A 72,089-nucleotide genomic window follows, 5' to 3' on the forward strand; every position below is an offset into this window, starting at 1 on the left:
GAAAACTTATGAAAGAAATTGAGGAAGACACAGAGATATGGAAAAACATTTGATGCTTATGGATTAGAAGAATAAATATTGTTAAAATGTCTATGCTACCCAAAGCAATCTACATATTCAGTGCAATCCCTATCAAAATAACATCGACATTTTTCACAGAGCTGGAACAAACTGATCTTAAAATTTGTGTGGAACCTGAATAGCCAGAGGAATGTTGAAAAAGAAAACCAAATCTGGGGGAATCACAAAGCCTGAGTTTAGGCTATAAAAGGTGTAAAGATACAAAGCTGTAATCATCAAGACAGCATGGTACTGGCACAAAAACAAACACATAGATCAAAGGAACAGAATAAAGAGCCCAGAAATGGACCCTGAACTCTATGGCAACCAATCTCGGCAAAGCAGGAAAGATTATCCAATTGAAAAAAATCTCTTCGATAAATGGTGGGAAAATTGGACAGCTACAGGTAGAAGAATGAAACTGGACAATTCTCTTACACCCTACACAAAGATAAACTCAAAATGGATGGAAGAGCTAAATATGAGATAGGAATTCATCAAAATCCTAGAGGAGAACACAGGCAGCAACCTCTCTGATCTTGGCCTCAGTGACTTCTTGCTATACATGTCTCTAAAGGCAAGGGAAACAAACGCAAAAATGAACTATTGGGACTTCATCAAGATAAAAAGATTTGCATAGCAAAGGAAATAGTCAACAAAACCAAAAGACAAGGGACAGAATGGGAGAAGATATTTGCAAATGACATATCAGATAAAGGGCTAGTATCCAAAATCTATAAAGAATTTATCAAACTCAACACGGAAAGAACAAATAATCCAGTCAAGAAATGGGCAGAAGACATGAACAGACACTTCTCCAAGGAAGACATACAAGTGGCCAACAGACGCATGAAAATATGCTCAACATCACTCGCCATCAAGGAAATGCCATTCATGGGGCGCCTGGGTGGCTCAGTGGGTTAAGCCGCTGCCTTCGGCTCAGGTCATGATCTCAGGGTCCTGGGATCGAGCCCCGCGTCGGGCTCTCTGCTCAGTGGGGAGCCTGCTTCCTCCTCTCTCTCTCTGCCTGCCTCTCTGCCTGCTTGTGATCTCTCTGTCAAATAAATAAATAAATAAATAAATCTTTAAAAAAAAAGGAAATGCCATTCAAAGCCACAATGAAATACCACCTTACACCAGTTAGAATGGCCAAAATTAAGAAAGGAAACAACAAATATTGGTGAGAACACAGAGAAAGTGGAAGTTTCTCATACTTTTGATAGGAATGCAGGCTACTACAGCCACTCTGGAAAACAGCATGGAGGTTCCTCAAAAAGTTAGAAATAGAGCTACCCTACAACCCAGCCCTTGCACTACCAAATATTTACCCCAAAGATAACAAATGTAGTGATGGGAAGGGGCAACTGCACCCCAATGTTAATAGCAGCAATGTCCACAATAGCCAAACTATGGAAAGAGCACAGATGTCCACTGACAGATGAATGGATATAGAAGATGTGATATATATAATCAAATATTACTCAGTCATCAAAAATAAAAGAAATCTTGCCATTTGTAATGACCTGGGTGGAACTAAAGAGTATTATGGATTATGAATGGGACTGGGGGAGATTATGCTGAGTGAAATAAGTCAAGCAAAGAGAGTCAATTATCACATGGTTTCACTTACTTGTGGAGCATAAGGAATAACATGGAGGACATCAGGAGAAGGAGAGGAGAAGGGAGTTGGGGGAAATCAGAGGGGGAGATGAACCATGAGAGACTGTGGACTCTGAGAAACAAACTGAGGTTTTTGGAGGGGATGGTGGAGGGGGGGTTGGTGAGCCTGGTGTTTGGTATTAAGGAGGGCACGTATTGCATGGAGTACTGGGCGTGGTGCATAAACAATGAATCTTGGAACACTGAAATAATAAAATAAAGCTAAAAAAATAAACCCAACACTTCCTAAAAAAAAAAAAAAAAAAAAAGAGTATTATGCCAAGCAACATAAGTAACCAGAGGAAAACCATTATCATATAATTTCACCCATATGTGAGACTTAAGAAACCTAATAGAGGACCATAGAGGAAGGGAGGGGAAAAATAATAGATAAAATCATAAAAGAAGACAAATCATAAAAGACCCTTAATTGTAGGAAACAAACAGGGTTGCTGGAGGTGAGGTGGGTGAGGAGATGGGATAACTTGGCACCAGGCATTAAGGAGGGCATGTAATGTAAGGAGCACCAGGTGTTATATACAACTGATGAATCACTGAACTCTATCTCTGTAACTAATAATACATACTACGTTAATTAACTGAATTTAAATTAAAAAAAAAAGAATGGTGGATTTAGCTATGTAGTACTATTTTCTTTTTTCTTTTTTTAAAGATTTTTATTCATTTGACAGAGATCACAAGTAGGCAGAGAGGCAGGTAGAGAGAGAGGAGGAAGCAGGCTCCCCACCAAGGAGAGAGCCCGATGTGGGGCTCGATCCCAGGACCCTGGGATCATGACCTGAGCCGAAGGCAGAGGCTTTAACCCACTGAGCCACCCAGGCGCCCTGTAGTACTATTTTCCAGAGCCTCCAAACACCCCTGCAAAATCATATTAACGATAATCACTTGTGGAGACCAGTGTCCAAGAGAGCTCTCAGTGATCCTCACATACTGGATTCATACTTTTGTGATGGGAATGCAGGCTACCATATTGCCAAATGTTGGGCTGCATGACCATGATGTTGAGGAAGTGACAGTGTGAAACTTTCAAAGCTAGATCATAAAGAGATGTGGCTTCTGCTCTGCGTCTTGGATCATCTGCTCTGGAGGAAGCCCACTGCTCCATCATGAGGATGCTCAGGCAGCCCTCTGGAGTGGCCTACGTGTGGAGAAGCAGATGCCTCCAACAGCCATGTAAGTATGCCATGGGGGAAGCCCCTCCTCCAGCCCCAGTCGAGCCTTGGAATGACAGCAGCCTCATGACAGAACGCCAGCTGGAACGGCCCAGGAAAGGCATTTCCAAATAATTGAGCCATAGAAACTGTGAGATGAATGAGCCCTTTATTGTTTTCTTAAGCCACTAAGTTTTGCATTAACCCATTATGCAGCAATAATCACAGATAAGGTGATGTTGGTTTCGATTCTCGATCCAACTATTGACATTTCCTTGGTCTGGTATATAATTCAGAAAAGGAACTTTAGAAAGTGTTATATTTTTTAAAAGTTGTAACATCAAACCTTGGCAGTGTTCTCACATTGCAAATACACTTCAGAGAAGCTCCTCAGCCTCCAGCTCCTTCCCAAGACATGGCTGTCCCTGAGGCTCCTACACAGATTCTGGAGCTTTCCCTGCAAGAAAAGTAGGTTGAACAAAGTGAGAGCATTGGTGGTCTAATTTATTCCCACAGCCAAGATGGACTGCAGGAGTTGGCTGTCTGGCTCAGAGAACCGAAACTGTGATCTGGCTGGGAGAAGACCATCCCTTTGCCCACTTTGCATCCTGCTCCAGGCTGAAATCTTTCAATAATAAAGGGAAGGAAGGATGTTATGTCGTCTAAATAAAATAAAAATTCATCCACAATTCATTTTTAGTGAAATGGCATGCAAATTATTTGAAAAGGGGGTCCTTGAGAGTGAGGTTACATTCCTTTAAAATCCTACACACAATGTTCCACTGGGTCTTCATTGCTTGTCAGGTGCACACTGGCCCAGCTGGACCCTTTGTCTTGCTTGCTTTGATGAGGTGGGAACCAGTGCAGCTCCCTCCCAGGCCCAGAGCAGATGGCCCCAGGACCTTTGTTTTTAGGATGAAGCAATGCGGGGTCCCCAACCCCAGACCATGGGAGTGCAGGAGCTGAGGTCCCTTCCTGCACCTTCCACAGATTGTCTGCTTCCTTATTGGAAGCTACTTTGCTCCCATTGTGTGGGCACTGTGGTCGTTGACGTTCCTGGGGATGCTTTGAGGAGCTTACCTGAGAGAAATCCCTTGGCTCCTCAGATCACTCTCCATGCATCCCAGGCTATGACAGGGCCACCACCAAGGCCACCAAGGCATGGGCCTCTGATTACCAGGGTGGGACTCTGCGGGACCTGCTGTCCACCAACATGGGCAGGCCCCACCTTGGACTCCACTATAGCAAAGCCTGATGGCAACTGAAAAAGAAAATCCTGGGGTGGGAATTTCAACCAAGGAAGGGGGAACAAATGCTTAAGGCCCAGTATGGGTGAGAAGCTTGGTCGTGTTCAGAGGAGGGGGCCCTGGTAGAAATGGCTACTGGGGGTGCTGGACACCCTCTTTGCATCACGGAATTCCTGACCCACAGAAACCGCCAGAGATGGTAGCTATTTATCTTCCCAGACCTTCACCCCAAACTCCCCATCATCAGGGCCTGAGCACTGAGGAGAGTGGGGTATCATTTACCCCAGCGGATAAACACCCATGGTAATAGGGTGAGACTGTGTTCTCACAGCAGGAAAGGAATGTGTGCCAAGAGGACCCAGTGCCCTCTGGTTTCCATCCTGATATCAAGCACGTGCTCCCCCAAGACAATTGAAATTTGGGGATGGACAGCCAGCTGTGAGATGGGAAAGGATATGGAAGAGAAGGTGAGACCTCAAGTACCTCCTAACACTGCTGAACCTCAAAGGAATGCTCTGTGAATTCCAGGGTGCCTCTCTTCTAGAATCTCCAAATATGGGATTGTTTTCATGATGGAGAATTCCCAGAACATTCTCCTGTCCGCTTGTGTCCATATTCATGACGTGTGCCTGTGTTTTACCCCCCTCAGCTTCCCTGCTCCATCCCTCCCAGCACACCTAAGAGAGTGGCCTCCATCCTCTCTGCTAGAGAGTGTGCTATGGGGGGAACAGAGGCTGGGAAGACAAGAGATTTGGGGTTTTGTTCTGCTTCTGTTACTAACAGTGTAACTATCCATGGAGAGTCCTTTTCTCTCTCTATTTCTTGGGGAGCCCCAGAAATCATCTCGGAACCAAGCCCCTAGAAGATTTGAGCTCTGTCTAGTTAAAGACTGTGATTGGGGAGCCACGGCTCTCCCAAGGGCTCAGGACCTGTGCCCCCACTAGCAGTTCTGGGCTCTAAGCAGAGAGTGTGTTTTCACCAGGGACATGTGGAAATTGTGGCTGGTCTCAGAGGTGGTCTGATAGTGTGGGAGTGTGTGGGCAGGTATTTGGGGATTTTCATGGTCCTTAAATCTTTTCATTGTGGAAAGGTCCCCTGGGCCTAACTTTAGTTAGATTTGATGTCCAAGATTTGTGAGCCTTCCTGGAGGTGGTGAGTTCCTGGCAGCTAAGACCATCGTGCTGCAGTCAAGGAATGTGCTTCCAGATCCAGGCTGGGCTTCCAATAGCTGGGGGTCTGAGACCAGTGAATTATGGTGGGGACTCCTGCCCACTCCCCCTTCCACTCTTCTTCCCACAATGGACTACCATCCAAAATAGGATATTACTTAATTGAACTATGCCCCAAGTTCCAAGGTCTCTATCCTCTATTCACTAACACTATTTACTCCTTCCTGAAATATTGTTTATCAGGTTCATTCAATACAAGATCTCTGGGTATTTCTTCAGCAATAAATAAACAAATTCAATGCTATCCACTAAATTGTGTGTCCCCAAATTCATGTTGAGGCCCTAGACCCAGTGTGACTGTCTTTGGGGATGGAGCCTATAAGGAGGTAATTAAGGTTCGAAAAGGTCCTAAGGTGGGGCCCGATGTGATAGGATTCGTGTTCTCAGAAGGGACACCAGGGACTTGGATCCTCCCTCCCCGACACAGACACAAAGAAGAGTCCTGCGAGCCCACCGCAGGATGGCAGGCCTGCGAGCCAGAAGGTCTCTGAATGAATCCTGCCTTGCCAGCACCTCGATCGTGGGCTTCCAGGCTCCCGAACTGTGGGGAATCAGTGTTGTTTAAGGCTCCCAGTCTATGCCAGCTTGAGCAGACTGAAGCACACACACGTGTACAACAATGCAGCTGGCAGGTTAAAGAAACCGTGTGCACCGCATGCCAACAACACGGAAACAAACACACACCAGGGGGACTCGGCCACAGTCTGTATGGAGCAAAAAAGCAGAAAAACAAACAAACACCCCACATTCTGCCATGGAACAAAATCCCGGACACACCGAAGTTTAATACAGAAAACAAAAACAACCAAAGCAGCATTAAAGTGAAAACTACTGGGGAAAGAGAATTTCCATCCTATGAGCAGTTTGAAATAAAAACTCCAGAATCATAATAGTGACCCTATCATCATTTTCTGTAATAAAACATCTATTATAACAGATATGACAATACAATAAGAGTCCCATCATTCCAGAAACTGTATTCTAACTGAAATAGGATAATTATAGAAATACCTGCGTGAGAATTGTGTGTTCAACTGAACCATTGAAAATCATTCTTGTCAGACTGGAAATAAGTCTTCCCCATACAGAGAACTCTTCAGTGAGATCTCAGATGGAAGACAAGGTGGGTTTTTTTTTTTTTTTTTTTTCAAGTCTTTTATAGGAGCATAACCTTCCAGAGCCCTCTAAGGGCATCTCCAGCTCCTCTCCAAGGGCCCATCCGGCTCTGAGTTCCACACTGATTCGGAATACTAAAATCTGATTTTAGTAGATTTTGAAGTAGGGCACCTCTCTATTCTTTCAACAAACAGATTTTAGGGTGAATCTCAGTTCTATCAAGTTCATTTTGTAAATTCTAATTTAGAATCTCTAGCTTTTAGAGCAGCAGACCCCTGGAACATTCTGCAGAGATCCACTCATGCTTTGAAGGCATTGCTGGTACCATCACTCTCCCTGCTTTGTAGTGTACAAGGAACTTTCCACTCTGTTCTCATCCGTCCTCACAACAATCCCAGGGTGTTGAGAGCAAGGGTTCTTATCCTCATTTCATAGCTGAGGAAACTGGGGACTGTCTGGATGGAAGCAGGGGCAGGGGATTTGTCTGGAAACTGCATTCACACTGTAAGCACACTGTTTTTCACTTAGCTCGTAAAGGAAACTGACAAAATGACAGAGGAGAAGGGAGCCAGAGGGCCTGTGAGCTGTCCCTTGTCACCTGACTACTGACTTCTGATGCTCCATCCCGGTAACTCGGCGCTTGCAGGGCTGGGAACCTGCAGGAAATTCAGGCAGCAGTGATGGTGACTGAGGGACCAAGTGAGCATGCAGGGAGGACATAGGAACAACAACAATTATAACAACAACACACCATGGCAAATATGCAGACAGGCGCTAAGTGATGACCATCTGAAGGATGTAAACACCAAGGAAGAGAAAAACTTAAACATTCAGAAGAACCACAATGATGAAGCCGGGACAGGCACATTACCACTCCCAAAGCCAGCTTGTCTGGCAACAGTCCTTGTAGAACGAAGCTCCTCCAAGACCAAAGGCAGGTGTCCCGAGGGTCCCTCTATGCACGGTGACTTTGACACAAGGCTGGGCTGAGCCTGCTAGTTTCCTTGTGCCAGCACGGACCATGTGCATACTCACGTGCTTGTCATCACGGCTGGCATCTGTTGACTTCCTGTTGTTTGGCATTGAATTGTGTCACCCCAAATGGATATTTGTAGTCCTAACCCCTGGTACTTGTAAATGTGACCTTATTTGACAATAGAGTCTGCAGGTGTAATTGAGTTCTGATGAGGTCTGCAGGGTGGGCATTCAATCCCGTATGACTGGTGTCCTTATAAGAAGAGGGAACCTGGGGCGCAGACACAGACACATGGGGGGATGGCAAGTGATGACATATACAGAGACACAGCTGCAAGCCAAGGACTGCCGGCCACTCCCAGAAGCTAGGAAGAAGCAAGGAATGATTCTCCCCCACAGATTTCAGAGGGAGCTGGGGCTTGCGGGCTCATTGAACTCATCTCCACAACAGAGACAATAAAGTCCTGTTTTAGGCCACCCACGTTGTGGTCCTTGGTTATAGGGCCCTAGCAAACTAATGAATCCCCGATAGGTGCCTCCCACTGCACTGAACACTTCACATACCAAAAAAATGGCATGCATCCTGGGGAAAAGACTGGGGGCTGCGGAGACCTCCTCCACCCTGGGACCAAGGAAGGAAGCGGGTCCTAGGCCCACCATATGGGGCTGGAACCTCTCCTGACCCCAAACCCTGGCTCTCTGGCTGCCTTGGGCTAAATGACTGGTTATAAGTCCGGATCCAGAGTCCTGGGGCCCCTAAGCACTAGACTATGGTGCCTTCTTAGAGGTAATTTAAAATAAAAAGAACATAGACTGTAAGATTTTAGTTTTCAAAGTGACATCAAGCTTACTCATATGCTTAATTAAGAGGTCACAGGGGTTTCTGTGTGTGTGACCCGTGTGTGGCATTATCCAGCCCTGGGGCTGAGTGGGATTATCCTGAAAAAGCCATGTAAGTTAGGAGCTGCTGACTGGAACTCTGGAAAAGGTGAGGGGGAGCCAGGCTCTGGCCTCAGAGGGCCCCGTGGCCCCCACACTACACTCTTCGCATCCAGCCTCCGCCCTCTACCCCATCCCGCACACATTCTAGATGGACATTTCACCTAGAGTCTTCCTCAAGCCTGCAGACGCTTCCTGGGGACCCTGTCTCCCTTTGGCCTTTGATTCAGGATCTCTGACCCTTAGGCCTAGGGCTGCTCCTCCCTCCACTCAGCAGGCCCAGGAGAGAGCCCAGGGACCTTGGGAAGCTCAAGGTGCTAAGTTAGTGTTGGTGAATGTATGAGCCCAAGTCCCCGCTGGTTCTGTGAACGCAGTCTCGCATGCTGGGGGATTCTTGGACCCCCAAAATGGTGGATTGTGGATGGTGGGTTGTGACAGTGGGGGTGGGATCTGATTTCCTGCCTCTCTGGACATGAGGCTCACTTTTGGGACTCTGTAGATGTTTTTCATTTTCACACACTATGGTATAAACAAAAATAATCTAGATCCCTTTAATCTTCAGATTAACCCTATGGGAAGACACAATTGTTGCCATCATTTCCCAAATGAGAAAACTGAGGCCTAGAGAAGCTGAATGACACTCCTGAGGTCACTTAGCCAGACCTCAGGACGGTAAGCATCATGAGAGCACTGTCTGGATGCTGGGTCAGTGCACAGTCACCATGACTGGGACCCCACTGTGCACCTGTCATTCACAGGACCACGCTGCAGGAGGCCTGGCTGTCACTAGGACACTGTGGTATCATGTGTTACATCCATGGGCTTTGGTGTCTGCATCCATTTTATGACTTCATTCATATCAGAAGGTCCCAGGTTGTCAACAGGTGCAACGTTTGCTGGACTTCTTACAGCTCACCTTCTCTGGAGGGCCCTGACTTTGCAGTTTCTTTCCCTTCTAGCATCTTTCCTGTCTATCAGTGCTCCCCTTCCCACCTCTGGGGGAGTCAGCAACCCACTTCTTTAATGAGCCTCCAGAGGGAGCTGCCCGCAGAGAAATGGAAAAATCTCCCCCAGGCCTGAGCTGGAGATGATTGTCACCTAAACTCAAACAAAAGCTCCTATTTGGAAATGGATGAGGTGATTCACTGTGCCCAGGGAATCCTTGTTAATACTTGAGCCCCTTTCTCACAATGAGGACAGGAGGGAAAGGGAAGTAACAAAATGATGATAGTTAAAGGGTTCAAAGTTCCATTTCCGGAAGATAAGTAAGTGCTTATTTACACAGCATACTGCCTGTAGCTAATACTGTTGGTTCCAGTTCTGAAAGATAAGTAAGTACTTATCTACACAGCATATGGCTATAGCTAATACTGTTGGTTCCAGTTCTGGAAGATAAGTAAGTGCTTATCTACACAGCATATGGCCTATAGCTAATACTGTTGTATACTAAACGCATATTAAAGAGGGTAACTCTTATGCTAATTGTTCTTACCCACCCCCCCACACACACACCCACGCACATACACACCCACAAGTGATGATGATAATAAGAGGGCAGGAAGAAACTTCTGGAGTGATGGAGATGATTATGGTGTAGATTGTGTTGATGGTCACACAGGTGTATACTTATCTCCAAACTTATTGACATAGGACAAGACATTAGGTTTGGAAGCTAATGGCCAAGAAAGAATTCTTGAGAAGGTGGTTTTATTAAAGCATGGGGACAGGACTCCTGAGCAGGAAGAGCTGCACTGTGGTGGTGAGGAGTGGCTCATTATATACTTTCAAGTTGGGAGGGAGTTAGTGTAAGCCTCCCAAGTAATATAGAAACAAGGTTTCCGTGATCCTGAGGGGGCTAGCTATGGTGAGGAAATGTCATCTATTACAATTTAGTAAAAACTCAGTCATGAGTCCCTTCAGATAGCTATGGGGGCCCATATGCTTGGGGGATGATTGACAACATATATCTTGGGGGGTAGAGATAAAGGAAGTTTCCAAGGAATTTTTGTATGTTAAAGTAGACTTACAGGGTTCTAGGGTTGAGCTAAGGGTGCTTTTTGCTCTTAGCGAAGTACTGACATTCCTTTTCTAGAGGAAAGTCATTCTGCCTGCCTGGGCTGTAAGTAGTAATGACATTTACTAATTTTTCTCCTGCCTTTGTTTCCCACATCATCATCAAGTTGTATATATTAAATATGTACAGCTTCTTGTAAGTCAGCAAATATATATCTTAAAAAAAAACACCTTACTAAGGCATGCATATACTGTAGTATATATATGTACAAATATATGGTGTGTGTGTGTGTGTGTGTGTGTGTGTGTGTGTGTGTGTGGCATATATACTCTCAAAGTACTTTCTCTTCCAAAAAAGGAAAAGAAGAAAACGAAACGATGACTCTGGCAGTTGAAAGAGGCCCATCCTCTGGGTGCGCTCGACATCCAGGAAAGCCAGGCCCAGTGCGGGTTACAGCGAGGGCTTTGAGCCAGCTGGACCCAGGTTAGAGTCTGGACCCTGACACCCCATGGAAAGCCCCCAGAGCCTTTTTCAGATGTGAGATGGTTCAAGGCCTTTGAGTGTTAGTGTGTGTGCGCGTGTGTGTCGGGGTGGGGTGGGAGTGGAGGGAATCTTCTCCACACTCCCTCTAAAATATTCCCTGCCTCATCCCCACATCTGCCCCCTCCCAAGAGGTTCCCCAAGCTCAGCTTTGTCCTGGAAGCTAGGCCTCCCCCCTTCCCTTGGAACCCGAGGAGTAAAGCCAGCACACAGCCTTTCAAACCACTGACCCAGGGGCACCTGGTGCGGGCACCTTATGCCTGTTTATATGGGATTTGGCCTATACATTCAGTACACATTAACTTTGCCCCAGGGGTTTCCCCAGTTGCTGGGCTGTCTTCCACGCCCACTGAAGGAAGGAGGAGATTCCTCAAGCCTAAGAGTCAGAGATCCTGAATCAAGGGGCAAAGGGAGAGAGGCCTCTCTGGGAAGCTGAGGACAGCCCCAGGGAAGGCCAGTTAAAACGAGTGCGGTCTGCGGTAGAGGGCCGGTGGTGCACGTGCCGGAGGTGCACGTGCCGGAGCGAGGCCTGAGCGCCACGGGGATTCGGTCCAGACTCCAGCGCCAGGCCTAGACTCCGACCTAGAGGAGAAGCTCCGCGGGAGTTCTCGGGGTCCGACCCAGCCAACCGAGAGCGGGCCAGGCAGCAGAAGCCCACGCAGCAGGACGCGGCAGCGGTGGCTGTGAAGGTGTCACTGGAGGTGGTGGCGGTGATGGCTGGGACACCGGCTAAGGCCGAGGGGGCCGGGTGGTGAGTGATGACTTGAAGGCCTCCCGCGCGGGCGAAGCTGAAGGCAGCGGGGCAGAGCCTGTGCGCTGGGCGGCCCCGCGGACAGGAGACTCTGGGCAGGGCGGGGGCCTGGGAAGATGGGGCTCAGGTCTCTCTGGCGCCCGGGGCCACGTCCCAGCAGGTGAAGTGCTCGGTGCCCCCATGGCTCTGGTGAGGCGGAGCGCTGGGGCGCGGTGCCTGGGCGTCTGCGGGCTGGGGAGCCGTGTCCACGTCGCTAAGGTATTTATTTGCCACGTGAAGACACCGAGGCACGGAGAGGCTGACCTCACACCAGAAGTAAGCTGAAGCTGCCCAGTTGGGGTTACAACCCAAGCAGCCGGACCCAGGGCCCGGGACTCGGTGAGTGTATGAGCTCCCCAGTTACCCGCCTGTCCGTGCCTTCGTCAGTAACCCGGGGTGCGCGTCACCCTCCTCTGCGTCCCAGGTGCGTGGGTGGGGCGGCAGGTTTTAGAACTGCGGGACAGAGTCCTAGAAGGATACTCGGTGAGTCAGCACCCCTGGCCTCGCCCTGCAGGGAAAGTTATCAGGAGTGGATGTCAGGGATCTCAGAGGGGACGATTTCTATGGTGGGAACTGGTGGCTTCTTTAGCCTTTAAAAGAGGAAGCAGGGGGACTTTGAGAGGTTGCAGATGACCTACTTATGGGTCCCTGGTCCGGTAAGGTCACCCTGCCAGGGCCTGTGGCAGACAGAAGGCAGGACCTACTCAGCTTGGGCCTCTGTGGCTACGAAGATGGTCCAGGGGACTTGCTCTTTTGATTTTTCAAGAGAAATCAGGAACCAGATGGATGTGAAATCTTATTTTTAAATACTGGCAACACTTCAGTCATTAAAAAGTCTGGGGGCTAATCTGACAGTGCTGGTGGGGTCCACATGGGACCTTTGCACCAGGGCTACAGAGGTGGGGACACAAGGCTTGCAAGAGCCAGGCCACGCAGAAGAGTTTCATAAATTCCAACAGAGAAGTAGAAAGTACTGAGGATGGCAGGTGAGCAAGATCACTCTGACTCCTTAAGAGGCTCCGCTTTTCTAATCTTTTTTTTTTTTTTTTAACACAGTGCATGTGGGTCTCCATTAGCTCTGAAGCCTTCCTCTCCCTGCTCTCTCACAATCTGGTCTATCTCAAAAAGCCGGGCTGCAGTCCCAGGGATGGGTTCATCTTCCTCTTCCCCAGAACCTTGCTGTCATCAGCAGAGCAGCCTGGTTCTTGCAAGAAACCAGGGCTTCAAGTTGGCATTTGCCTTCCCTGTGGCTGGCAGATGGGCTTTCTGTGACCAGAGCCTGTGTTGTGGACAAATATGATTCTGAAATAGGTGTAATATGGGGAGGGGAGACTCCATTCCTACACTTTGAGCTCGGTCCCCATCAATATACTATTCCTCCCTCCTCCCTTCTTCCTGGCTTCCTTGCTGCTCACAGACAAATGCAAGCTTGGAGTGGGAGGGGAAGCAGGACTGGCTTCCTTCCTCAATCTGGCAGTCCCCGAGAAGTCAGGAGGGTGGGCTTTCCATTAAGGACTCAGGAGATGGGGTGACAAACCTTTCTTCCACAAGAGTCTGTTGATGCTCTGAAGTCTAAAATGATTCTCACACAGAAATTAAACCAGCTCTGTCTTGCATTGAGGTAGCCACAGTGCCACGTCTTGATGTGGTGTGAAGCTGTTGAACCCAGCCAGAGGTGAGCCACATCCTCTCGTGCCCTCCCACACACCAGGACACCTGCCGGCCCTCCAGGTCTGCAGAGCCCTGGGCTCTTGCCTTGGGCTGGTGGAGGTTGGGAGTAAGTAGTCTTTGCACGATGATGCCTTATTAGCCTTGTGGGTTTGTATGAAGTCATTCAGAGCAGGTGGGAAGCCAGGTTTTTAGATGGATGACAGAGTGTGAAGTGGCTGTTTCCTGCCTCATATCCATGCATTTTCTTGCTGTACAGAAAGTGTTTCTGGAGTGCAGGTCCATTAATGTGCAGAAACCCTGTTTTAGGAGTGGTGTTTGGACAGAGTGTCCTTGCCAGGAAGCCAACCTTGCAGACCATTCCTGAGGTCTTCGCCCACCTGGAAACCGGAAGCTCACTGCCTTCCCCAGAGGGGCCTTCCCAGGTCCGAACTCCATCTCCCTTTTTCCCAGCATAATGACAAATAGAAAGCTGGATATAACCTGGATATAAACTATATGATGATTAGCTCTTTTACAGGAGGATGGTTAGCTTTTTGAAAGGTTTTACCATGATAGTCATTCCCTTGATTATCAATATTTGAAATAAAACTCATTTGCATAGCTTTACAGAACCATGGGTACTGGGCAAATCAAGTCACAGCTTCCATCCCCTCATTTCTCAGTGTCTTCTGCCATGTGCAGTCCCTTTGCTGTTATAAGGCTATTTTATTATTGTGACCTTCGTGTGTGGACAAGTCATGACCGTCACGTGGGCTGTCTTCCAGGGTGGAGGAGGCGGCATGGACTCTGTCTACAAGGGGTTGTAGTAGTGAGCAAAGGGACAGGAAGCTTGGAGGTGTGCTGGCAGGTCCAGGACACATGGTGCCCGAGCGGGCGCAGGGACTCCTGACTTCTCCTCCAGTCCCTTGAGTACCCCTGCAGGCCTGCTCCTCCATTGTCTCTACACCCCACATGGTCAAACAGACACTTTTGGGAGATGGTTATTTGCACTTTCTGAGCTCAAGGACTAAGTAGTCAATGTCAGATGTCTAGGTCATGGTCTCTTACAGTCTTGCTGTCCAATGTGGGGTGCACTTGTGGAGAATCACTGATTCAGAACACGGCAGGGGCCAGAGCCCAGGACACTAACTTCTCTCTCCTGGGAAGTTCTGACTGTGGTGATCCAGCAGACCCAGAAAATTATTGTAGGGGCTGAAAATTCTCTCCCAGGATTGAGGGGATGATTCTACATGAGTGTCTGGTTCTGGATTTTTCTTGGGTCAAAAGGAGTGGTAACCAAGAGTTCTTGAGTAACAGGGTCTGCCCCAAACTTTCCGAAATTCCTTTAGGGACTCTTTGCATGAAAAGGGGAGTGAAGGAAAGGAATTGCCTTCCAGCCTTGGGCCCAGTTGAAGCCACGAGGAGAAGCACAGCCCATCCATGATCACTTTGATTTTACTTCAGGTGTCCCGTCAGTGTTGTGGCTCTCTATTCCCACTGACCCTGGCTCAGAGCCACCCTGTCCTGGTCCTGCATGCCTGCCAGTTTCCCATCAGTGTGGCCAACAGTTTCCTGACCACAAGTATTGTTCTAAGGTCATTATTCCAAAGGTCCACCTGTCTGTCTATCCAAACATATGCCAACCCCTCAACTACTTTGGTTTATTTTATTCTCTGGTTGTTCCATCTTACTGGTCATCCTTAGGACCATCCTGTCCCTGCCTTTACTATCCCCCATGCAGAACTGGATGGGCTTACAGAAAAGCCAGTGGTGTGTATCAGTAACAGAACATTCATTTAGAGCCATCAGGTCTCAGGGCCGCGTGTTCCAGACTCACAACAGGTACTTTGCATCCATTCCCCTCGACCTTTCCAGAATCCAGCTTGTAGGTGGCTTATCTCCCTTTACAGGTGAGGAATCTGAAACTCGGCTCAGGGTCATGGGGCAGGTGTGGGCACAGGCTGGGGTGGTCATGGAGCCCAGTACTTTCCCCTTCTCGGGCTTGGCATGAGCTCCGTTGCCCTGTCACATGACGGAGGACTCGAGGCTGGGATGTTCTGCCCTCTGCCAGGCTCTGTGTACTGGGGGTGCCTGAGCTGGCAGGAAGGCGGCAGATGCGCGAGAGGGCACATTTGCCTCACTTGTGAAGAACAGATGCAGCTTGTGGCTGGGCCTGTACCGTAATCTGTCATAAATCAGAAGTTACACAGAGGGCAAGGAAGACTTCTCGTCCATTCTGCGGGTTCTGTGTGCTTATTAACTAGCGGCTCCCTGACTTCCTCTGTGACAAGGAACCCATCACATGGCTGGGTGCTGTCAGTTCCGCATACAGCAGAGCTCCTGTTCTCTGCATGAGGCTGTCCTCCAAACTCTAGCAAGAGTGACATTTGGGAGCAAATACTCTGACACTCATTAAAAGTTTTCCTTTGAAATGCTTCCTTTGAGGCTCACCAAGAAACCCCTCAAGGTGGAAGACGTCATGAAGCTGCTGTGCTGCATCTCTAAGAATAAGAAGCTAAAGCTGGCTGTCAGGTACTCTGTGAGGAGCGCCCTGATCACAGGAGGTGTGGCCTTCATCTGTGGTCTGGTCTGGGGCCCACTCGGACTAGCTGTTAGTACGTGTAAGCATCCTGAAGGGGCAGCCAGCCTAGGGGGTGTTGTGAAAAAGTCCTTGAAACCACAAAGACAGTGCGCCTGGGTGGCTCAGTTGTTGAGCATCTGCCTTCGGCTCAGGTCGTGATCCTAATGTCCTGGGATCCAGCCCCACCTCAGGCTCTCTGCTCAGCAGGAAGCCTGCTTCTCCTTCTCCCACCACCCTGCTTGTGTTCCCTTCCTCCCTGTGTCTCTCTCTGCCAAATAATAAATAAAATCTTAAAAAAGAAAAGAGAGAGAGAGAAAGAAAGAAACCACAGAGACCATATAGAAGTCTCTGTCCTGTGGGAGATGTTCGTCGAGTTGAGGTTGCTTCTGTGACATGACCTTTGTGGCCTTAATTCATCCTATTGAAAACACAGCTTCTGAGTGTGATGGTCCTGGCAATGCTGGGCATTCTTGCAAATGGCATGTGTGTCATGCAAACCTGGAGGGTGCCTCTCCCCTCAGGGATATGTCCTAGCCCTCTGAAGATATCAGGGTGTCCTGGGTCCCTTGGATGGTGTCCTTTCCCTGTCACCATTAAGTGTCGCTACAGAAGGGAACCAGGGAGGAAGCTGGGATTTACTGAGCACCTCTTAGGAGCAGATGCTCTCTGGCCATGTTACATGAGCTCATTCAGGGAGATCACTCCATTCTGAAGCCAACAGTCTAATGCAGAAAAAGCAACAAACTATCCCAGGATGGTCATCCCTGTCCACCGTTTTTGCCACCTGCTTCAACTTGAGAGACAGTTTTTGGCTATGAATGAAGGTTTGGCTGGTTTTCCCATCATTTCTTGGAGCTAGGATTGGGTTGCTTTCTATGTCTAAGGAGTAGGAAGGATTCTGGTGTGTTCTGAACCATGGGCCAGGGTGGCATCAGAGAGCGGGCTGCTGTGTGGGTCTGACATGAGGAGGGGCTGGATTACACTTCCCGTGAGGTGCCTCAGATGGACCCTGCAGCACAGGGGAGCGACAAAGGCATGGTCTGCCGCATTGGGCTCAGCAGATACATCACTGAATGCCTGCTCTGTGCTGGGCAGCCTGTGCTGGGGATGTGGGAGAGCTGACAGCACTGCCTGCAGTCCTCCCATGAACACAGGCTGGGGAGGTGACTGCCTGTCTGCCCAGGTTGGCTTCTGTTCCCAGCTCCCGGCATGACTTCCTGCCCTGTTCTGCCTTTCTGTGACAGAATTGGCATTCAAGGATGTTTCATGATGCAGAGCTCACACTGGGGAGTAAATCAGTGTGTGGGTAACCCCAGACCTTCCACCTGTACATTTCCCTTTCCCACCTGTGTATTAGGGAGTCGTGACTGCAGCTTCTCACCATCCAAGGAGCAGCCAGTGGGGAAGGAAACGTGGCCACGGCCTCCTTCCTCAGTGACATTCTTTATCTCTGTCCCTGTCCCTCCATCTAATGTGCTCAGGGGAGGGCTTGATGGGATCGTTTATCCTACAGCTGTTCCCAGATGCCATTGTGGGAGCACATATCTTATTTAGATTCTGTCAGAGCTGGTAGAGAACAGGATATCTGCCAGGGGAACCCGGGGATTTGCTCCTTGAAGCCACTAGTCGTGGGAGGAGCATCATTTTACCCAGAAAACCAAGGAATTTTCTCTTGTCCAAAGAGTTAGTAATTTGCTGGTTGATATTCCTGGCAATTTTTTGCATGAAGTGCTCCTCTAAATCAAATATTGACGTTCTCATAAAGGTTTAGTGCAGATGAGTGCATCTCTTGTCGGCGCTGAGCACTTCACAGATGTTGTAGGGAGAAGTTCAGTAAAACTTGTAAATGACTGATTTCCCCTCCCTGAATCCTCCCTTCTTCTGGAGCAGAAGGGAAGGGTGACCAGAGGCAGCACTCAGTCTCCTGGACCTGATGCTGGCCCGGGCTCAGCCCCAGGGGATCTGTGTGCCTCCAGAAGCCTCCACCCTTGGCTTCCTGAGAGGGAGCAGCTTTTACTGCTTGCTGGCGGGGTCCAGCCCACTACCGGGTTCTCTCTGGCCTGGGCTGTATTCTCTCAGATAAACCTCTAATTCTGCAATAGTTGTAGAATTAGAGACACGTTGGTGAGACCGTTCAGGGAACGCCCACATATCCCTCACCCAGTTTCCGTAACATTACCACCACAGTGCACTTGTGAAAAGTAAGAAACCAACACTGACGAGTCCCTACTAACTGGTCTCTAGACTTTCTTTGTACTTTGCCCTTTTTTGCATTACGATCTTTTCTTATCCCAGAATCCAGCTCAAGGGATCACAGAGTATTTAATCCTCACATCTCCTTACTTCGTCTCCTCAGCTCTGTGACAGTGACTCAGACTTTGCTGCGTTCGTGGCCTGGGTACTGGTGAGGAGTCCCCTATACCGCAGACAGCAGCGGAGTCTGTCTCATAGTGCCATTTCAGGTACGTGTGACACCAACAGCCTCCCTGACTGTGTCCACCTTATTACCTGGTTAAGGTGGTGTTTGCCAGTTTGTCCACTGTGGAGTCAGTGTCTCCCCTTTCCATGCTCTGCTCTTTCAGAGAGAGTCACTAAGTCCAGTTGGGCTGCATCTATTAATATCTGATGATTGATATTTAATAATCATGGAATCTTTTCAAGGGTACACATGTGGGATTCCGTGTGGTAGCAGTGGGCTGGCGAGGGGTAGCCCCCGTCCCTTAGACACAACCCCGTTCTTCATCACCCACAGGCTCACTCAGTCCTCTTCACTTCTCCAAGCTACCTGCCTGCCCTCTGAGGGTGCCTGAGTTTGAGACCCCTGCCCCAGGGCGCCTTCCTTAGCAGACCTGCCCCCACCTGATCAGATAGAACTTTCCATTGACATAAGGGCTTCAAGTCCCAACATCGTGCATCTGAAATTTGATCATAAATTTACCTTTAAAAATAATGGTTTTGCCCTTTTGGGGTCAGAGGAAGAGAAATAGTTGAATGAGTTATATTCGATAGTTATCATCATATAGCTCTTGAGGGCTGGCATGAAAAACAGTTGCTTCCTGAGGAAAGGTTCCCTTCTCTGTCCCCAGGTCCTTTAACCCCGGGATTTCACTGGAAATCTCCAAAGCTCGGGGCAAAGAGCATATTATGGAGAAAACTCAGCCTCACCACTGAGCTGATTCTCCTTGCAAATGCACTGGCTTCTCAGCTCTGTCCTTTAAGATGAGAGTTTTGTGGGAAGCAGGAAACTTGTGGACCCTAGAGAAGATTTCAGTTCTCAGAGCTGTGCGGTGGGAGATACTTTGTGCTGCATCTGTGAGTATAGAGCTTAGGGAAGGGCACGTATGGGTGTCAGTTATCTGAGCCAAATGGACTGAGGATCCCAGAAACCCTTGCCCCCTGCACTGTGGGGTGGAGCGGACACGAAGCCGAGCCTGTTCCCACCCGTGTGTAAATGTGCTCACTCGTCACAGCGGTGGACGTGCTCCCAGCAAGAGCCTGAGGCCACCATTTATGAATAAGGACCAACTAACTGAACCTTCCTTGTTTTCTAGGAGGGGCTGTCGGGGGACTCTATAGGGCATGGATGAAAAGGGGACAGTTCAAGTCGATTCCTGAGGTCATAATGGAGCTGACGCCCAGTGAGCAGCAAAAGCTCTATAATGAAGTCATGGCCATCCTTGGGCACCTGTGCTGGATGGACACTATGGAGCTGACCATGCTGGTCATGAGCAGCAAAGCTCTGAAGCAGCAGCTTCTGGCCACGGTGAAAGAGTTCCTCAAAGGCCTTGCACATTGACTACAGACCTCCTCCTGGGAAGTGGAGTCACTTAGATGATTCTTTGACCCATAGGACGGTGGGCCATTTAGACGCTTCTCCTTGGGGGCACCTGGGTGGCTCAGTGGGTTAAAGCCTCTGCCTTTGACTCAGGTCATGATCTCAGGGTCTTGGGATCGAGCCCCACATTGGGCTCTCTGCTCAGCAGGGAGCCTGCTTCTCCCTCTCTTCTGCCTGCCTCTCTGCCTACTTGTGATCTCTCTCTGTCCAATAAATAAAAGCTTTAAAAAAAAAGCAAAATGAAACAAAACAAAACAAAAAACCCCCATGGTAGATGGTTCTCCTAACTCATAGAGGTGAATGTGGGGTTGGGGAAAGCCTCACCCATTCATTGCTCATGTATTGGGCCCAGCTGTCCCAGACCCAGGGGACACGGGGTCCTAGTCAGAGTTCTAGCCCCTATGTCCGCTGAAGTCCCTCCCCTGGCCACCCTGCCTTCATTCCTGGGAAAAACCCTGACCCAACTTCTGGGCAGTTTTGGGTCAGACAGAGCAGATCTTGCTGAGTTAAGTCAGTGTGGACTAGCTGGGTCCTGGGGTGACTGTGATGGGCACTGGGCCTGAGAGGACAGGCTGGACCTCAAGTCTTATCTCCCCTAGGAGGTAAGAGCACTTTCCGGGCTTTCCCCTCAGGCTCGCCTCTTGGCTTCTGTGGTTTTAGTATTCTTACTTCTGTGTTTCCTTGGCAAAAAATCTTCATTTTTAAAAAATTTTGAATAGGTGATACCAGCCTGGTACTTTGAAGACTCCAGATGGTACAAATGGAAATCAAGGCTTCCTCTGGCGTGAACTCTGCCCCAGGCCCTCCCCAGAGGCAGCCCCTGTACTGATTTCTTGGGCATTCCTTAACTCAGTTTTTGCGTAGTCTTTGAAAACCATTCATTTCCTTTTATTTGTCAATAATGTTTATTGGTGAAAGTTTAGAACAATCTATCCAGAAAAGGATAGTAACAACATGACAAATTTTACCACCCAGAAAATCACTCTTAACACATTTGGTATGTTTCATACAAACCTTTTAATGCTGTGTATGCGTCTTTCTGGCATATATACATTCTCCCTGTTTAGACCTGTTTGAATGCTTTCACCAATTAACATTTAATAATATTTGTGATGTAGTTTAAATTCCTTGTAACTGTGTTTCCTGGATGTATAATATTCTTTTGTATTTAGCCCTATCCCTGGTGTGGTTTTCATTGCTGCTATGAACAGTGTTGTGTTAACATTCTGCTTGTGCTGTAGTCTGTAATAGTCTTTGGGATCGATGCCTCAAGGTGAAATTGCTGGATTAAAAAGTATGTAATATTTTTTATTTTTAATATTTCAATTTAATATTTTAAATTAATTAAATTCATATTTAATTATTTAATTAAAATTTAATATTTAATTTAATTTTAATATTTTTATTTAATTATTTTTAAGCTTGTTAAATTCTGTCAAAATTCATTCAAGGTTGTCACTATTGATAACTTGTTCTCCTTGCCAGGGTTTGGGGGTACACATCTCACCACATCCTCATCAAGAAATGGGATGATAGTGTCTTCTATGTTTTTGTTACAGATTTTATTTGTTTCTGCAAGAGAGAGAGCAAGAAAGAGTGATCGATCGTGAGTTGGGGGGAGGAGCCGCGGGAGAAGCAGAGCCTAATGTGGGACTCTGAGATCATGAACTAAGCTAAAGGTAAACGCTTAACCAACTGAGCCACCCAGTCACCCCAGGATGATAATGTCTTGAACATTATTGATTTGATGGGTGATTACAGACATCTTGGTTTGATTAGTTTTTCTTTGCTAGTGGGTGTGATAAGGCCGGGTTCACCTGTTGGTGGCCATCTTCCCAGGTGGGATTGAAAGCCCCCCAGACCCTCATTGCTGGTTCCCAGCAGAGGGTGAGGTGGCCCCGGCTTGAGCAGAGGGCTGGCTGTGGGTTGGCCCCCTGTGGTTGGCCAGGCGATGGCAGCAAGATAGGCAGGAAACAGGAGGAGGCTGCCAGCAGGGCAAGGAGGCAGCTGAGGAGGAAGCCTTGGTGGGGGGACCCAGTAATTATAAAAAGAAACCATCTATTCTATGAGTGTTAACATGAACTTTTTTATTTCTCTGATTTTTGAGATGTTGGGCTTGGAAATTAACATGACTGGGGTGTGTTGCAATTCGGGGCAGAGGCTATCGGGTTTGGAAGGAAGTGATCTCCTCCCATTACTTATTATAAGGTGCCTTCTTGAGGGCAAGTAGGGGCATCCTCTCTGTTTTCCCTCCCTGCCTTCCTGGGTCACCTGCAGGGCCAGCATGTGCTCCCCAAGGAGACCTTTTATGAAATTCCCTGGGGAAGAGAGCTGGGGTCTTCCTGAGGTTTTAATAAGGCATTAGCCACATCTCCTGCAGCCTTTTTTGCATATAAACCTGAATGTCTCTAATTCTGAACAATCAACATATGACAACTAAGAAATGCCAGGATTTTTCTACACCACACAGGGAAAGGGGAGCTGAAAGTGTTTCTCTAGACTATGGAGATGGTGACTGTTCTTTAATTTGTGTAAATTTTAAGGGAAGGACAGTACTCATTCTCATTTGCAACTGAGAAAATGCCAGGATAATATCCAGGAAGCTTGTGTTACACAACAATTAACTGGTAAAAATAAAAAAAAAAAAAATGCTCAATACCAGAACTGGCAGGGCCAGAGGCAGCCACCTCACAGAGCGCAGGCGCATAACCACGGGGCGCCGGAGGACGTACCTGGTGATGCCTTCCACTGGGAGGGTGATTTGAAGAAAAAAGTCACAGGAACCATAAAACTGTATATATTTCCCAGTCAACATATTTCACTTCGGGGGAAACACTACAACAAAATAATTCAAGTGGAAAGAAGATAGAGATAGTCATAGCACTGAGGTTTACGGCAGCAGGAGAGAAGGGAGCCAGCCCAGGGCTGAGCAACCGGGACAGAGTCAAGCTGCCTTTGTGCAGTATCATGGTCGATTTTAATAAGTAGTAAACGGGGATGGGTGTGTGAAGTTCAGTAACACTGCTCCGCACACATTATTTACCTTACAGCAATCTCACACGTGCATGCATGAGAGGGGGGAATAAAGAGAAAGACCAATTCTAACAGGTGCTGGGGACCTACCAGCTTCCCGAGCAATAGGACCATGGCTCGGAGGAAGCAGAGCAGGAAGCCGACAATCTCCATGTTTGGGAATCTTGTTCCTGGGGCAATTCCAGTGTTGGAAAATGGGCGTTACTTTTCTGTCCCTAAGCCAAACAAGAACCAGCCTGGTCCCCAGCTCCCCGGGGCTGCCTCCCAGGGACAGTCCAAGGCTGCCTGGACTGTGTCCCGACAAGGCTGTGTTCTCACGAGCCTACACCGGAGGCCCTACCTCCTCAGAGGCACGGCCCCGCTGTAAAAAAATGCACGTGTAAGGCACATCCCCGGGCGGCAGAACAGGTGCCCATCAACCACGGCAGGAGGACCTGCCATGCGGGGGCCGTTTTCAATGTGGGGTCCTCTCTCTAGCGTCTCTCCAACAGAATCTCATACAAGCCACAAATGTGAACCACATATATAATTTGAGATTTTCTAGTAACCACATTTTTAAAAGTAAGAAGAAACAGATGAAACTCATTTAATAATTTAACCCCATATCCCAACATATTGATATAAAAGATTATTGCGATCTTTTCCTTTTTTAAAAATATTAAGTCTTTGAAACCTGGTGTGTATATTTTGCACTTGTAGCATATCTCCATTCTGACTATCAATGTGTCAACGCACGTATGGCCTGTGGCTACCATATCAGGTATGACAACTCTGTAAGATATAATGATAAGAAATGTAAAGATGAAAGATTTTTCTTTTCCACTTGGTTGCCGGTGATGTAGACATCCCCTGTAAGATCTGGGGGCCTCTTTCTGTCCCTTCTCTGTTGTGAAGTTCAGCATCTGGGCTTCTTGGAGGTCAAGAATAGGTTGGATGGTGCTGTTGACTGAACTGTGTGCGTGCCAGATTCATATGCTGAAGCCCTAACCCCCCCCATGTAATGGCATTTACTGGTACCATTACTGGTGGTGGGGCCTTTGGGAGGTGATGAGGGTCAATGAGGCCATGGTGGGGACCCCAAAATGGGATTAGAGCCCTTATGAGAAGAGACACCAGAGACCTCACTCACTCTCTCTCTGTTTTGTGAGGACACAGTGGGAAGACAGCTGTCTGTAAGCAAGGGTTCCCATCAGAATCCAACTATGCTGGCAACCTGTTCTGGGGCTCCCAGCCTCCACACTGGGAACAGTAAATGTCCATTGTTAAGTACAAGTCCACGGTTAGTTAAGTACCCAGTCTTTGGTATTTATTGTGGCAGCCCAAGCCCACTGAGACAGATGGGGTATTGGGGGAGTTGAGGACTACTGGTGACTCCCTCCCCACCCTCTCTAATTAGATTTGGGGGCGATGGCATTGTCTTCCTGTGTTGAGAAGACAGGCTGGCCTCTGCATGACTAAAGATCTCCTCCTTGCAATGACCCTGACCATCATCAGGAGAGAGCTGATACCTGCAGCCACTAAGAACCAGCTTTCTTTGTACATCCCAGCACAGAGAGCCCTCAGAGGCCTTGGATCCCTCCATTCTCTCCCACTGCACCTGTTTCAGTTCATCATCGCTAAGCTCAGAGGGGGCGGCAATGTTGCTGGCAAGTATCCTGCATTTTCCCAGCCTATTTCCATTCCCACTAACCTCTTCCTCCAGCTCCCAACCCTCGTCCTCTGCTTCTCTGCAGTGCTGACTTGGTGCCTGTGTCACTGCAGAAAGGAGAGAAAGTTCACTGTGACATCAGTGCCCATCTCTTCTCCTGCTTCTGCACACTGACCTTGACCTTGATGATGCCAGCCCCTCCACTGGGCAGCCCTCTCCCTCTGGAGGCTGCTGCTCCAGTCATTCTCCTCCTTCCCCTTCATCACCATTCCCAGTTCCGTGCAGGGTGTGGCCCAGCAGTACACACACATGGGTTATTTCTCCCACAGTTTAAAAAAAAAAAAAAAAAAACAAAAAACAAGAAAAATGTCAACAAGTTATTGGGATAATCGCACGGTGAGTAATTGTTTTTACAACAGATGTTTCTGGGATAGATGTATAACCACATGCAAAAAAGTGAAGTTAGACAACCCCCATCTTAAAACATATAAATAATTAACTCAAAATATGTCATTTCAGAGGTGAAAACAGGGATAACTCTTTTTGACTTTGTATGAAACAATGTGTCTTATATATGACAGAAAAACACAAAGGACCAAAAAAAAGAGATAAATGGGACTTCATCAAGATTAAAATCTTTTGCTCTTTGAAGGACACTGCCAAGAAAGTGAAAAAAAATGCAGGATGGGAGAAAATTACAAATCAAGTATCTGATAAAGGACTAGTAGCTAGACTGTATAAAGAACACTCATAGCTCAACAATAAAGAGACAAACAATCCAGTTCAAAAATGGGGAAAAGATTTGCATAGACATTTTTCCAAAAATGATATTCAGATGGCCAATAAGCACATGAGAAGGTCCTCAACATTATTAGTCATCAAAACCACAGTGAGACGCTGCTTCTCCCCTACTCTGACAGCTAGAATAAAAAAGGCAATGACAAGTGCTGCTGAGGTTGGGAAGAAATTGGAACATTTATACTTTGCTTGTGGGAACATAAAATGGGGCAGCTACTTTGGAAAACAGTTCGGCAGTTCCTCGAAATATTAAGCATAGAGTTACCATAATATCGAGTAATTCCAGTCCTAAGTATATGCTGCAGAGGACTGAAAACATGTCCATACAAAACCTTGTATATGGATATCCATTAGCAGGATTTTTAACAGCCAAAAAAGTGTTTGCAACTTCAATGCCCATCATCTGATGAATGGATAAATAAGATATGGTCTATACATTGTATACAAGATGCAAGGGGAAATTATTTAGCTAAAAAAAGAATTATATATGGATACATGGTACAACATAAGAGGAACTTGGAAAGATGCTAAAGGGAAGAAGCCAGTCACAAAGGACCACAAATGATTCCATTCACATGAGATGTCAGAATAAGCAAACCAATAGACTAATGGCAGATGGAGGGTAGTCAGGGGCTGGGGGAGGGGAGAATGGGCAGTGGGGTTTCTCTGTGGGGTGGTGAAAATCCCCTGGAATTTGACAGTAGGATGGGTGCACAGACTTATGAATACACTAGCAATCACTGAATGGCCCTCCCCCTGCCCTTTCTCTTCCTCTCTCTCACTCTTTCTCAAATAAATAAATTCCTTTAAAAAAGAAAAACAACTTTCCCATCTCTAGCCACTGCTCCATTTCTCTCTTTCCCCTTGCAGTGAAATTCCTCAGATGACTTCGCCAGTTTGGCTCCCATTCTCTGGGTGCTTTCTGGCAGGTCCCTGTTTCCACCACCCCACTAAATGGTCTCCAATCATGGTGGCCACCTTGTAGGTAACCACTGCAAGTGGCATCAAGTTACTGAACACAAGCTGGCTCTTAGTCCTCCTGCCACCTGACCACCCCCTGGGCAGCGTCTGGCAGGCTGCTCCCCTATGCTCACTGCTGCTGCTGCACTGCCCCAGCCCTCCTCCCCCTGGCTGGCTGTTCCTCCTTCTCCACCTCTGCTGCTCAAGTCTCCACTGCCTCCTGTGGGGCTCTAGTTTCACACAGTGCTAGTCAGCTCAGACCCTTCCTGGCTCTATTCCCTCCCCCATAACAGCTCATTTGGTCTCCAACTTTATAACTGGAAACTGAGCTCCTGATACCCACACTCCCACTCAAAGATCACAACAAACAACCACTACAACCAGCCAGGCCCCGCTTCATCTCCCTTCCTTCTCAGTCATCTCCAGCTGTTCTCTCCCTCTCTTGTTCTGTCAGCCACACTGGCCTCTCCCAGCTCCATCACCAGGCACGGGACATCCCCACCACAGGACATTTGTACTTGTTGCTTCCTCTGCCTTGGATGTTCTTCTCCCAGATATCTGCCTCATTTCCTTCAGGTCTTGACTCAAGTTCACATTTTCAGTGACACCTTGCCTGGCTACTCGATCTGAGATTGTAGCCACCCAGCTCCCACTGTCCCCCTCTCTGCATTGTTATCTGTAGACTCAGTCCTTGTAACATCCTCCATTATATACTTATTCCCGCCCACCGCCACCGAGAGGACCTACATCAAGAAGAGTGTTGAGATCACCTTTTCAGAAAGCAAGTGGATAAAGGCACATCAAGGGAGCAGAGCTAACAAGGGGCAGGCGAGAGCATTTCCACAGTGCGCCCCTCTGGATTGGACAGCTTCCTCGTGCTGGGAAAGACCCCACAGACGTGAGAGCGTATACCACCCATTCAGTTGTGTTTGTGGTCTGTCTCTCTTCACTAATGCGAGCTCCATGAGGGGAGGGATTTTTGTCTGTTTGCTTCACAGCCGTGGCACCAGTGCTGTAGGTGCTCAGTAAACTCTCGTGGAAGGAGGGAAGAAAATAAGGTGGCAGACAGGTTTTCTCGGATTTTGTCATCCATCTCACCTGCATGCGGGTGGGCCGAACACCTGCACCACCCCAGTCCCTGCCTCTCCCGGCGCTGAAGGAAAGGCTGCCTCCCGCCAGCCCAGTGAGGGGAGCTCTGAAGTCAGGCTGGTGTCTGAGCCCTTATTCCAAGCGACCCTCCAGAGTCACTGCAGTGAGAGAGCCCGTCAGTGCCTGGTGCTGCTGAGGACATGGAGCACCTGCAGCCTCCTCTGCTGAGGGGGTGCAACCTGGTCTAACTCCTGCAGGGAGCTCTCGGGCAGCATCTGCTAAAGCCACATGTACCTGTGTCCCTTGGACCCAGCAGTACCGGCCCTGTCATGCACCTGATGGAAGGGAGAGCTTCGTCCACCAAAGACATCCATGGAAATGGTCACAGTGATGCAGGAGCCCAGCTCCAAGAAGGCTGCTCTTGACCAAAGACAGAGATAGAAATCCTCAAGTCCAGAGGGCAGGGTCCCTCTCCAAACACCTGGTCCCCTGCCCCCGCCATCCCAACTCAGGGATCCCCAGGGGGTGGCCAGGGGAGGTCCCTTAGCTCAGCTGGGCTGCCTTTCTCTCCTGTTTCGGCAGCCCTGAGGACTGTCATGGGCAGGGACACAGGCCAAAGTCAAGAGTCATCTCTCGGGCCACACAGACCCCAGTGGAAATTATGTGCCCAGGAACAGCCCAGTACTAAGTGGAAACTCTGTGCCCAGAATGACCCCAGCAATGATCCTTCCTTCCCTACTGGCTTTTCACCCTCTGGGGTAAGGTAATAGCTTTGTGCAAATTGTAAACAAGTATTTTCCTTGCACTGTGGAGAAGGAGGCTCAGAGTGCCTCTGAAATTTGGAAATTTCTGGAACCTTTGGAACCTTCCTGTTCTCCCCATGTAAAGGAGGCTGAAGACACCACTCCTTAACTCCTAAACTGAAGACACTCCTCCTTAACCCTTCACTGTTCAGGGAGAGAGAAAGGAAAGGAGATTCCAGCTGATTCCAGGCTGGGAAGGAACAGCCATCTCTATGGGCCTGCCTTAGGGCCTTCCTCTGTGAAATGGAAGATGAAGCCCAGCCACTTCCGTTGTCAACACCTACCAAAATCACAAACTGCAATGCTACTGGGGCCAGGCTGTTCTACAGTGAGAGGACAGAGAGGACCAAAGCTACCTGGGAAGCACTGCTGATGTGGGAAACAAAGGCAGAGGAAAAATTATTAAATTTCCTTACTACCTATAGCCTATTGAAAAGTCCTTGAAACAGGCAGAGGGACATTCCTTCAGGAACTCAACTTCTTCCATGTTAATAAGGGCAAAAGGCAATCCTAGACTGAACCCACTCCCCACTCCAGGATCCTATAAATCTACTTTAACATATAACAATTCCTTTGAAAACTTCCTTTATCATAAACCTCCCAAACTCCGTGTTGGCAATCATCCCCCAAGCATATGAACCACCGATATACATCTGAAGGGTCTCATGACTAAGGTTTTATTAGATAGTAATAAATGATACTTTCCCAGCAATAGCTAGACCTCTCAAGGTCCTGGAAACTTTGCTTCCAAAATTCCTTAGAAACTCATACTATCCCTAACCCCCTCCCAACTTGAGGGTATATAATGGGTCACTCCTCATGACCCTGGTGCAGCTTTCTGCCTAGGGGGTCCTGTCTCTGTGCTTTAATAAACTTGCCTTTTTGCACCAAAGATGTCTCAAGAAGTTTTTCTTGGCCCTCTGCCCCGAACCCTACTAATGTCTTTCCTACCTCACTGCCAACCTCCCCCCATCTCCCCGTTCCACTGGGGCAGCTTACTCTGCTCACTCGCGCAGACCCGGAAAACTGGGACCAAGGAGTGAGGCCGAAAAGGAGGTGGAGAGATCTCTGCCGCCCAGGGGGCAGCACCCGTCGGCGCCTCAGGACCTCCTCAGCTCACATGTCTAGAATGTCTGGGAAACCAGCTTTGACCCCCCGACCTCCCTTACCTGTGCTCACCCCGCTCTCCCTGGAGCCCCTGCAGCTCCACCTCGACTCCTGCACCCCCAACCAGCAGTAAGCGCCCTTCTCCGCTCCTCTGCTCGGGGTCAGAGCCCGAGGTGGCTCTTGCTGCTGCCTGTGTGTCCCTCTGGAGCCCCGGAGCCACCTCCACAGGGCAGTCCAGGGCGCGCCTGGAGGGGGCCGGCAGGTAAGCAGCTGCCTCACACGTCCCTGCCCCGCCCGGGGTCCTTACCTCCTCCGCTGGGTCCCTGCTTGCCTGCGCCCCCACCCCTCGTCCAGTTGGCTCTTGACCACCTCATTCCTGAGTAGAGGTCTGGGCGCCCTCCGCCCCACCGGCGCATCCACGGTCTCACTCTCACCTGACACGCCCCTTGCGACGGCTCCGCTAATTGGAGCCCCCACGCAGGTGGGGGCGGAACCTGGACTCCTGACTCTTGATGCGCGAGTGCCCAGGAACTGTAGGCAGGCAGAAGCCCCCCCACCCCGAGTTAGAATTGGCCCTCGGTGAGCAGCCTCCTTGGGAAGGACCAGGTCAGAGTGACTTTTCAGGACCTCCCGGGGCTGGTTCTCCGGTCTGACTCCCCCAGCACCTGCACAATTTCCCCCAGCGCCCTCCACAGCTCCTCACCCTGCTTGCTCGCAGGTCGCTGGAGACCCTCTTTGCCGGACTCCTAAGGGTTAGGGCCTCCTTGCTGCTCCCTGGCACAGTCATCTCCTCTCCGCAACCGAGAAACTAATAATCATAAACTTTAAAATCAGCAGCACTTAATGCTTTTTATATTTTAAACTTATAGAGGAAACTTGCAAACCTGCATTGAAGGAGAGCCCAGTTTAGCGGACTGCAGGCACTCATCACGCCCTCCAGCATTCCTAGCACCTGACGCTGCTGCCCCACCCAGACCCTCCCCTGCCTGTTGGGACACTGGAATGAAATTCCAGGCCTCACCACTCCAGGAGGCCTGTCCCAGCCTCCCACTGGTCCCCTCCCAGCACCTCATCTCACACTGGCTTCTTCCTGTCCCTCAAAACCCCAAGGTTGTTCCCACCTCTGGGCCTTTGCACATCCCTTGCCTCCAGATCTTCCCATGACTGCATTTTTGGCATTCAAGCCTCAGCTCAAACTGCCATGTCCTCACAGGCTTTCCTGACCACCCAAAGCAACTCCCTACCTCCAGCCCACCACCCTCAACTACCACACCCAGTTTTATTATTTTATAAAGTATTTCTCCAGCCTGAAGTCATCTTATTCAGTGACTTGTTTACGTGTTCTTGGCTTGTCTCCCTCACCTAGGCAGTGAGCCCCACGGACTGGACTATATTGATCTTTTTCCTTTATCTCCAGTGCTCAGAACTGAGCTAGGCACTTAGTAGAAACGTGGTCACTGTCTGTCCCCCAGATGCAGTTTGTCTTGCCAAATAGGGCAGACCTGGGCACTTTGGAGAGGAGCCGGCTTTGGCCAGTGCAGTGTCTGCTGGCCAGGACCACGACAGCAGGAGCAAGAGCTAATACCACCTAGAGGCTGCAGCAAGGAGGTCCGTGCTGAGCAGGGGTGACCTGCCCTCCTGGGTGGTGTGAGTTGGGGAAGGGCCTCTCCCAGCCCAGGATATGGGCGAAGAAGGGAAGGGGATGAGAAAAGGAAGGAGAAGGGAGGGAGAGGCCCGCAGAAAGAAGAGGGGTGGAGGTGGTAGACCAGTGAAAGGGCCACCAATTATGGCCTTGGAGAGCCCCCCTCCACCACCTTCAGCTGTTAGCTCCGCAGCAGCACAGCCAGTGCTTACTGAACTTATGGCCTCAGAGAAGTAAACACATATAAAATGCATTGTCAACTTTCACATTGCGAGCTTTCCCATAAAATTCAGGATCTCCACCTTCTCGTAAATCAGAGGATTTGAAAACACGGTCCCCCATCTGCTCGTGGAACTGTCCCCGTCCGATTGGGCACTTGACCCCCCCCATTCACCACAGTCCCACCTCACTCTGTGGCTTCCCTCTTGCCCCATGTTACGTCGATGTGCTTCCAGTCGACTAAGCAGCTGCACTGATGGGACAGCCAGGCCTCTATACCATCGGAGGAGAAGGACACCAGGCCCAACCATCTCATAGGCTGACATAGAACCAGGCAGGTCAGTTGGGACACTGAGACACTGGGAAATGCCATCTCACGTGTACACACAGCTTATTGCTGGGGGTAGATCCTGGAGGGGGACACTGTGCTGAGCCTTCAAGGCCATGTTCCGTGACTGCTTCAGGACCAGGTCCCCCACCTCCCTAGCAAGAGGGGCTTCGTGGGGAAGGTAGGCCCTGACTAGGGTGAGGCCACAGAAGGGAGCCGGAAAGCCTTTGAAGGAAGGGCGATCCGGTTAGAGACAGCACCTTGCCACCTATCATAACACATGGCACGCAGCAGGTGTCAGAGAAAGGGAGGCCTCTCCATGCGTCTGGGAAACCGGAGGGAGTAGGCACACCTGTTGGTCTGAGGTTGGAGACCCCAACTAGCCTTGTCTCACTGCTGGTCCAGGACCCACTGGGGCCTCAGTCTCCTCCTCTGTCCCTGGTTCTAAAGCTAACGTTCTGTGCCTCTGAATGGATACAGCAGAGACTCTGCTCACTAAGCTGTCCACCCCTTCCCAGCAAGGACCAGCTGTGGGTGAAGAAGACCTGGGCGGAGGGCCTGCTCCTCTAAATAAGAGGAAAAACTTGTGACTCAGGGAAAGGCAGAAGTTGACTTAGCCAAGCCACAAGGTGTGGAAAAATGAGCGCTCCCCGAGGCTTTTTTTTTTTTTTTTCTCCTGGGGAAAGAAACCCTTTCTGAGGGAAAGCTGGATTCCGGAGTTCGGGAACCAGGCTTTCAGGACAAACTTCAAGTCTCACAATTTTCAGGTTAGGAGTTCTGGCAATCAGCTCGGTGGGCAATGCCAGAAATTTATATTGGATCTTTTTGTTAAGTTTTGTCTAAGTGCCTAGTGCTATGAGCTAAATACTTCATATTATCTTATGTCTCCTCAGCCTAGACCTGTCATTCCCCACACTGGGCTTGAGAAAGTGAGGCAGACACCAAGTATTTAGGGCGAAGGATCTGGACCAGCACAAATGTTGCAGCAAGAGGAAGGGAAAACACATGGGGCAAAGTAGAAACAGGTGCTGACGCTAGGTCAGGGGTTGGCAGACTTTCTGTAAAGGCTCAAATAGTCAACAGTTGGTGTCTGTGTGCCCAGGCCCCTGGCAACAATACAGAGAGCAGCCCCAGATGGGTGCCCGCCCATAAGCGAGCTTCACTCAGTGATGCTGACGTCTGACTGTCCGATCTGGTTCGTGTGTTATGAAGCTTTATACACCTTTTCATTTTTTTTTCCAGCCACTTAAAAATATAAAAGCTATTGGGGCGCCTGGGTGGCTCAGTGGGTTAAGCCGCTGCCTTCGGCTCAGGTCATGATCTCGGGGTCCTGGGATCGAGTCCCGCATCGGGCTCTCTGCTCAGCAGGGAGCCTGCTTCCCTTCCTCTCTCTCTGCCTGCCTCTCTGCCTACTTGTGATCTCTGTCTGTCAAAAAAAAAAAAAAAAAAAAAAAATATAAAAGCTATTGTTAGCTCACGGATCATGCAAAAACAGGCTGGAGGCAGGAGTTTGCTGAACTCTGACTTAACAGATGTCCGTCATTGTTCCGTACAACCTTCTCCTTTGAAAATATTCAAAACGGAAAGTTGGGCAAACAAGTAAAGAAAAGAAAGAAGGAAAGAAAGAAAAGAAAATAAATAAATAAACAAATAAATAAATAAATAAATAAATAGTGGTTGTCTTACTTTTCATGGCCGGGTCATGAACTCGACTTCAAGTTGGCTCGCTTCCGGCGATTCTGCGCGCTGCTTGCTTTATCAGTGACACACCTGAGGCTGAGTCCACAAGCCGCGGAGACGTGGACATTAGGAAAGATTTCTAATGCAATGGTTAGGAGGATTAATTTTAAAGGAGGAGCCCCTGAGAGGTTTGGGACTGCTGGATTTTTTTTAAAGGGGTGTTGGGTTTTGGATTGCTGAAGTATCAGATTTGAAACTGAGAGGAATCCTGCACTCTGTGCAACCACTGAACAGCGTGGCTTCCCCTCCCCCCACTTGCCTCTGCTGTATCAATATTTACTCCTTCCTGTGCTTGTGTGTGCCCATGCATGTCGTTCCAAGTCTGCACCTCCTTGTCACGTTTGCGGGCAGTGTAGACCCGTTTTCCATCGCGGGTGTCCCCAGGAGGCTCTGACCAGGCCAAAGGAGAAAACCAGAAACACAAGAAGAGAAACACTGTCCTTTGAAAAACACTTAAGATGGATGAAATAAATGTTGCATTAAAGATAATCTTCAGAATGGTTTATTCACACCTACTTTCTTGAAGAGGGTAAAGCTGAGAGGCCTCTGACAACAGGGGATTGTCAGGTTCCATCTGGGTCATGCATTCATGTGGGGAACTAACTGCAAGCAGACAGGATCCTTGCCGTCAAGGGAGTTTTGCCAAGGGCTGGTTCCCGAAATCCCTGCGGTTCACTCACTACCTGATTGGGCTCATATGAGTGCTCTGAGTGACGCTGACACAGTCCTCGAGCTCCTCTGTAAATATGCTTGAGAAAACTCTTATTTTGAGGCAAGGTGATCATATGGGACTTGTGGTCCTCTGACCTCGAGCACCTTGATAAACATTCTTGTTATTGAACTATAAAATAAGTTTCTCATGCATGTTGGGGCTCCACTGGGTCATCAGCCCACGGACACCTCCCGATCCCAGCTTTTTGTCTCTTGTTTTTCTTAATTCCTCACCGATCTCTGTTGGTCTTCCCTGGGACTTCTTCCTCTGGTCCAGGACAAGTGGTGCCCCCAAACAGGGACCTGAGAATGAGAAGATGCCTTTAAAGTGAAAAGTGAAGAGGTGAGGGACATCCCCCCTGCACGTGCAGTAAGTTTTTATTGTGGGGAGAGAGTTTAGTCGGGAGTAATAAATTATGGGACAGCTCAGCTCCAAGGCAAGAGAGCTTTTTTTTTTTTTTTAAAGATTTTATTTATTTATTTGACAGACAGAGATCAAAAGTAGGCAGAGAGGCAGGCAGAGAGAGAGGGAGAAGCAGGCTCCCCACTGAGCAGAGAGCCTGATGTGGGGCTCGATTCCAGGACCCCGAGATCATGACCTGAGCTGAAGGCAGAGGCCCAAACCACTGAGCCACCCAGGCACCCCAAGAGAGCTTTTTGTACATATGTTGAAATCTATGTGTGAGGCTCGAGGCTGTTGGGTCCACACTTTGTAATTGGAATGTTTTTTGCAACATGGCGAGGACATTTGTTCCTCGTTTTCAGAGGAGGGCACAGTTAATTCAGCTACTCAGGAAAAGGTTGGCCATTGTTTGCGAGCTCCTTATGCTGTTCATGGCCCCATATTCGTATGTCTTGATGAGGGAACAGAAGGCTGTCTGAGGACAAAGCAAAGTTGACAGCCTCCAAACTTCCCCCACCCCCACTACTGGGTGGGACATATTGTGACATTCTTTAGGAGTCTCCCAACTATCTTAATATTAATACCTTGCTAGAGGGAAAAATGACCTTGACCATTAGCAAGGCTTCAAGGCCTCAGGCATCTTGTAGGTCCTCTTTAGCATATGAAAGTTCTATTGAAGCCTCCCTTTCCCTTACTTCTCCCCACCCCCATGGTACAGAACCTGCCACCACTCACCACCCAGGGCAGCAGCTCTTCCTGCTCACCGCTCCTATCCTCATGCTTTAAAACCACCATTTTGCACCAAAGATGTCTCAAGAATTCTTTCTTGGTCATCAACTCCAGACCTCACCCCACCGAACCTCACCTATATTCTAGAACTTCATCATTTGGCACCCGAACATGGGGCTGTGAGTCTTTACATCTGGACTCTGAGCTCCAGTGCAAAATTGGAGTACTTTCTCTCCTCTTCCTTTACTCTCATTTCAGGGACTTTTCAAGGAACGTGGTCTTAATTGGAACACTTGCATGTTGACTGCTCAGGCTGTAATCCTCTAGCGCATGGCTATTCTGCGGGGAGGAGAGCATTTTCCTTTTGGAAGGTAGTACCCTGGCCGGAATGGTAATAAGACCTAGAAACTTAATGGCCTCTCTTTATTCCTGTTCTTATACAAAGTTGTCTGTCTTGGGCAAGGGACAGCCACCTAAGTCACCAGGAAGGCTGCCAATCTAAAGACTCCTGTGTGAGGTTTTCTCCTGATTGATCTAATGTGATCCCCTCCATATCCCTGGTCTAGCCACTTCTGGCTGCGGGACCTCCCCTGGGAGCGGCCAAAACCAGTACCCAATTGAATTAAAATGCAACCCGAGACCATTTCCTATGGAATTTGGTTGTACGGACCACATGTGTTGGAATGTTGCATAGACCATGATGGATTTCAGTCTTTTCTGTTTCTTGTCAGTGTCTTTTACAAACTACTTCAAGCTACGAAATTGGGTAATTTCCCCTTGCCAAACTTTTCTAGTATTTCCATGGGTTTAAAAAAGCAAAACAGTATGCAGTCTTCAGGACAGACGATGGCATGGCACAGCACAGTATTTTGGTCCATTCACCAGACACCCATTGGTAACCTAGGACGTGATGGGGAAGGGTAGGGGGGCCAGCACCCCTCCAGGGCCTTTTACGGCAGGAATGCCATCCCAGGGAAGGCAGGATTGTGATCATTAGTGATGTCTTGTTGAGGGACGCATGAGGAAGTTCTAGAATCTAGGTGAGGTTCAGTGGGGTGAGGTCCAGAGCTGATGATTAAGAATGAATTCTTGAGACATCTTTGGTGCAAAATGGTAGTTTTTTAAAGTATGGGAACAGGACCTGTGAGCAGGAAGAGCTGCTGCCCTGGGTTGTGAGGGTGGCAGGTTATGTACCATGTGGTTGGGGGAAGGTAAGGGAAAGGGAGGTTTCAACAGAACTTTCATATGCTAAAGAGGGCCTACAAGGTACCAGATACCCAAGGTCTTGCTGCATTGATCAAGGTTGTCTTTCGCTTTGAGCAAGCCAATAACATCAAGATAGTTGGGAGATTCCTAAAGAATGTCACATTTGTCCCACCCAGGAGTTGTGGGGGGTGAGGGGGAGATTGTGAGGTGTCAGCCTTTTGCTTTGTCCTCAGCCAGCCTTCTGCTCCCTCATCACACCTCAGGTCACTTTTGACACAGGGAACCTCTGACATATCCTGTGTGGGACGCCACCCAGGAGTCAGGGAGATTTGGTAATGGAACTTCTTTACTTTTCTGGGAGCATGGCCTCAGTAGGCTTCTTCAGTTCCCAAGGACTCTACCTTGAGGTGCCGTTTAACCCACTGGAAATAATTTGGATTGCAAAACTTAGGAAAGGACTGAGCTCCTGTAACACTGCATGGCCTCAGTGGGATCTATCCATTAGATGATCTCTGCAGAAAATAGGGCAAATGTTCCTAGGATAATTCATTGCTCATACCTAGGCCTTCATTGCTCTACACCAGGACCCTGACCTAAGGGCCTTTTGCAGAATGTGTTTGCCTGAATGAGTCAGCTAGTAAACTCCCTCCTGACATATTGGATGATAATTACATAAATGAGCCTTCAACTAGTAAACCCAGGTTGCTGGAGGATACACAGGCCATTCCTAGCAAAGGGGACTCTGACTTCATCTCTCTCTGTTCTTCCTAATAGATGTGGGGTTTCTCCCTCACTCATTTCCCATGTTAATGGGAATAACTGGAGCCAACTGGGGTTAGTCTAACTCGAGACGGAGACTTGAAGGAATACTCCCAAGCAGCTGCCAAAACTCCCTTTTGTTTTTCAGAGAAATTCCCTGTCTTTTCCGGCCCAACGTGGACTGCCTGACCCTGCCCCCCTTGTTGGCAGGAAAGCATGGCGTCTGCTCCTCTGTTGGGGCTGATGAGCTCTAAAACCGGGAATCCTTTCTCTGCCTCCTGGTGGCACTTTGTTCTTCTGTCTCCCCTTCTCCTGTTTCTGCACCAATGTGTGTGCAGCCTGCGTGACCAGCCTCTAGACCATGCACCACGGCTCCTTCTCTCTTCGCTGTCAAGAAGCAAGAAGAGCACCCCCTGGACCTAACACCCCCCACTCCAGATTTCCCCACACATGTCTCAGGTAAACACTGAAAATGGGGTGGGCCCAGGTGGAAATAAATCAGTATTTAAACTAAGTTAAGTTTGGTTTAATTAAGATAGACATGTCTTTGAAGCTACAGCAGTAAATGTGAAACTTTTATTCTATGAAGATTTACTGAAGGTCAAATAACCTCATGTTACCTCTGTTGGCTTGTTAGCGAAAAGATGACTAAATTGATGGTTCATTGTCTGTCTCAAAGTTTTCATGGGTAATTGTTGAGAGAGGTTTCAGTGTCATTGGTAACCTGAAAGTTATAAAGTTTTGCTTGGATGATAAATGGAATTAATTTCATTGGACATCTAGGTCTTTAAAATAGGATGAAATGCTAAGTCATTAATTACTAGACATAGGTTTGTGTTTTTGACTTACTGTAAAGAAACTAAGTATATTTAAATCTGTTGGTAAACATGTTTTGTGCTTAACTGATTCATGAAGAATTCTGCTGTAACAGTTTACAATTGATTAATACTTAACTGACTAGAGAGACTTAGGTATTTCTAAGAGTACAAAATTCTAACTAAGACTGATGGAAATAAGGGAAACAACTCTGTATATAGAAAGATAAGGAATGGGAATGCATTTTGTTTAAGATAAAAGGTAATTTTGTTCTAAATGAGGTGGTTTTTTTGGAAAGAAATGGCTTGGGACAAAATCTAAATGTAAAAGAAAGTTAGTAGAAGGTTTGTGAAGGGAAATCTTCAGAAAAAGGGTTTTAGGTGTGGTCAGGTCAGACTAAGATTGAAATGAATGGGTTTAAAGGTATATTGGTATAAGATTAAAATTGTCTCCATTCAAAAAGAGTTTTCTTAAATTAATCTGCTGTTAGGAAGAAAATGTAAACAGTTGTTTCCTCTTTGCCTGTCCAGAAAAACCATTTTCCACATTTTGCCTATATCAGGTCTTTAACATCTCTAATTTTACTTAGGCCTGTACTTTAAAACTTTATATGATTTTAGCAAATGTTGGGGCACCTGAGTTGGGGCTCAGTGGGTTAAGCCTCTGCCTTCGGCTCAGGTCATGATCTCAGGGTCCTGGGATCCAGCCCTGCATCGTGGGCTTTCTGCTCAGTGGGGAGCCTGCTTCCCTCTCCCTCTCTCTCTACCTCCCTCTCTGCCTACTTGTGATCTCTTTCTCTCTCTCTGTCAAATAAATAAATAAAATCTAAGAAAAAAAAGATTTTAGCAAATGTTGACAAGATTTAAATTGTAAATGAAGTCTCTTTACCTCATTATGCTTTTCCTTGGTAGGCCTAAGGTACTCAAGAAATACTGTTAAACAAATGCTAAATCTTGGGTTACATTTGGGTAAATGCTATAACAATTCCAGAGGTTCTATACATTCCCTAAAGTTTTAATGTTTTGATAGATCATCACTTGATATTGTAATTATTGAAATGTTATGTGTCAGTGGGTCGCAAGATAACTTGAGTTTCCTTGTGTACAGTATCATAGGGAACTCTCGAATCAGATCATTAACAATGTCCATTTCTGAAGGTGTTTTTTTTTTTGTCATTTATAATTGTTCTAATTCTCTTGTAAAGTGAGTTTTATCTTAAAGCAGATTCATAAAAAGGACTTTCATGACAACACAGGTATTCGATAGCTTTAAGATCAGAACTGAAAAGAGTAAGAATTTTCAGAACTAACTAAATCTGCATTCAAACTAAACTGGAATTAGTAACATGGGCCTAAATGAACTAAAAGATTTTAGTGTTGTGTTTCTTAATGTTATATCTCATTTTAAACATTGCTGGTTCTCTAATGTTTGCTCTCCCTGACTAAGAAAAATTTTATTTAAGTTATCTGGGACTTACAGAAATGTCAGAATATTCATTTGTAAACAAATCAAAGCATTCAACTTTTCTCTCTATCTGAACCTTCTGAAACTCAAAAGGTCTCCATAAGTATTCTTTCTTCCATGGCAATCAGTCATTTACAGAAGTTCAATAAAAATCTATTCTCCTTGTAACAGGACACTATTGGAAACATTGGTTATTTTACCAAGGCTTTGATTGGAATGTCTTGTTTGAGAAAGACATGCATAGACTCAGATATGTCCAGACAGCTCAAAGGAACTAAGGTTGATTTTATGAAACCCAGAGCCATAAAACCCCTTAGAACTGTTGGCCTGGTACCTTGCTTACTGAGTTCCCAGCAGACTCACCAGGTGTGTAAAGAATGTCACTTCCTGGCAGGTGCAGGAACCTCAGGATATTTTTGGGTCGTCAGGAAGAGGAATCCACCCAAATTGATGGGCATTACAGGTGTGTCTGATGGCAAGTACTTGCCTTGGCTTCTGGCCTAGAGAGGTTACTAAAAGTTCAACCTAGAGATGCTTTATAAGAGGTTCCAGCAAGGGCCACCTGGGTGGCTCAGTGTGTTAAAGCCTTGCCTTCAGCTCAGGTCATGATCCCAGGGTCCTGGGATCGAGCCCAGCATTGGGCTCTCTGCTTGGCAGGGAGTCTGCTTCCCTTCCTCTATCTGCCTGCCTCTCTGCCTACTTGTGATCACTGTCTGTCAAATAAATAAATAAAGTCTTAAAAAAAAAAAAAAGAGGTTCCAGCAAAGCAGATTCTAAAAGATCTGTATGATCACTCACTGTCCTTGCTGAGCTTATGTAAATAATTAGGCCAAATCATTGGAGCTGGATATATCTGGAAATTAGGGTTATTTTAGAGAGAAAAATTGTTTCAATAACACACCTTGGTGGATGTTAAGTTCTAGATTTGATTGTCTTAAAATGTTTGTTGTTGACCTAAGCTAGACAACTAGAGGTAAACTTAAGAGAAATTAACACAGTAGCTCATATAAACAATCTTCTGCTGATTATTCGGTGGGGATAATAACAGAACCCATGGGCACATAATTATTTAAACAGCTGAAAAATGGGATTAATTCCCCAACACTTGTATAACTCAACTATCACCTTGACCAATTCTGTGGGGCTAGGATAATTGCCTAAAAAAAGCCAGCATACCCCTACTCCATAGAATTAACTATGGACTTGTGGAGATAATGGATGACCCCATTTTCTTTGATTGGATTGAATGATGCATATGGGACTCCCCTTATCTCTTGATAAGTTTTCTCCCACTTGCCAGGGATCCTTTGTAATTAAGATATTATTAAGTCTGGCCTACTCAAGGGCTTCTTAATGGTTTCATCTCTTAGTCATATTTATGCTAGAAGCCAACTCTATTGAGGTACAATTGCAAACAAAGTCTTTAGCTAAGCATAGAACAGCCCTCCTCATAAAAGTACCTTCAAAGCTCACTATGGGACAGTCTCTGACTATAATGACTTCACATCAAATCCAGGTTTGTCTTAGAAACCAAAGACCACCAATGGATGATGGAGGCTGACTTATTAAATACTGGGCTACACTTACAGATATGCCAGAAATAATACTTAAAACTTGTCACCTTTAAACTGTATGATTGAACCTGACCATTGTACTTCTCTATAGAGCATAACTGTTCAGAGGTTATTGATTTTGCTTACTCTAGTTGTCCAGATTTAAGATGGTCCTATTAAAAATACAAATGACAGTTGTTTCACTGATGACAATAGTTTTCATAAAAAGAATAAGAAAAGCTGGGTATGCCATAGTGCTCACTAGCACTTTGCAATTGCCAAAGCCTCAAAAATAAATATTAATACTGACTCCCAAATATGCTTTCCTAGTCCTAAATATCCATGGAGCAATTTCAAAGAGAAGAGGTTTATTATCAAGCCATAACTCCACAATCAAATACAGGCCTAAAATTATTACTCTTAAGGCTGTACACCTACCTAAGGAGATAGCTGTAATTCACCTCAAAGGACGACAAAGTATATGACCTTAGGAACCAATGAAAGTAATATAGGGCTTACACCATGCAACTGATTTGGGCAAAAAGGGCATGGATGTGAGAAAAACTTCATGAACGAAAATTGTCCCTATGTTTGGATTCCCTTTGTCCCTACAAAGTAACAGTGGACTGCCTTTTGTTATGCATTAAAAAGATGGCCCTCCAAAACTGAATACTCCTTGATATCTTGACTGCAGTTACAGAGACCCAAAATTGGAGGACTGCCTCCTAAAGGGACCTGGTGGTTACATGACTCTAACTTGTGCTCATGGCTTCCCTCGGGCGGGATAGGCCATTGTACTCTGGTTTTTGCCTGGAATCATGTATGCATTATTAAAACCCTTACTAACCTGGCCAACCTTCCAAAACTTAAAACAGTGGGGAACTCATTCTGTTTCATTGTTTTGACCAACGAACAACATCCACTTTTGTTCCCCCTTTGGAACTGCAGGATGTTTGGCATGTGGAAGCTCTTACTAAGTACATGGTCAGCCCTAAATGACCCTCAAAGTAGCATTTCTCTATGAAAATGCTATGGTGATAAAAATGTGTAAAGCAGCTTTACAAAACAGAATGGCATTGTTAAAACACTGCCACACAAGGTAGAAATTGTGCTATGACAAAAACAAAATACTATGTATATGTTCCAGACTATCACAAAATATTTCTTGGGTTCTGACATACTCAAGTTAGCACTTTAAACAGTCCCTCTCTCCTGTAATGATTGATTCAACTCCTGGACTGGAAAGGGATTTTTTTGTCAACTAGCAAAAAACTTCTTTGAGCTTTATTTTCTTTTTGTTACACTAATCATATTTTGCTGCTTTCTCCCATGTCTCCCCACCTGGGGCCGGCTCCTTCACTGCCATAATTTCCACAGATGATCCTTTCCACTTGGGAAGATCACCTGAGCAATCTCCCCTGGATTCAGCTGCCTCTGTCTTTTGGAACTCCCCTACACATTCCCCAACTGACCAAATGACTAGTGTTGACCCGAGTGGGTAGGGGCAACTCTATGCCGCTGTTCAGCAGGAAGATGTTACAGCTGAGACCTTCCACCTTTAACAAACTGTTGTGTGCCCCAATAATGGGTCCATGGTCAAAGGAGCGAGACTGATACAAAACAAAGGTCAAGCAAAGCTTTATTTCAAGCCAAGCATCAAGAATCAAACTGATCATTAAACAGACTGGTCAGGGCCGCCCCTTACAGAGAGGGCGACCCCTCCCTGCCTCATAGGCTAACTTTTATGGAGCAAAGGCCATGTGGTTGGGCCTGGCCACACACAGGTAGCCAATGAGATTGTAACACACAGAGAAAGCTGCACAGTCATGCTAGGTCACACATGGGTGGCCAATTGAATTACAATTCACCCCATAGTAGCTATTTGAACTAGTCTATCACCATGGTTAGAATTGGTGCCCAAAAGGCGGGGCCCACACTGATGAAGTTCTAGAACCTAGGTGAGGTTTGGTGGGGTGAGGTCTGGAGCTGATGACCAAGAAAGAATTCTTGAGACATCTTTGGTGCAAAATGGTGGTTTATTAAAGCATGGGGACAGGACCCATGGGCAGAAAGAGCTGCTGTCCCAGGTTGTGAGGGATGGCAGGCTATGTACTGTGGTTGGGGGAAGGTGAGGGAAAGGGAGGTTTCAAGGGAGCTTTCATATGCTAAAGAGGGCCTATAAGGTGCCAGGATATGGGAGGTCTCTTGGCTTGATCAATGTTGTCTTTTGACCATTAACATCAAGATAGTTGGGAGATTCCTGTCTTGCAGGACGGTGATCTCTGCAAGTTAACTATTTGTTTCTCCTTTATGGCCGTCAGGGGTGCCTGAGGAATGTCACACATATCACCGAGGGGAGTGGGTGGAGAGGGGGAGCAAAGTGCCAGCTTTTGCTTTGTCCTCAGTCAGCCTCCTGCTCCCTCTTCAATACCACTTGGTAGCTAGGGAGACAGTATACATGCCCTACTGATTGGATGTCTCCACCTGACCCGACTCATCCCTGCATTCTGGCTGTTATTTCCACCTGACCTGACCCACCCTTGTATTTGGGCTTTGTTACCTGGGACTGGTTTCCGGGACTTGCTTTTAAGTAAGTTCCCCTGGGGGCGGGGGTCAGTTTAAGTTTTACTGCATAAACAATAAAATGGCTGTTCAAGGTGGGGCCGCTCTGGCTAAATAGGCCCTTACAAACCTTAAAGATTTAAGGGTCAAAATTGTTGGGGGGGGGGATGATGAGGGAACAGAAGTCTGCCTGAGGACAAAGCAAAAGCTGACACCCTCCAACCTTCCCCCACCCCCACTCCTGGGTGGGAAATATTGGGACATTCTTTAGGAATCTCCCAACTATTTTAATGTTAATACCTTGCTAGAGGGAAAAAGGATCTTGACAATAGCAAGGCTCAAGGCCTCAGGCATCTTGTAGGTTCTCTTTAGCACATGAAAGTTCTATTGAAACCTCCCTTTTCCTTACCTCCTCACCCACCCCCATGGTACATAACCTGCCATGCCTGCCCACGGGTCCTTTCCCTGTGCTTTTAAAACCACCATTTTGCACCAAAGGTGTCTCAATTTTTTTTTTTTTTTTAAGATTTTGTTTGTTTGACAGAGAGAGATCACAAGTAGGCAGGGCAGCAGGAAAAGAGGGTGGGGAAGCAGGCTCCCCACTGAGCAGAGAGCCTGATGCAGGGCTCGATTCCAGGACCCTGCGATCATGACCTAAGCCAAAGGCAATAGCTTAACCCACTGAGCCACCCAGGCACCCCTAATACTCAAGAATTCCTTCTTGGTCATCGGCTCCAGACCTCACCCTACTAAAACTCACCTGTATTCTAAAACTTCATCATTTGCATGTGCCAGTGGACACCTTCCTGTTGTGGAGCTTGGTCTGTGATTGTCTTGATCTGACACATGAAAAGGACAAAGCTCTTATCGACACTCTGGTCAAGACTTCTGCAGAGGCTTAAATGGACCCCTCTGCTCCTCTGGAGCCAATGCTAAAGGATGAGCCTCTGCCAGAGGCATTCCTAGGAGAATTAGAGAATGCAGAAAGGAAGCATAAAAAAGGAAAGGAATCTCCTCCTTCCTCCAATATGGAGGAGGAGGGCCCCATGAGGCTTTTGCTGCTTTTTCTAAATCAGCCATTACTGCTAATTAACTCCCTCCTGTGCCTGCTCACCCTTCGCGGCCTCCTCCTCCTCACATACCTTTGGGTGGACCCAAAGCTCCATCCAGTGGTATCCTTACAGCGAGCACTTATGCAGGCAGAGGGACGTGGGGAGGAGACGATGGGCTTTAGTTGCTTCCCTATCGTGGAGTTAGGTCATTCGAGAGCATCAGCTGCTACCTTTTAAGACTCTTAAGGAATTAAAGGCTGCTTGTGCTCAGTAAGGCCCTTTAGCAACTTTAACTTCAGTGGATACCCAGACTACTAAGGCTATTCCTCCTAATGACTGGAGATCCATTGCTCGAGCCTGCCTCTCCCAGGGAGACTATTGTGGAAATCAGATTATTCAGATCAAGCTTCTGGGCAAGCTGAATGGAATCACCAACATAATACTCCTATAACCTTTGATATGTTGGTGGGAGAGGGTCAGTATGCACCTACAGATTCGTATGTATCCCGGTGCTGCTTATCACCAAATTAATCCCCTCGCCACACAAGCATGGAGGCAACTGCCTGACTTTGGCTGAAAGATGAAGGAATTGAGTAAAATTAGATAGGGCCAGAGAAGTCTTACCAGGATTTTGTTTCTCGCCTCTTGCTGGCTTTGGTTGTTCCGTAGTAGATGGAGAAGAAGGCATGATTTTCGTAAAACAATTGGCCTATGAAAATGCTAATGCTGGGGGCGCCTGGGTTGCTCAGTGGGTTAAGCCTCTGCCTTTGGCTCCTGTCATGATCTTAGGGGCCTGGGATCAAGTCCTGCTTTGGACTCTCTGCTCAGCGGGGAGCCTGCTTCCCCACCCCCGCAACCCCCCCAACCCCGCCTCTTTGCCTACTTATGATCTCTCTGTCAAATAAACAAAATCTTAAAAAAAGAAAGGAAAATGCTTATGCTGCTTGCCAGACTGCTAGACATCCCTACAGAAAGAAAGGTAATTTCTCAGATTACATCAGGTTTTGTGCCAGTGTTGGGCCTTCTCATATGCAGGGAGTGGCATTTGCTGCTGCAATGCAAGGCACCCAACCAGGCCCACGGTCTTATAAACAACTTAGTAAACAAACAAACCAAAAAAGGCCCTCCTGTGGTGAATAAACAAGCATCTGTCCAAACTTGTTATAGAGGGGGCTCCAGGACATCTTGTTCCAGATTGTTATGCTTCTGCTATTGCTCCTGTGCTTGCCTCTGTTCCCACAGGGAGGCCTCCTGGCCTCTGCCCTCATTGTGGGCGAGGGAAACATTGGACCAATGAATGTAAATCTAAGTATACTGCAGACAGATTTGAAATCCTGGGAATTGGATCTCAGGCGAGCCCTGGCCTGGTCACATGGTGGGGGCAATGTCCCTGTATCCACCATGGATTCTGCCCCCCATCAGCCCCTGGAATATCCCAGTTGTCCCGGGCTACCAAAGAAAGTGGAGGACTGGACCTCAGCCCCTCCTCCCGCTTTCTATTAACCCTTGAAATGGGTCCCCAAGCCATTCCTACTAGAATATTTGGACCAATTCTTCTGATACTGTTGGTTGGCTTTTAGGACACAGCAACCTGAACTTGAAGGGAGTTTTTTGTTCTCCCTAGAGTCATGGACTGATTATACTCGTGAAACTAAGGTCATGGCTTATGCTCCTACCCATATTGTTACTATTTCCCCAGACATGAAGATTGCCAATTGGTTATTCTTCCTCTTACTAAACAAGGAACAGTATTGCAAAAAAAACCCCAGAAAGATCGTGGTTTTCATTTCTCTGATGCTGCCTATTGGATTCAGAAAATAGGGCAAGAGCACCCTGAAATGGAGCTAGTGATCCAGGGTCATATTTTTCAGGGACTTTTGGACACAAGGGCTGATATTTCTGTTATTGCCCAACATCACTGGCCTTCATCCTGGCCTACACATGCTGCAGTTACAGAGTTACAGGTAGAACAGAGCAGATCTCCTCTGCAGAGTTCTAATATATTACATTGGCAAGATACAGAGGGCCATCAGGGCTCTTTTCACCCCCATGTATTAGCAGGACTTCCTGTGAACCTGTGGGGTTGAGATGTCCTAATGGAAATGGGTGCTCGCTTAGTCAGTCCAAATGAAATTGTAAGCCCACAGATGTTGAATCAAGTCTTTATTTCCACTAAGGGGCTAGGTAAAGCGCAACAGGGAATAATTTCTTCTGTGTCCACTTGGCCCAACATCTCCCATTAGGGAGTGGGTTTTTCCTAGGAGTCTCGGTATTTCCTGAAACCCATCTCCAAGGCACAGCTGATCCTATTATATGAAAATCAGATAACCCCATATGGATGGACCAATGGCCCCTTTCTCAGGAGAAGCTGCATGATCTACATTCACTTGTAATGGAGCAATTGCAGCAGGGCCAAATCGAACCTTGTACTAGTCCACAGAATACTATTTTTGCTATCAAAAAGAAATCTGGTAAACGATGTTTGCTGCAGAATCTCAGGGCTGTAAATCAAACCATGGAAATCATGGGTTCTTTACAGCCTGGACTTCCTTCCCTTGTAGCTCTCCCTTCACATTTTCACCTTGTTGTTCTAGATTTGAAGAATTCTTTCTTTTTTTTTTTTTTAAAGATTTTATTTATTTATTTGACAGAGAGAAATCACAAGTAAGCAGAGAGGCAGGCAGAGAGAGAGGAGGAAGCAGGCTCCCTGCTGAGCAGAAAGCCCGATGTGGGGCTCGAACCCAGGACCTGGGATCATGACCTGAGCCGAAGGCAGCAGCTCAACCCACTGAGCCACCCAGGCGCCCCAGAAGAATTGTTTCTTTACCATCCCTTTGCACCCTTCAGATCAGAAATGATTTGCTTTTAGTGTTCCTTCTCCTAATTTTCCCACACCCATGGTATGATATCAATGGAAAGTTCTCCCTCAAGGGATGGAAAACAAGCCTACTTTATGTAAAAAATTTGTGGCTCAGGCCATTTTACCTATCCAATTACAAAACCCCACAAGCTTGTATCATCCACTCTTTTAGCTCACCTGGATGCTAATACCACCTTAAAAATTCTCGATGATTTACAGTGCTCTTTGGAAAATTTTGGGCTCTGTGTTGCACCAGAAAAAATTCAATTAACTGCTCTGTATTCTTATTTAGGACACCTTATTGCAGGGTGTCATGTTCGTCCTCAAAAGTTACAGATAAGCTTAGATCATTTATTTTTTTTTTTAAGATTTTACTTATTTATTTGAGAGAGAGAGAATGAGAGAGAGCGTGAGAGGAGAGAGGTCAGCGGGAGAAGAAGACTCCCTGCTGAGCAGGGAGCTAGATGCAGGACTTGATCCCGGGACTCCAGGATCATGACCTGAGCTGAAGGCAGCTGCTCAACCAACTGAGCCACCCAGGTGCCCATGCTTAGATCATTTAAAAACTCTAAATGATTTCCAAAAACTTTTAGGAGATATCTATTGGCTTTGCCCAGCTCTGAAACTTAATACTGGTGAACTAAAACCTCTTTTTGAAATCTTAAAGGTTCTTAAAACTTCCCCTGGATCCTGCTTCACCTTGTCATCAGAGAGCTATGGGTTTAAGACGGGTGGAACAGGCTCTACAAGTTGCACAAGTTACCCGAGATAACCGTACTCAGCCTTTGTCCTTCCTCATTTGTCCAACTGCATATATCCCAACAGTCCCCTCTGGCAACCCCAGGGATTTTTGGAATGGATGCATAACTTCTCACCCAGATGCTCAGTTACACCTTACTCTGAGTTAATCTCTACTCCAGTTGTTAGGGGTCGTCGACGTTCCTGTCAACTTTTAGCCTGCGACCCTCATGTGCTTGTTGTTCCTCTTTCTCAGGATCAGCAGCAGTGGCTTTGGGAAACCTCCATGGCATCGCAAACGGTTATGGCTGATTTTCACAGATAAATTTCTTCCCATTATCTTTCTGACCGGTTGATTCATTTTGCTTTGACTACGCAATCTGTATTCCCCAAGGTTATTCAGTCTCAGCCAATTCCTGGCACGTGCACCATCTTTAGGAATGGGTCAGCTTCAGGTATTGCTGCAGTAGTAATCAATGACCATTCCATTACTCAACAGTTTTCTCTCTCATCAGCACGAGTGGAACAACATGCAGTTATAATGGCCTTTACCTATGTTTCCTCTCACCTTTCAATTTATGTACAGATAGTAAATACATATTCGCTGTTCTCATGACTTGAAACTGCAACTTTTGGCTCTACACCCCCATGCTACTCTCCTACAACAATTTTTAACTTTGCAAAAACTTGACCGAACTCTTTCTGCCCTCTGCTCCATCAGTCACATTCAAGCTCATTCTCTTCTCCCAGGTCCCTTGGTGCGGGGAAACTCAATAGCTGATAGGACCAAGCATGCACCTCTCCTTGCAACTGTATAGATCAATCAGGCCATTCAGTCTCATGCAATTCATCATCAAAATGCTTCCACTCTTCGCAAACAGTTCTCTCTCACTTGAGAGTCCACTTGTCATATCATGAAGTCCTGTCCTGCTTGCCCTGAATTTCTCCTTGTTCTGTCCCTTGGCATTAACCATCGTGGTTTGTTAAGGTCACCTTTGGCAGACGGATGCCACTCATGTCCCGTCATTTGGTAAACAATCTTATATCCATGTTATTATCAACATTTACTTGCATTTCCTTGTTGCTTCAGCCCAAATGGGAGAAGCAACTAAACATGTGATTGCTCATTGCCTCTACCCGTTTTCTATTTTAGGATTTCTGAAAATTATTAAAACTGATAATGCCCCTGCCTATGCCAGTAAAGCCTTTTAGTCCTTCTGTGCTGCTTTTCAAATCACATTTCGAACAGGCATTCCCTACAATCCTCAAGGTCAAGGTATTGTGGAACATGCTCATGATACATTAAAACGTCAACTTCAAAAAATTAAGAAGGGGGAATTATATCCCCAAACACCTGCTGATATATTGAATCATGCTCTTTTTGTTTCAAATTTTCTGAATCTTGATGATCAGGGATGTTCTTCAAAATTTGAATGGTTATGGGCTCCTTCTCATGGAAGTCTCCCAGAAGTATGCTGGAAAGATCCTTTAACTGGGGATTGGATGGGTCCTGATCCCATTCTTTTTTTTTTTTTTTTAAAGATTTTTTATTTATTTATTTGACAGAGAGATCACAAGTAGACGGAGAGGCAGGCAGAGAGAGAGAGAGAGGGAAGCAGGCTTCTTGCTGAGCAGAGAGCCCAATGTGGGACTCCATCCCAGGACCCTGAGATCATGACCTGAGCCGAAGGCAGCGGCTTAACCCACTGAGCCACCCAGGTGCCCCCTGATCCCATTCTTAACTGGGGCCAAGGATGTGTTTGTGTGTTTCCTAGGTCTGCAGATCACCTCGGTGGGTTCCTGAGCGGCTGGTTCATCATCACCATGAGCGAGTGGCCAGAGAATGAGCTAATTCCCCCATTCAAGAAATCGCATCTGACCTCACAGGTAGTCATCGGTCGCTGAGCCCTGGAGACCTGGCGTCAGGTTCCACCCACCTGGGGGCAGATCAAGAGGCTAGTCAGTGAGGAAGAGATTTTAAGGAGGCATGGGGGTGACCTGATAGCTGATAAATTGTTTATGGCTATGTTGGCTGTTCTTTCTTGCCAGGTGAGCCCAGTTTATGCTCATTCTTATTGGGCTTATTTTCCTGATCCCACTCTTGTGCCTGGTCACCTGGATGGATCCTAGTATTAGGGTTTTTACTAATCACGCCAACCTCATAGTGGGGGAGAGTAACGCCCACATTACTCCTCAATGGGCGATCTTTAATTATACAGGACAGTCAGCATCACCTATCTGTTTGCGCTCATGCTCACAGGTTGATGTCTTCGATTGGGTTATGAGTCCAAAGTCACTAAAGGAAAGAATGTTATGAGGTCTACATTCTCTCAGCCTGTTCCTGAACTGTGAACCATTGTTAAAAGAAGCTTTCTACTGCTTCCACCGCACCCTCTGCTTCACCACCTCATGGACTTCTTCCCTGTTCTAACCCTCGCCTTTGTGTCTTTGGCTCATTCCCTCCATGGCTCAACTGTTACTTCACACCTTCAAAACATCTTATTAATCCAAGGGACTTCTGAAGAAATCTTGAACTGGTCACATCGATCTGTGGGCTCTAGAGAGATGGCTGAATGAATAACTCATGGGGGATGTGTCTCGAATGTTTTAATTGGAAAAGGTGGTCATGTACAAAGGGACCTTTGGAGATTAGCCACTGCCTTTAGGGAAATTATGGTCTCAACTACCTTTAATGGGTCAACTACCCATAACCTTATTGCTTATGTGGCTTCTCCTTATGTATTACTTCCAGGTTATTGAGGAACATGGTTATGCATTGAAATGCCTGCATTGTAACCTTATTAATTGTTTGTCTAAACACAATAGGAATACAATGGTTTTCCTTCAACAACCATTTTTTGTTATGCTCCCTGTAAATCCCTGTAAAACTTAGTAAATCCTTAGTAAATCTTAGCCCTTGGTATGAAGATCCTGGTGTACAAATCTTAATGGAGATTGACAGACAATTGTCTAGGGATCGAAGGGTGATTGGCCTGATTATAGCTGACCTCATGACCTTGGTCACTCTCATTGCTAGTGCTGTGGCTTCTGCGGTAGCACCCACTCCAAGTGTTCAAACAGCACATTTTGTCAATGATTCATCTTGCAACATTCATTTTGGTATTTGCTCAGTATTCTTGTTTTACTCACATGTGTGTTCTATATTTTCCCAGTATGCCTATGATTCAGATTCCAACAACTCAAGCAACTTCTAATCACAACCCACAAGCTGAAATTTAAAAATAAAGAAGGGGGAACTGTGGGGAACGAAGTGCCAGCTGACAGGGTCCTTGCAGTCAAGAAAGTTCTTGACTTCCTTGCAGTCAAGAAAGATTGCAGGATTGCTCCTGCAATCCCTGCGGTTCACTCACTACTTGAGCTCATATGAGCACTCTTGGCATGCTGACACAGTCCTTGAGCTCCTCTGTAAAAATGCTTGAGAAAACTCTCTTGTTTTGGAGCAAGGTGGTCATGTGGGACTTGAGGTCCTACAAACTCTAGCTCTGTAATAAATGTTCTTATTATCGAACTATAAAATAAAGTTTCTCATGCATATTGGGGCTCCACTGGGTCATCAGCCCATGGAGACCTCCCAATCCCAGCTTTCTGTCTCTTGTTTTCCCTAATTCGCCACTGCTCTATCTCAGTCTTCCCTGGGACTTCTCATGCTGGTCCAAGACACATTCATTCAAAAGTTCTTGGACACTGTGCACGGCCAAGCAGTGGAGGCAGAGATCAATGGGGCAGGGCCTCTGCCCTTGGGAGCCTTGCAGTGGAGCAGGGGGCACAGCTGTAAGAATATGTTCATCCATGAGAAGCCAGAACTGCTCACCCCAAGCAGAGGGCATCTGGGTTGGATACCATGTCTTGGAGCACAATTTTATCACCAAAAATCACCCCTTGGGGCCTGGTTGGCAAAGAACTCTTCATGTGCTGCATTTAAGGCAAGACAGGAATTTTAGGGACCAGGAGGATGGAAGCTAGAGAGAGAAGAAAAAGGCCCAGTGCCTGGCGTGGGAGAGGGCCAGCGGAGGCTTTCTGGCTGAGGAGTGGGGCTGGGGCAGCTGAGAAAGGCTTCCAAAGGACAGGGGCAGGTGATATTCCTTCCATTTGAATTACTTGCTGGGCTGCCCGAGATGCCCCACGTTTTTGGCCGTCACCCCTCAAAGCTTCATGAAGTCCACACCTTTGCTGGCAAGGATGCAAATTATTATATCCAACTTCCACAGTGGCCAATGCGGCAACAGCTATCACCTTGAGAAAGGCACAGGCCCTTCTGTCCCACTAGTCCTCTCCTAGAAACTTATTCTTAGACATTATTGTATTTGTGCAAAAGGATATATGCTCATATGTATTCATTGCAGCTTCACTTACTACAGGAAATAATGGGACAGCCTAAATATCCATGGATAGATAAATCATGGACCTCCACAATGTGGCAGTACTCAGTGCAGTGAAAGGGAGGAAGGCAGGTCCCTATGACCCAATATGGAAGGATTTCCAAGACCTACTGAGCAAAAAAGTAAGGTGCAAAAGTGTGTGTATACATGTAACTTCCTGCATGAGTATGTGTGAAAGTTATTGCCGGCATAGTTGGTGAGAAACTGGTCCCAGCAGTTTGCCCAGGGGGGGCAAAGGGGTGGTGTGGACCTGTGGTAGAGGGACTTCCATCTCATACCCATGTTGTTTCCTTCCCACACTGCACAGGTGACCCTGTGTAACCAGCGGAGATTGTGGAGATGACTGCCTCTGACAGTCCACACTTCGGCCTTGCTGTCTTGGATCACTGGCTTCAGGGGAAGGCAGCTCCTTGGACCTGAGCCTGGTCAAGCAGCCCTGGGGAGATGGCCACCTAGAGAGAAACATGCGCAGCAGGTGGCCAGCCCCGTGAGGGATTGTCCAGGCCCCAGGAATCTCCAAGCAGACTGCAGCCCAGACTGACATCTCAACAGCAACCTTCTGAGAGACCTTGAAGCAGAACCGTCCAGCTAAGCCCCTCCCCAACTCCTCACCCACAGTAACCATGTGACATACCAAATGCTTATTATCTCAAGTCACCAAATTTTGAGATAGCTTGTTGTGCATCAGTTTGTTCTACATGCTTTTATTTCTTCTAGACATTGTACCTTGTGCATCTGTGCATGTCAGGCAGTGGTGGTGATCATGCTGGTCATAATCCTAACTGTCTACACCACATCGACTGTGTGTGTGGTACTACAGGGTGATCAGCACTGGGTAGTTGTGGGGTGCAGAGGTGGGAATCAGTGCAGAGCAGGGAACCCTGCCTAAGTAGGACTCCCCGTAAGTGCTCAGAGAGGAGGCTGACTTCCAGGTGTGTGTGTGTGTGTGTGTGTGTGTGTGTGTATGCAGCACACGAGCAGAAGTTTCATTCCAGAGGAGGAGTCAAGATGGCAGAGAAGTAGCAGCAGAGACTACTTCAGGTAGCGGGAGATCAGCTAAATAGCTTATCTAAAGATTGCAAACACCTACAAATCCAACAGGAGATTGAAGAGAAGAAGAACAGCAATTCTAGAAACAGAAAATCAACCACGATCTGAAAGAACTCTACGGAAAGCGCTCAGGGAACAAAAGCTCCCGAAAGCAAACCCAGCAAACCCCAGTGGATCACTCAGCCCGGCCCCGGGTAAGGGCGGTGCAACTCCGCCTGGGGCAAAGACACTTGAGAATCACTACAACAGGCCCCTCCCCCAGAAGATCAACGGGAAACCCAGACAGGACCAAGTTCACCTACCAAGGAGTGCAGTTTCAATACCAAGGAGAGCGGCGGAATTCCAGAGGAGAAGAAAGCAAAGCACGGAACTCATGGCTTTCTCCCCATGATTCTTTAGCCTTGCAGTTAATTTAATTTTTTTTTTCATTTTCAATTTTCTTTTCTCTTCTTCTGCTAAATTTTTTTAACTTTTACCGTTTTCTTTTTTAATGTTTTTTAAATAGTTTATCTAATATATATATATATATATATATATTTTCCTTTTTATATTTTTTATCAGCTTTCTTTTTTTAATAGTTTCTTTTTTTTTTTCTTTCTGAACCCCTTTTTATCCCCTTTCTCCCCCCTCACGATTTGGGATCTCTTCTGATTTGGCTAAAGCATATTTTCCTGGGGTTGTTGCCACCCTTTTAGTATTTTACTTGCTCCTTCATATACTCTTATCTGGACAAAATGACAAGGCAGAAAAATTCACAACAAAAAAAAGAACAAGAAGCAGTACCAAAGGCTAGGGACCTAATCAATACAGACATTGGTAATATGTCAGATATAGAGTTCAGAATGACGATTATCAAAGTTCTAGCTGGGCTTGAAAAAGGCATGGAAGATATTAAAGCAACCCTCTCGAGAGATATAAAAGCCCTTTCTGGAGAAATAAAAGAACTAAAATCTAACCAAGTTGAAATCAAAAAAGCTATTAATGAGGTGCAATCAAAAATGGAGGCTCTCACTGCTAGGATAAATGAGGCAGAAGAAAGAATCAGCGATATAGAAGACCAAATGACAGAGAATAAAGAAGCTGAGCAAAAGAGGGACAAACAGCTACTGGACCACGAGGGGAGAATTCGAGAGATAAGTGACACCATAAGACGAAACAACATTAGAATAATTGGGATTCCAGAAGAAGAGGAAACAGAGAGGGGAGCAGAAGGTATGTTGGAGAGAATTATTGGAGAGAATTTCCCCAATATGGCAAAGGGAACAAGCATCAAAATCCAGGAGGTTCAGAGAACCCCCCTCAAAATCAATAAGAATAGGTCCACACCCCGTCACCTAATAGCAAAATTGACAAGTCTTAGTGACAAAGAAAAGATCCTGAAAGCAGCCCGGGAAAAGAAGTCTGTAACGTACAATGGTAAAAATATTAGATTGGCAGCAGACTTATCCACAGAGACCTGGCAGGCCAGAAAGAGCTGGCATGATATATTCAGAGTACTAAATGAGAAAAACATGCAGCCAAGAATACTATATCCAGCTAGGCTATCATTGAAAATAGAAGGAGAGATTAAAAGCTTCCAGGACAAACAAAAACTGAAAGAATTTGCAAATACCAAACCAGCTCTACAGGAAATATTGAAAGGGGCCCTCTAAGCAAAGAGAGACCCTCAAAGTAGTAGATCAGAAAGAAACAGAGACAATATACAATAACAGTCACCTTACAGGCAATACAATGGCACTAAATTCATATCTCTCAATACTTACCCTGAATGTTAATGGGCTAAATGCCCCAATCAAAAGACACCGGGTATCAGAATGGATAAAAAAACAAAACCCATCTATATGTTGCCTACAAGAAACTCATCTGAAACCCGAAGACACCTCCAGGTTTAAAGTGAGGGGGTGGAAAAGAATTTACCATGCTAATGGACATCAGAAGAAAGCAGGAGTGGCAATCCTTATATCAGATCAATTAGATTTTAAGCCAAAGACTATAATAAGAGATGAGGAAGGACACTATATCATACTCAAAGGAACTGTCCAACAAGAAGATCTAACAATTTTAAATATCTATGCCCCTAACGTGGGAGCAGCCAACTATATAAACCAATTAATAACAAAATCAAAGAAACACATCAACAAGAATACAATAATAGTAGGGGATTTTAACACTCCCCTCACTGAAATGGACAGATCATCCAAGCAAAAGATCAACAAGGAAATCAAGGCCTTAAATGACACACTGGACCAGATGGACATCACAGATATATTCAGAACATTTCATCCCAAAGCAACAGAATACACATTCTTCTCTAGTGCACATGGAACATTCTCCAGAATAGATCACATTCTTGGTCCTAAATCAAGTCTCAACCGGTATCAAAAGATTGGGATCATTCCCTGCATATTTTCAGACCACAATGCTCTGAAGCTAGAACTCAATAACAAGAGGAAATTTGGAAAGAACCCAAATACATGGAGACTAAACAGCATCCTTCTAAAGAATGAATGGGTCAACCAGGAAATTAAAGAAGAATTGAAAAAATTTATGGAAACAAATGATAATGAAAGCACAATGGTTCAGAATCTGTGGGACACAACAAAGGCAGTCCTGAGAGGAAAATATATAGTGGTACAAGCCTTTCTCAAGAAACAAGAAAGGTCTCAGGTACACAACCTAACCCTACACCTAAAGGAGCTGGAGAAAGAACAAGAAAGAAACCCTAAACCCAGCAGGAGAAGAGAAATCATAAAGATCAGAGCAGAAATCAATGAAATAGAAGCCAAAAAAACAATAGAACAAATCAACGAAACGAGGAGCTGGTTCTTTGAAAGAATTAATAAGATTGATAAACCCCTGGCCAGACTTATCAAAAAGAAAAGAGAGAGGACCCAAATAAATAAAATCATGAATGAAAGAGGAGAGATCACAACGAACACCAAAGAAATACAGACAATTATAAGAACATACTATGAGCAACTCTACGCCAACAAATTTGACAATCTGGAAGAAATGGATGCATTCCTAGAGACATATAAACTACCACAATTGAACCAGGAAGAAATGGAAAGCCTGAACAGACCCATAACCAGTAAGGAGATTGAAAGAGTCATCAAAAATCTCTAAACAAACAAAAGCCCAGGGCCAGACGGCTTCCTGGGGGAATTCTACCAAACATTTAAAGAAGAACTAATTCCTATTCTCTTGAAACTGTTCCAAAAAATAGAAATAGAAGGAAAACTTCCAAACTCATTTTATGAGGCCAGCATCACCTTGATCCCAAAACCAGACAAGGATCCCATCAAAAAAGAGAACTACAGACCAATATCCTTGATGAACACAGATGCAAAAATTCTCGCCAAAATAGTAGCCAATAGGATTCAACAGTACATTAAAAGGATTATTCACCACGACCCAGTGGGATTTATTCCAGGGCTGCAAGGTTGGTTCAACATCTGCAAATCAATCAATGTGATACAACACATTAATAAAAGAAAGAATGAACAAGAACCATATGATACTCTCCATAGATGCTGAAAAAGCATTTGACAAAGTACAGCATCCCTTCCTGATCAAAACTCTTCAAAGTGTAGGGATAGACGGCACATACCTCAATATTATAAAAGCCATCTATGAAAAACCCACAGCAAATATCATTCTCAATGGAGAAAAACTGAAAGCTTTTCCGCTAAGGTCAGGAACACGGCAGGGATGTCCGTTATCACCACTGCTATTCAACATAGTACTAGAAGTCCTAGTCTCAGCAATCAGACAACAAAAGGAAATTAAAGGCATCCAAATTGGCAAAGAAGAAGTCAAACTATCACTCTTTGCAGATGATATGATACTATATGTGGAAAACCCAAAAGACTCCACTCCAAAACTATATAAAATCAGGATATAAAATCAATGCACAGAAATCAGTTGCATTTCTCTACACCAACAACAAGACAGAAGAAAGAGAAATTAAGGAGTCCATCCCATTTACAGTTGCACCCAAAACTATAAGATACCTAGGAATAAACCTAACCAAAGAGACTAAGAATCTGTACTCAGAAAACTATAAAGTACTCATGAAAGAAATTGAGGAAGACACAAAGAAATGGAAAAATGTTCCATGCTCCTGGATTGGAAGAATAAATATTGTGAAATGTCTATGCTACCTAAAGCAATCTACACATTTAATGCAATTCCTATCAAAGTACCATCCATTGTTTTCAAAGAAATGGAACAAATAATCCAAAAATTTATATGGAACCAGAAAAGACCTCGAATTGCCAAAGGAATATTGAAAAAGAAAGCCAAAGTTGGTGGCATCACAATTCTGGACTTCAAGCTCTATTACAAAGCTGTCATCATCAAGACAGCATGGTACTGGCACAAAAATAGACACATAGATCAATGGAACAGAATAGAGAGCCCAGAAATAGACCCTCAACTCTATGGTCAACTAATCTTCGACAAAGCAGGAAAGAATGTCCAATGGAACAAAGACAGCCTCTTCAATAAATGGTGTTGGGATAATTGGACAGCCACATGCAGAAAAATGAAATTGGATCTTTTCCTTACACCACACATGAAAATAGACTCAAAACGGATGAAGGACCTCAATGTGAGAAAGGAATCCATCAAAATCCTTGAGGAGAACACAGGCAGCAACCTCTTCGACCTCAGCCACAGCAACATCTTCCTAGGAACATCACCAAAGGCAAGGGAAGCAAGGGCAAAAATGAACTATTGGGATTTTATCAAGATCAAAAGCTTTTGCACAGCAAAGGAAACAGTGAACAAAACCAAAAGACAACTGACTGAATGGGAGAAGATATTTGCAAATGACATATCAGATAAAGGGCTAGTGTCCAAAATCTATGAATAACTTATCAAACTCAACACCCAAAAAACAAATAATCCAATCAAAAATGGGTAGAGGACATGAACAGACATTTCTGCAAAGAAGACATCCAGGTGGCCAACAGACACGTGAAAAAGTGCTCCATATCACTCGGCATCAGGGAAATACAAATCAAAACCACAATGACATATCACCTCACACCAGTCTGAATGGCTAAAATTAACAAGTCAGGATATGACAGATGCTGGCGAGGATGCGGAGAAAGGGGAACCCTCCTACACTGTTGGTGGGAATGCAAGCTGGTGCAACCACTCTGGAAAACAGCATGGAGGTTCCTCAAAATGTTGAAAATAGAACTACCCTATGACCCAGCAATTGCACTGCTGGGTATTTACCCTAAAGATACAAGCGTAGTGATCCGAAGGGGCACGTGCACGCGAATGTTTATAGCAGCAATGTCTACAATAGCCAAACTATGGAAAGAACCTAGATGTCCATCAACAGACGAATGGATAAAGAAGAGGTGGTATATATACACAATGGAATACTATGCAACCATCAAAAGAAATGAAATCTTGCCATTTGCGACGACGTGGATGGAACTAGAGGGTATCATGCTTAGCGAAATAAGTCAATCGGAGAAAGACAACTATCATATGATCTCCCTGATATGAGGGAGAGGAGATGCAACATGGGGGGTTGAGGGGGTAGGAGAAGAGTAAATGAAACAAGATGGGATTGGGAGGGAGACAAACCATGAGTGACTCTTAATCTCACAAAACAAACTGAGGGTTGATGGGGGGAGGGGGGTTGGGAGATGGGGGATGGGGTTATGGATATTGGGGAGGGTATGTGCTATGGTGAGTGCTGTGAAGTCTGTAAACCTGGCGATTCGCAGACCTGTACCCCTGGGGATAAAAATATATGTTTATAAAAAATAAAATAAAAAAAAAAAAAAGAGGTTTCATTCCAGCTCCCTGCAGGCCCACAGACCTTTTCTGTTTGGCTGGCTTCCTGAATTTTAAAATCTGAACTTGAAACCCACCAGAATTGCTAATATTATAAATTTGATGATGTCAAGTGTTGGTAAAGACATAAAGCCAGTGGTTTCTCATAGGGTGTTTGAGGGAGTATAAATGGACACAAGTACTTTGGAAAACTGTTTGGGAGAGTCTACTGAGCTCAACATATGCTATCATATGGCCTAGAATGTTTACTCCCAAGTGTGTATCTGAGAGGAGAGAGGGCATGAGTCCCCCAAAGTCAATGTGCAAGAATGTTATTCATAATAGTAGATTAATCAAAGCCAAGGAGGGGCTCATTGAAACCACTGATCTATAACCAATCAGCCAGCACAGGTGACAGCCTGAATTTGTGACTGGTGTCAGGTGGGACAGGGTCAGTCTTCCGGGACTGAGTCCTTAACCTATAGGATCTGATGGTGTTTCCAGGTAGATGGTGTCTGAATTGAGTAGAATCATGGGACACCCAGCTAGTGTCTCAGAATTTTTTGTGTGTATGTTGTGTTGTGGGGAACCCATACCTTGGAACTGGGAATGACCTGTTCCTCCTGCTACAGGGATCATGGTGGATGGATGGTTCAGAAGCTGCTCTTCCATGCCAAGTCCCTACTTCATCCAGGCTGCTCCCAGCCAATGTCTAAGCATGCAGGGTGCCAATACTGGTCTGTTCCTGTGAAATTTGGGACCTTGGGCAATGTATTAGTTTGGGCTGCTGTCACAAGTTATAGACAGGGGAGCTTAAGAAGTAAAAAATTATTTCTGACCCTCCTGGAGGCTGGAAGTCTGAGATCGAGGTGCCATCATGGTTTGGTTCTGGCAGAGCATTCATCTGGGTTGTAGACTGTCATCTCTTCCTTGTACCCTCACATGGGGGAGAGGGCTATTTAGCTCTCTGGCCTCTTCTCCTGGGAGCACTAATCCCATTCATGAGGGCTCCACCCTCATGACCTGTGTACCTCTGAGAGGACCAAATCTTATCACATTGGGATTAGGTCTCAACATATGAATTTTAGAGGTGACACACTTAGTTCATGTCAGGCTATGTTGGCTTGGGGATTCCCCCATTGGCCTGGCAAAGCTTCCCTGGCACTGTTCTGAAGTTTGAGACTTTTTCTACCCAGTTCTTCTTTCTATCTCTTTTTCTGGGTGTCTCACCAGCAGAGTAGTCTGCAGGCTCACCCCAACTTTCCTGGAAACCTCTTCTTTATCCTTCATGGGTCTTCCTTTCAATTCATGAGCTGCATGTCTGCTCCTGTGTTAGTGTGTGCTTATTGGAAGACCCCAACTAGACAAAGATGTACCAGTGGTCCCCCCACCACCCAAGACCCCAACCTCCAGACTCTTTAATGTCTGCCTGCCACTCCTATGCTCTCCTTTACATCCTATAATCCTTATCTCTCTCCTCCTTTCCAACTGAGGTAATGGAAGAGATTTAATTTACCCTCTCTTCACATCTCAGGGAAACTTTCTTTTACTTTTTTTAATTAGAAATTTTAAAAAATTCGTTTCTAATTTTATTTTTTAATTGAGATATCATTGACATGTAACATCGTTATTTTCAGGTGTACAACATAATGACTCAATATTTGTATATATTGTGATCAATATACTGAGTCCCACCTCTTTATTTTTGTTTATGTTGCTTTTGGTGTCAGATAAAAAAAGTCATCACCAAGACTGATGTCAAGGAGCTTAGCACCATGTTTCCTTCTAGAACTTTCATGGTTTCAGGTCTTACAATCAAGTCCTTAATCCACTTGGAGTTAATTTTTGTTTATAATGTAACACAGTGGTCCAGTTTCTTTCTTTCGCTGTGCCTGTCAAGTTTTCCAACACCATCTATTAGAGAGACAGTCTTTCCCCCATTGAATGTTCTTGGCTCCTTTGTCATAAAATAAGTGACCATTTATGTGTTAGTTTATATCTGCACTCATGATTCTGTTCCACCGATCCATGTGTCTGTTCTTATGCCAGTACCATATTCTTTTGATGGCTATGGTTTTGTAATATAATTTGAAATCAGGAAGTGTGATGTCCCAACTGTGTTTTCCTTCACATGATTGCTTTAGCTATTGGGAGTTTTCTCTCTTTCTTTCTTTCTTTCTTTCTTTCTTTCTTTCTTTCTTTCTTTCTTTCTTTCCTTCTTTTCTTTTCTTTTCGTTTCTTTTTCTTTCTCTTTCTTTCTTTTTAAATTTCTTTTCAGTGTTTCAGAATTCATTGTTTATGCACCACACCCAGTGCCCCATGCAATACATGCCCTCCATAGTACCCACCACCAGGCTCAACCCCCTCCCCTCCAAAACCGTCAGTTTTTGTGTCAGAGTCCACAGTCTCTCATTGTTTGTCTCCCCCTCCAATTTCCCCCAACTCATTTCTCTCCATCTCCCCATGTCTGCTGTGTTATTCCTTATGCTCCAATATAAGCGAAACCATATGATAATTGACTCTCTCTGCTTGACTTACTTCACTCAGTATAATCTCTTTCAGTCCCGTCCATGTTGATACAAAAGTGGGGTATTCATCCTTTCTGATGGAGGCATAATACTCCATAGTGTATATGGACCACATCTTCCTTATCCATTCATCCGTTGAAGGGCATCTTGGTTCTTTCCACAGTTTGGCAACCGTGGCCATTGCTGCTATGAACATTGGGGTACAGATGGCCCTTCTTTTCACTACATCTGTATCTTTGGGGTAAATACCCAGTAGTGCAATTGCAGGGTCATAGGGAAGCTCTATTTTTAATTTCTTGAAGAATCTCCACACTGTTTTCCAAAGTGGCTGCACCAACTTGCATTCCCACCAACAGTGTAAGAGGTTTCCCCTTTCTCCACATCCTCTCCAACACACGTTGTTTCCTGTCTTGCTAATTTTGGCCATTCTAAGTGGTGTAAGGTGGTATCTCAATGTGGTTTTAATTTGAATCTCCCTGATGGCTAGTGATGATGAACATTTTTTCATGTGTCTGATAGGCATTTGTATGTCTTCTTTGGAGAAGTGTCTGTTCATTTCTTCTGTCCATTTTTTGAAATGATTATCTGTTTTGTGTGTGTTGAGTTTGAGGAGTTCTTTATAGATCTTGAATATCAGCCCTTTGTCTGTGTTGTAATTTGGGAATATCTTTTCCCATTCCATAGGTTTCCTCTTTGTTTTGTTGACTGTTTCCTCTGCTGTGCAGAAGCTTTTGATCTTGATGAAGTCCCAAAAGTTCATTTTCGCTTTTGTTTCCTCTGCCTTTGGAGACACTCTTGAAAGAAGTTGCTGTGGCCAATGTCAAAGAGGTTACTGCCTATGTTCTCCTCTAGGATTCTGATGGATTCCTGCCTCACGTTGAGGTCTTTTATCCATTTCAAGTTTATTTTTGTGTACAGTGTAAGAGAATAATCAAGTTTCATTCTTCTACACATAACTGTCCAATTTTCTGAACACCATTTATTGAAGAGACTGTCTTTTTTCCACTGTATATTTTTTCCTGCTTTGTCAAAGTTTATTTGACTATAAAGTTGAGCGTCCATATCTGGGCTCTCTACTTTGTTCCACTTGTCTAGGTGTTTGTTTTTGTGCCAGTACCGTGCTATCTTGGTGATCACAGCTTTGTAGTAAAGCTTGAAATCAGGCAACGTGATGTCCCAGTTTTGTTTGTCTTTTTCAACATTTCCTTAGCAATTTGGGGTCTCTTCTTGTTCTATACAAATTTTAGCATTATTTGTTCCAGCTCTTTGAAAAATGCTGGTGGAATTTTGTTTGGAATGACATTGAAAGTATAGATTTTTCTAGGCAGGATAGATATTTAACAATGTTTATTCTTCTGATCCATGAGCTTGGAATGGTTTTCCATCTTTTTGTGTTTTCTTCAATTTCTTTCATGAGTGTTCTGTTGTTCCTTGAGTACAGATCCTTTACCTCTTTGGTTAGGTTTATTCCCAGGTGTATTGTGATTCTTGGTGCTATAGTAAATGGAATTGTTTCTCTAACTGCCCTTTCAGCATTTTCATTGTTAGTGTATAAGAAAGCAACTGATTTCTGTACATTGATTTTGTATCCTGCCACATTACTAAATTGCTGTATGAGTTCTAGTAGTTTGGGGGTGGAGTCTTTTGGGTTTTCCATATAAAGTGTCATGTCATTTGCGATGAGAAAGTTTGACTTCTCCATTTCCAATCTGAATACCTTTTATTTCTCTTTGTTGTGATTGCTGTTGCTAGGACTTCTAATACTATGTTGAACAACAGTGGTGAAAGTGGGCATCCTCTTCGTGTTCCTGATCTCAGAGGGAAGGCTGTCAGCTTTTCCCTATTGAGGATGATATTCACTGTGGGTTTTTCATAGATAGATTTTATGAAGTTGAGGAATGTTCCCTCTATCCTATTACTCTGAAGTGTTTTAATCAGGAACGGATGCTGTATCTTGTCAAATGCTTTTTCTGCATCAATTGAGAGGACCATGTTTCTCCTCTTATTGATTTGTTCTATCACATTGATTGATTTCAAATGTTGAACCACCTGCATCCCAGGGATAAGTCCAACCTGGTCATGGTGGATAATCTTTTTAATGTACTGTTGGATCCTATTAGCTAGGATCTTGTTGAGAATCTTAGCGTCCATATTCCCCAGGGATATTGGTCTGAAATTCTCCTTTTTGGTGGGGTCTTTGCTTGGTTTGGGGATCAGGGTAATGCTGGCTTCATAAATAGAGTCTGGAAGTTTCCCTTCTGCTTCAATTTTTTGAAACAGCTTCAGGAGAACAGGTATTATTTCTTCTTTGAATGTTTGGTAGAATGCCCCAGGGAATCCATCAGGTCCTGGGTTCTTGTTTTTTTGGGAGGTTTTTGATCACTGCTTCAATCTTGTTACTAGATATTGGTCTCTCCAGGTTGCCAATTTCTTCCTCATTCAGTTTTGGAAGTTTATAGGTTTCCAGGAATGCATCCATTTTGTCTACGTTGCTTATTTTATTGGCATATAACTGTTGATGGTTGTTTCTATTTCCTTGGTGTTCATCATAATCTCTCCTTTTTTATTCATTATTTTATTAATTTGGGTCCTCTCTCTTTTCTTTTGGATTAGTTTATTGTTCTTATTGATTTATTAAAAAAACCAGCTCCTAGTTTTGTTGGTGCATTCTGCTGTATCTCTAGTTTCTATCTCATTGATTTCTGCTCTAATCTTGATTATTTCCCTTCTTGTGCATGGATTGTCTTAATTTTTTATTGATTTTCCCGTTCTTTAAGGGGTAAAGACAGCTGGTGTATTCTGAATTTTTCGATTTTTTTGAGAGAGGCTTGGATGGCTATGTATTTCCCCTTAGGACCCCCTTTGCCATATACCATTGGTTTGGACTAAAGTGTCTTCAATCTCATTGGCTTCCATGAATTGTTTAAGTTCTTCTTTGATTTCCTGTTTGATCCAAGCATTCTTAAGCAAGGTGGTCTTTAGCTTCCAGGTGTTTGAATTCCTTCCAAACTTTTTCTCGTGGTTGAGTTCCAGTTTCAAAGCATTGTGGTCTGAGAATATTCAGGGAATCATCTCAATCTTTCGGTGTTGGTTGAGTCCTGTTTTGTGACCAGGAGTTTTCTTGAAGCAGAAAGATCATTACCTCTTTCATGATGCATTCTGTTCCCATTTCTTGAGACAAAATCCAGCAGCATCCTCAAAAATGCCCCCTCAAACTTCTGTGCTTAGACTCCACAAAGAGGACGAGAAAGGACAGTGCTTTAACAAATGATGCTGGAATAATTAGATGTTCAAATGCAAAAAGTCAACTTCTAGCTCTATCTCATATCTTATACAAAAAGGAGCTCTCTCCTACTAAGTCACAAACTACTAGAGCCCCAGCAACAGGCCTGGATCACAAGGGTGTTGTCCTAGAAGAAGAATCCAGACACAGAGGCTCCATCCTGCATGTTTCCATTGATAGGACATTGTGAAAGGCAAAACTATAAAGATGAAGGCCAGACCAGTGTTGTATCTGGTTATGTGTGGGCTGATGGCAAAGACCAATATGAGGGTAACTTTGACAATTTTGGAAGTGCTTTCAGATTCTGATTGTGGTAGTGGTTGCAATATCTACATTTGCAAGAAGGCATGACACTGTAGACTAGCAGAATGCCATTTAGTTTAATTTAAAAAATAAAAACAAGTATTAGTAAAACACATAATTATGTAATCTGTAATTTAGAATCTCCTAATACGTAGAGCAGTCCCCACATTTATTCTTCACATGGTAGCCGATTACATCAGTATTTGTGTGTGTGTGTGTGTGTGTGTGTGTGTGTGTGTGTTTCAAAAATTTAATGTATTAGATTTAAAAAAAATGGTGATCTCTGGGAGTTGGGGTCTGGCATCCATCTAGGTATTAAAGAAAATCATGCTGGAAAACTTCTCAGTTGCCTATTGTTAGAGAGGAGGGAAAAAAAGCAAGCTTCGCCTTCTGTTTTCAGGAGCTTCTTACATTCAGGGTGAATTCTTCAGCTATTTCCTGACTGGGAGGTCAGGGTAGAGACTTTCCTCCCATTCTGGAAACTCCCAGAGGGAATTTTCCAAGTAGAGTATCAGAGTCTCCCTCCCCCAAACCCTGACAAGCAGAACTCAGAATAAATCAAAATCAATCAGCAAAATCAAAGACATATGACAACAACAAGCAAACCCTCACACACTAAATGAAATAAAATAGAATTAGGAAGAAACAACAAAACAAAACAAAACAATACAAAAACCAATCCAGGCATAGAAAGGGCCTAATGAAGGCCCGGGCAAAATAGCACGCCAAAAATCCTCCTAAAGGGGGAGCTGGAGTTATAAGAAACAAGATTCAGAAATGAGCCTAGTTCTTAACACTGCCCTGACCCCTTCCCCCAACCCCCAAAGCTGTAAGGGGGAAGAAAGGGAGAGCAGGATCCTGCTGAGACAGTGATACCATCCAATCAAAGAAAGACTGAGGCCCTGAGTGGCTCAGGGAAGAGATGCAGAAATTATTAGTGGCCTCCATGCCCCCACAGTCTCCAGGGACTTATGGAGGCAAGTCGGACCACCCGGCCTTGCGTTGATTTTTCCTGGCTGGGGAGCACAGCTAGAGATGGAAGACAGAACAATCATATCACATTGCTTTAATTTTCTCCAGCCACACATTCCCTAGGGACTTGGGAAACAGATGGCTGCTTCTGGGTCTGACCAGACCTCTGAATGTCTTCCGACCTAGACTTGCCCCGTACTTTGATTTCCTTTGATGATAATGAAAAAAAATTCTAGATCACAGAGGCAAAACTGCCAGGACCTATGTGCCTTTGTCCCACCCATGTGTTGGTGGTGGGAACCTCACCATCCCACCTTCTTTGCCATCCAGAGCAGGCATTGACTATTTGGTACTCAGGGGCTTTGCCTGGAGCCTCTGGCCAGACCTCTGCAGGAACTATGGGGCATCCAAGTGTCCACCAAAGGGAGAGACATTAATGCATCCCCGAAGCCCCCTCTCCCCAGGCTGTCACAGCTAACAGGACTGTCCTGACATTACGTTATTAAGAGAAGAAAGGACAGAGAACTTAAAATTATGTAATGCAAATTTCTGTCAGGACTGGCCTTTGCATTACATAAGGGCCCTTTAAAGTGTGTATGTGAGTGTGTGTGTGTTTTCGTGTGTGTGTTTGTGGGTGTGTGTTAACAAAACTTTAAAATACTTAACTGTAAAACAAACAGACCAAAAAAAAAATAGCAATAAAAACTCCCAAATTCCTCATCAAATTAAATCTCAGGGTTTAAATAAACCAAACAACACAGAGCCCAGAGGCTTACCTTGCTGTCCTTGCCTCATCTCCTGTCCTCTCCCAGCCAGCCACTGGGCTCTCTTTTGCTGGTTTGTATGCACCTTGCAGGCTTGTTAAACCCTTGTCGTCAGTCTCAGCCAGACCTGGGCGTTCCTGAGCCCCTCAAACCCGAGGGACTGTGCGTGAAGTTAAAGACTGAATTTGCAGCTTCTTGGCAGAAGAGATCAGCCCTCCTCAGAGTGTGTGGACCAGTGCTCCAGAAGCGTTGAAGGCAGTGTAAGCACACAGCAGCATTCTGAGTTTTGACCAGGAGTGATTTTGGAATATCTATGTCCTGTTTAAGAACGTGGGGCCCTTCTGGTTTTCATTCTCTTGTGTTAAAATCGCCCTCAACCCCCTGTCCCCTTCTCCCCACCCTCCATGACAGGAGCACTGGTCACATGGGGCTCTGGCTATAGTCGGGGTCAATTAGGGATTAGGGTTTCACCTGGGCAAAGGGTGTTTGATTATCTAGAGTTCAAACCTTCTTGCTACTTTTACATTTTGCCCTGAATTCATCCTTTAAAGCATAGAAGAGACTTTCCCAATGGGTAGTGCTGCATCTAACTAAAACCTGGAATGTATTTATTTGCCTTTGGTTTGGAATATTTCTTAGTTCTGGGCCCAGAAGGCAGTTTTCCTCTCAAGGTCATAGCCTACAGTTGAGTAGGTACTTAGCAGAGATGAGAGAGAGCCAACATCCAACCTTCACTGCACTTTACAAGCTGTGTCCTATACGCTGCACCAGCCCAGAGGGGGCACCCTTTTTAAGTTGTTAGTGTAGAAAGGAAATGTGCAGAGAATGGAGATTCTTTTTCTATTCTTTTTGTACAACTACCTTGGGATTATTATATGCTCTACCACTGCATAAACCTACACTTGATGCTTCTGTGGGGGGGTCAATCTCCTGGGTCTCTTGGAGAAAAACCTAGAGATGGTCTTCATGAAATTCATCCTTAGAATCAATGTATCTCGACTGGGGACAACTCCGGTCCCCAGGGACATTGCCCAATGTCTGGAGTTGGTTTTGGTGGTCACAAGTTGGGGTATCCCTGTCTTCAGTGGGTAGAGGCCAGGGATTCTGCTAAACATCCTACAATTCACAGGACGGCCCCATAACAACAAATGTATAGCCCCAATGTCATCAGTGCCGCTGTTGAGGAACTCCATCCAAAATGAACACAACAGAACCATCAACTAAAGCAGATTGTCCTGTTGCCATTCTTGGAGTGCCTGGCTCATTGCCAGCTACAGCCACGATGGCAGCTGTCCCCATGCCTACGTCTATGCTTATTTCCCATTTGCTGCTGCCCAGCTCTTAGGAAGGTCTCACCTCCGTGTTGGAGCATCAGCCTGTGTCCTTTCTCGGGTCAGAGTGCAGGGGGTGGCCAGGGCCCTTCCTTATTTCCATTGCCTGCAGAGAGGGTTGCAGGAGTAGTGAAGCCCCTCGGGGGAAGGGGAGTGGGGGGACAGGGGCAGGAAGGCTCAGCTGCCTCCACCATGCTGGTCTCCTCCCCCTGCACCTACCTTGGATTTCCGGGGTTGGGCCATCAGGGAGACCTGCGGTTTCCACACATACGGGTAGCCCCTCAAGCTGCTCCTTCCTGAGCCCTCAGAGGCTTGGAAGCCCAAAAGCTCAATACTGAATTTTGGAGTGGTTCTTTGTCATTAGTCACACTCTCCTTTTCCACCCACAGCATCTCTGGTGGTCCCTTGTCCTGCTCTGTGGCTCAGCGTCCTGAGTATCTTTGTGACCTGGCCTCCCTGGAGACTTAGGCCCTGAGGACAAGGGCCTGGGGCTCAGTCCCCATGTGCACACCCACAGTAATTGTTTCCGTTGATTTGAGTTTCCCCTTAGAAGCACAGCTAGAGTCAGAGAACACAATAGAAAAATGTTCTGAGGCCAACTGCCTCCCATTCAACCACACTCCATAAATGCAAAAGCTGTTTTCTCTAAGAGGAATCCCTTTTGGCTCTTGACATCACAGTTGCATTTGAAAGCACTGGCGTGCATCTGCTATTTATGGGACTTGTTTCCCTCCGAGGTCTACTGGAGAAAGAAACCTCACACCCGCACCTCAGCTCATGGTACATGCAGGGGTCCCTGCTTATCTAGGACAATAACTCTCAGAGAATGATCCCTTAACGTGAGTCAACTCACAATCAGAGAGAAAATAAGAAAAGGAAAATGTGACTGGAACTTCAAAAATGGAATGTTTATCTTCAATTTAACACAACATGGATTACGATTGCAACTGCCGGACTTTCTTAGATGATCAAAGCTTGAGTCATGCTGGTTTGGAGAAGGCGTATGTTTCAGACACAATGTGTGATTGCTCAATGTGATATCCTTTGCATAATGTGTGACTCTTATTTCTTGGTCAGAAGAGTCAAGTTTTGCAAAAACATTTAATTATTTTATCAATTTTCTTAACCCATCAAAATTCAAAGCATTCTGTTTTGAAGCATCTGTCATATCATTATCTGGTTGATGTTCTCTAAAAGTTCTGGTCTATTACATTTTTTAATGAATTGTTCATTTTATCAAAATAAGACAATTTTTTAAGAAACATTTTATCTTGAATTCTATTTTTAATGCTATTAGCATTCAGTACTCCACCCATCACATTCTCGTGTTTACTAAACAACTTTTAGGCACGCCAATATTGCGCAAATAATCTTTTCTGTTGTTTTAACTTACTTTTTTTCTAGCGTGAAAAGATACAGTGAATTTTTCATCTAAAAGCCACCTTCTTCATCCCCATTCTCTACTGCGGTACCAGAGCACAGCACCAAGGGGCAAAGACTCTTCCTAGTCCATCCATCCTCAGGGGAGTCCCAAACAGACCTATGGCCTTCCAAGTCCCACAAGCGTGACCTCTGACTTGCAGGTCTGAGTTGGGGGCCCCTTAAAAATGTGTTTGAGCATAATCATCTTAAGGCTTCGGCAGCTCTACATTAACAATAGTAACACCACGGAGCACCCGCTGGGCCTTTCTGTGCTCTAGGCCATGTGCCAAGTGCTCCGGCTGATCATTCACTCGATCCTGGCAACATCCCAATGAGGACAGTCCCATGATCAGCCCCGTATTTCATCTCATTTTGCACTGGGAAAAGGGAGGCTCAGAGAGATTACAGGACTTTGCAAAGCTATCCTCTAGAGAGCGGCAGAACGGGCACTTTCATCCAGGGCTGTCCAACCCAAAGCTCTTGCTCCTGGCTGTTTACATGTATGAAGGAGCCCTTACCTTCCCTGGGTCGGCCTCTGCTTCCTTCTGGCTGCTTCCGATTTCCTACTCATATATGACTTGTATGGACGCCGATCCTAACCCTCGTCCTAGGGATTGCTGTCTGACCCTCAGTCTCTAAGTCTTCCAATTTTGCCTTCATCTTGTTAATGTAGCTCAAAGGTAAGTGGGGTCCCATGTGGCTCCGTTTGTGTGTGCCTGTGGCAGTCGCAGAAACATGGAACCACAGTCACAAAGTACTTCAGAGAACTTCCAAATCCAGGCTCAGATGCTGGAGGAAATGTTACAGGAGAAAACACGATCTCACGGTCCAGCAAAGGTTCAACACTCCTCCTCTCCATCACCACTCCTTGTGCCTCCTAACACAGTGACAGCTCCCCAAGACTCCCTTTCTCCCCCACTCCCAACTCCTGGCCCTCCAGATTCTCCCTGACACTCAGCCAGACTGCTGTTCATTTTCTTCCTCATCTTTCCCCATCTCAGCACTTTATCCTGCGACCAACCTCACCTCTCAGGTGTCTTCAGTTTTCTCTTCCTTTGTCTACTGTCCAGATCCAGCATGTCCAACGGTAGGTCATTGTATGTGTAAGGTTTTATAGGCGAGATAAATACAACACCAGGCGAAGTGGGCGCAAGGCAAGATTTATTAAAGGCACTCTCCGGGGAAGTTTCAGGGCTCAGGAGGAGGGGAGCCAGGAAAGTTGCGCTGGGAGGAGGTGGGCACCCTCGGGGGGAGGTTCCCTGACTCTGGAAAGCAGAGTGGGGGAAGTTGCACTGGGAGGGAGTTGGCGGGGGGTCTTTTATCTGTTTCCTGCATAGGTATTGGGTTACCTATGGAGATGTGACCTGGGCATACATCCTTTTGGTGGGTGAGTCAAGGGTGAAGGAAAGGGGTGGGGGGGAGTGGGGGGGGAGGCTGGAAGATGGCAGGACAGGGCAGTCATTTCTATTGTTCCTCCTGCACTCCCGGAGCCCACCAACCCAACATTCCAACCTAACAGTATGACTCAGAAAGTGAGACTCCTTGCCCTGGGAAGCACGCGTATGAGAGAGAGATTGAAGAAGGTGGAATACTTTTCATCTCTGGGGCACCAGTGAGATGTACTGAGCTGGCCCGGGAGTGAGGCTGATGACTTGTCGTGCCTCGCAGGAGAGGAGAAAATATCTCCAAGTCTGATTTCCTTGCATCCGTCCCCCTTGCTTCTCTGTTGAGACATCCTATTCCCTGTATACGGGACCCACTTATTTGGAAAGGTGCCAGCACCCACCGAGCCTAGCAGGTCACCCATGTGTTCGCTGGGAGTAGGTGTGGCGGGGGTGGGGCGCTCAGGCCCCATGGCTGCCCTGACAGCGTTTACATCTTCTCAAAGCAGCCAAGCTCCCCTCCTGCCTGCAGACTTTTTATAATCGCAATAAGACAACTCTGGGGAAGATCTTCTTGCGGGAACTCCGGGGAGTAATCATCTAATCACATTCTGGGCTGATTTGAGGCACTCATCTGGACCAAATGCCTCCCCACACCCCGGGAGCGGCTTTATGAGGCAGCAGCCAGGCCCCATAGAGCCGTATTGCTTAATTAAAAACAAATTCCTAAGTAACTTATTTTTCTGTTTTTTATTATTATTATTATTTTTAAAATTATTATTATTTTTTATTTTCAGCATAACAGTATTCATTGTTTTTGTACCACAC

At 45.9% G+C, this 72,089-nt stretch overlaps 1 long non-coding RNA gene and 1 pseudogene across 1 annotated transcript; one reads left to right on the forward strand and one right to left on the reverse strand.

Moving 5' to 3' along the window:
• The first annotated feature begins 11,374 nt into the window (after positions 1 to 11,374).
• LOC125089976 (protein C19orf12 homolog) lies at positions 11,375 to 21,110 on the forward strand (annotated as a pseudogene).
• Positions 21,111 to 23,526: 2,416 nt separating this feature from the next.
• LOC125089980 (uncharacterized) lies at positions 23,527 to 29,634 on the reverse strand. Its single transcript, XR_007124117.1, has 4 exons — positions 29,308 to 29,634; positions 28,423 to 28,507; positions 27,630 to 27,750; positions 23,527 to 23,611 (listed from the first exon to the last, which is right to left on the reverse strand). It is a non-coding gene; the product is annotated as an uncharacterized LOC125089980 (long non-coding RNA).
• Positions 29,635 to 72,089: the final 42,455 nt, after the last annotated feature.

This window comes from Lutra lutra, chromosome 17 (genome assembly GCF_902655055.1).
Source record: "Lutra lutra chromosome 17, mLutLut1.2, whole genome shotgun sequence".
Classification (NCBI taxonomy): domain Eukaryota; kingdom Metazoa; phylum Chordata; class Mammalia; order Carnivora; family Mustelidae; genus Lutra; species Lutra lutra.